Below are 56,049 nucleotides of genomic sequence, written 5' to 3'. Positions count from 1 at the left end.
AGACAAGGGAGGTTCTTGTCAAACCCTAAATGTCACCAACAAATTGAAACAACCCAATTAATAATTTGGTGACAAGTGAAAATAATGAGATTTCAAATGACTTTGACATTTCACATTACACTGAAAAGATCATTTTCTAAACTTTAAACAAATTAATGTCCCTATTAGAAAATCTTCTTTGTAAACAATCTACACAACCTCATTAAAATTCACATGAAGGAATTCAGCAAAACATATACTCAGAATTTGAATAGGATCTCTCGTGCAATAAGAACTTATAAAAATACTATTTTGACTCAATTAAAAGGAAAATAACACAGAATAAAAATTGCAGAAAATAATACTAATCTAACTAATTAACTAGACCTATCATTATTCACATTAAGCATGATTACTGCTGATTAGATCAGTTAGCATGTTACATAAGCCTGCGGGTGAGAAATAATTCTCTTATTATAAGTTCTGAACCGTGACCAACAGCGATTACCGGTATGTTTGTCCTCTAAACACTCGGTACATCCAGTTTCCTTTGAGTTATGACACTTTCGACATACCCTGGCCAAGGACAGTCACCATGACCCGAGTAGCCTAATATGCCATTGAATAGTTTGCGAATATGTAACCCACATTCAGATACTTTCGTAATCGATACAAGCACTAAGATAAAAGATATCAATATATTCAAGAACATCCTTAACCAATCATGAGACACTTTGTGGATAACTGAATTGAATTACTTTGTGATTCACATATATGCTTCTGCATTTCATGATTTATAAGGAACCCGTGATTTTCTATGAGATCCATGTAGCGAACTTTCTGACAACCTATCCCAAGTTGGAAGCTTTAGGTAGGCTAGGTATACAAAGATACCCCGAGGACATACTTGTCCGAATCTCAAAGACCACATTAGCCCTTAATTGCATTCATTGATTTGCATAACAATATCACATTTACTTTTATGCTCATGATTGGTAGAGTTCGTGCCTATTCATTGACAAATCTTATAGTAATGCTAGATCTTTCACAAAATTTAAGGACTAGATCAATTCATTACTGAAAAGCAAGCAATCTCAGCCATATATCTGAATATGTTTCCCACAAGAACATTATATATTAAGTTCAGATTGAAGGAAACCTTGGTACTTTGTGTCTACCGATATATCCCAAATTGTAATCACTGAACTAATCAGTTATATACGATTAAGCAGGCTTAAAAGCTAAAGTATCGTCACTTCTCTCATTTAGCGCAGTAACCTTACTTTATACATTTTTTTTTTTCAATTTTTCAATGTTTTTGAATTTTTCTTGACACTAGATATATACAAACTTATACTAAGACAACTCTTTTTGTATTTTTTATGACACTATCTATGTACAACTTATACTACAAAGACACGAAAAATACATTTAAGTTCTTTGAGAGAAACTACTCGGCATTTTTCATACCATTGAGTTGAAATAACAACTCAAGACGAGGTCCATCAAAAGCTTTAGTGTATAATCAGCAAGATTATCATCAGTAATAACCTTTTCTAAATGAATAAGCTTTTCTCAAAACAGTCACGTATGAAATGATACTTTATATCTATGTGCTTGGTGACTTTAAAGTTTTTCGGATTCTTGGTAATATCTATGGCAGACTTATTATCAATACAAATAGGAGTATTAGAAATATTCATACCATAATCGCGCAGTTGTTGCTGTATCCAAAGCACCTGAGAACAACAATATCCAGCAGCAATGTACTCTGCTTCACAGGATGACTGTGCAACAGATGTCTGCTTTTTGCACTGCCACGATACAATTCTCCCCCCTAAAAGCTGACATCCACCTGACGTTGATTTCCTATCCGAGTTGTCACCACCATAATCCGAATCAGTATAAGCTACAAAATCAAAAGAACCATACATGGGATACCAAAGACCTAACGAGCTTGGCTTTCACATAACGAAGGATTCTTTTTGCAGCTTTCAAGTGAGACTCTTTCGGATTAGCCTGATATCTAGCACACATAGAAACAACAAAGGTAATATCCGGACGTGAGGCTGTCAGATACATCAAGGATCCAATGATAGCTCGATATTGAGTGGCATCGACAGATGGATCATTAGGCTTATCAGGACACAACCCATGATTAGTCTTAATGGGAGTAACAGCATCTTTAGCATCAGACATGCGAAACCGAGTAAGCAAATCTTTAACATACTTGGTCTGATGTATAAAGAAACCATCTTTCAGTTGATCCACCTGTAGTCCAAGGAAGAAGGTTAATTCCCCCATAGCACTCATCTCAAACTGAGCCTTCATGCTCTGTTCAAATTCCTTGCACATTTTGTCATCAGATGAACCAAAAATGATGTCATCGACATAGACCTGTACAAGCAAGTAGTCCTTCCCTTTCCATTTAATAAACAACGTGCTGTCTATAGAACCTCTGGTAAAACCACTTTCCTTCAAATGTGTTGACAATTTTCATACCACGATCGAGGAGCCTGATGTAAACCATATAAAGCCTTATCGAGACGATATACTTTATTAGGAAAGTCTGGATCCTCAAACCCGGCAGGTTGTTCGACATACACTTCTTCTTTAATATCACCATACAAGAAGGCACTCTTTACATCAAGCTGATACACCTTAATACCTTTATAACTAGCATATGCTAGAAATAATCGAATAGCTTCAAGTCTAGCTACAGGTGCAAATGTCTCATCGTAATCAAAACCTTCTTGTTGCTCAAATCCTCTAACCACCAAGCGAGCCTTATTTCGAGTGACTACACCTCTGTCATCTCGTTTACAACGAAAAACCCAACGTGTTGTTAAAGGAGATTCACCAGGAGGTAAGTCAACTAACTTCCATACCTCAAGCTTTCGAAACTGAGCCAATTCTTCTTGCATCGCCTCAACCCATGACGGTTCCTTAAGAGCCATTCCAACATTCTTAGGCTCAACCTGAGAGATAAAGCAGTAATACAAGTACCAAGTAATTGCCACAGTATCCTTAACTTCAGCAAACATACACGACGGTTTCTTAGATTGATTCCTCGTGCGAACAGAGGCAGAAGCATCACCAATGATTTGCTTGACTGGATGATCCTTGTGGACTCTGGTTTGAGGAACCTTATCGACAGAAAGATCATCACCCAAATTCGTCTGCACATGTTGCTCTGGAGTTTTATAATCTGGAGTTTTAGGCTCTTCCTGAGTGTCACTTTCCGTGTCATCAGTATCATAGAAAGGAGAATCAGGTAGAGGTACATGCAAAGGATCAGTAGGAACTATAGGAGCAGGCTCTAAGGTTGAATCTGCTACTTTTGTCCCACTAGATTCTCCAGATTCAGAGGTAGGCTCAACTATTGGTGAGGGACCGGAAGAAGAACCAGAAACCGGTCCACCATCCAGAGGATCATGAAGAGTAACAACATCCTCCACTGTTGGAACACCTGCAAAAGAAACAGGACCACGAAAAGAAGTGAAGACACCATCATAATCAAAATTATGAGCAGGACCAAGGTGTACAGCAGGCTTATGACTGACAATTACGACATTTGTACCAAGATCTACTTTGCCAGTCTTCTGATTGTACACACGCCTAATCGGTGTACTCGGGACATAACCCAGAAAGAAACCCTCCTTAGATTTAGGTTCAAATTTCCCTTGAGGAAGATTTTTAAGAAAAGTGCACGGAACACCGAAAGGCTCAACATTCTGTAAATTGGGCTTTTTGTTGTGCAACAGTTCATAACTAGTCTTCTTAAACCGTTTAACTGTCAAAACCCGATTCAGAATGTGACAAGCTGTATTCACTGCCTCTCCCCAGAAAGTAATAGGAAGCCCTGAATCAGCAAGCATCGTCCTAGCTGTCTCAATTAAAGTCCTGTTCTTCCGTTCAGCCACACCATTCTGTTGTGGCTCATATGGTGCACTGTACTGATGTTGAGTTCCTTTGGTCAAGCAAAATACAGTAATAGTATTATTCTTGAACTCAGTGCCATTGTCACTCCTGATTCTCTTTACTTTGACTCCATGGACATTTTCAACTTGCTTGACAAAATCCATAAATCGTTCGGCAGTCTCATCCTTGGTCTTCAGAAAAAATACCCATGAGTACCTCGAGTAATCATCAGTGATCACCAAACAGTAAGACATCCCTCCAATGCTTCTTTTGTTCACAGGACCAAAGAGATCCATATGAAGTAATTCGAATGGTTTGGAAATGGAGTTGAGTACCTTGGATTTATGCGGATTCTTATGTTGCTTTCCTTTCAAACACGGTACACACTTATCTTCCATCCCAAACTTCTTAACAGGCACACCGTCAATTAACCCAAGACTGATAAGTTCATTCATTTTCCGAAAGTTGATATGTCCCATTCGACGATGCCATAGGAGAGATTCAGACTCATTTGCCTTGCTCAACAAACAAAGGGGCTCCTTTGGATTATCAACACCTAAAATTAAACCATAGATGTCTCTCTTCCGAGGAGCTTTGAGCATTATCCATTCTTCTGGAATAACAAAACCCGGTTTCAAGATGTATGCCTCCTTTTCTGTGAAATGAACATTGTTGCCCTTATCACAGATCTGTGAGACACTCATTAGATTGTGAGTAAGTTGTTCCACATAGTTAACTCTTTCTAGAGTTAGTTGTCCATTGACGACATCTCCTTGACCTGTGATGTTGCCGCCCTTGGAACCAGCAAAACTAACATACGACCCATTTATACCAGTATAATTGGACAAGAGCTTCTTGTCCCCTGTCATGTGCCTGGAGCATCCACTGTCAAGGTACCACAAATGAATAGGTTTCCTAGGAACTCCCTGCACATAAAATGAGAAATATTAGTTATCATTGGGGACCCAAACCTTCATAGGTTTGGGTCGTCCCTTCTCATCCTTGAGAATCAGTTCAGTCCAATATCCATTGCTAGAAGCCGTGGGTCTGACTTGATTCTCAACTTGTCTTCTTACTGGAGAAGACTTCTGACCGTTCGTTGGAGAAGGTCTTGGGGAATGAAGGCCAAAAGAGGGTCGAACACTTGAATGATTTCGGTCATAAAATGAATTACGACTTGAAGGTGTGTGTGACTGACTTGAACTCCCACTGGGGGTAGTGAATCTTTGTCCCATAGGAGAAGAACCTTTTGGTGGAGATTCACGTCTTTGAGGTATAGTAAACAGTTTTGAAGAAGATTGAACTTTAGTTTCATAAACCTGTTTATCATTACCCAACCCCCTTTTACCTTCCGAGGTGGAAACCTTTGAAGGAGAACCTGATCTCCGAGGTCGATTAGGACATACACTGTAAACATGACCTTTTTCATGACAAGCAAAGCAAGAGAGGACCTTAGATTTTTTCGTTGTATCTACCTTATTATTGGTACTTACAGATACACTATTGTCCACTGATTTACTTGTTTTACTAGGATCCTTATGGTCGTGTTTGGTCGGTGATATCCTAGACTTACTTTGGGACTTCTTTCGAGCAGGCATTAAGATATGCTTCAAAGCCTTAGTTGCTTCGACATTAACAACTAATTCATCTTCAGATTGACTATCCCTAGACTGCTTAGGTAAAGGAGTTTGACGCAACTGACTTAATCGCTGCATATCCTTAATAGCAACATCCCAGACTTTATCAATCCTCTTAGGGTCAATTGATGATAACGGAAATTCTAACTCAATGTAAACCCTACTACTCTTACGAAGTGTAAAGTGAGTAATACTGTCTTTTTGACCAGAAGAATTGGACGAATCTAGGACGACACCTTTCAATTTCTCTTCCTTCGTAGGTTGAGAAGAAACTCCTTTAGACTCAGCTGTCTCCTCAGTCAAAGTAGGCTTAGGAGACGAGTCTTTCGATTTATCAACATTAGGTTGAAGTAGGACTTTAGGAATATTAGGTTCTACAGGAGTATAATTATTATTGAAAGGAGGAGGCATGCTGTTGTAAGAAACCTTAGCAGTGTCAGAACTCTTAGATGAAGAGACCTCAAACTTTTTCATGTGCATCAAAAGCTCATCATGTCTAGCTGAATCAACCTTAGCTTGTAAGTCCACTATTTCTAGTCTAGCATCAGCCAGTTCTTTCTCAATAGTAGCACACTTTTTAGCTAATAATGCATAAGCTTCACCACCTACTCTTTCTACAGCCACAGCATGTTTAACTTTGTCTTTCATAGCATTAATGTCAGACTCTAAAGATTTAATCCTATCCTTTAAAAAATTTTCTCTATCAATGACAGTTAAATCCTTTTTAATCAACTTATCTCTTTCTTCATGAGCAGCATTAACAACAGAGTCTAAATGCTTTATTAGTTCATTCTTTTGTTCAATTTCATCAAACATTCGATTAACAATTTTGCAAACATGAACAATAGTACGAAGAGAGTAAGATACCTGTTGATCTGCTTCTTTGCAGTCTGCCATGTACGCGACAAAGTCATCCACACTCATGCCTGATGGAATTTCATACTCCTTCATCTGCTCTTCAATCGTCTTTTCAACCTTTTCAGTAGCAAAATCGTCTTTGTTCTCAGCAGCGTTCACCTCTCCAGAATCTTTCGTATCAGCAACCTCAACCTCTTCATCCGACTCAAAATCAGTGTCATATACCTGAGTAGAAGATTCCAAGTTCGAGCTTTGACCTTTTTCATACAAATGCTCATCACTGTGGTAAACTGAGGTGTCCAAGAAATCCTCAACAGAATCTGCTATTTGAGCCATATCATCAACTATTTCGGCCAAATAAGCATTATTAGTCTCATCTTGTGGAAGATTCCAGACATAAGAACCATCAGGTTGAGCAGCTACGATAGCCTTGTCATTGCTATTTCCAGTAGTATCATCAGTCAACAAGAGAGCTCTACTAGCATTCGGATTAAAAGGACGATTACCACCTCTATCTTGACGAGTAGGGGTAATGTTGACATCTCTCTTTGGTCGTTGACATTCTTTGGCAAAATGTCCAAAGCCATCGCAATTATAGCACTTAACCTTTGACTTGTCAAAGCCCTGAGTACCCCCAATAAGCTGTCTACCGGTTCGTTGCATAAACCGTTGCACTCTCCTGGTGATCATCGCCAAATTCCATTTCAGATCCATTTCTTCAACATCATCTGGATCTATTTGGTCATAATCTTCATCAATGAGAGCTGGATCCGTGATCCGTCCTGCAACAAAAGCTTCATGTGCAACACACATTGCGGCAAATACATTCATCCTTCCCTCAGCAGATTTCATATCCATGGGCATAGACTTGTAACCAGCAAAATTAGATGAAATGTTACCAAAAGTCATATTTCCTGGCTTTGCATTCTTATTAGTATTTCGAGCCTTGAAACCAGCATCAGAAGCCATGAAACCAGCAGAATCAACTCCATCCATAACACAATTAGAACCCTCTTTCGTGCCAGAAGAACCAACCCCAGAAAAGAATGCATTAATATCAGCTGTAGGATTCTTCATAGTGGCATGATAAAGAGATGGATCTTGTGTGAAGTTGTCTTGGAGATCCTTTGCCTTATCCTTCATTTCTCTGTTTCTTAATGTGGATATAACACCATCTATACGAAGAGATGCATAATCAGCTCTTTCTTGCAATCCATGACGAAATTCTTTATAAGCTTTCGGCAGACCATCCAAGAATTTATCCACTATCTCAGTAGGAGTATACTTAAGATCAAAATAGGCTAACTCAGCAAGAAGATGTTGAAATCTCAAGATAAGATCCTCAACTAGTTCGTTCTTGGTAGCATTAAAGCAATCAAATTGTTTCTTAAGCATCTTAACTCGATTTTGCTTCAATAATGGATCACCTTCACAGTGAGCTTCAATAGCATCGAACAGTTGCTTTGAAGTTTTGTACTCCTGTTTAGGAAACAAGTGTACTAATTCTTGAGGAATGCACATCCTAAGAGTAGAAAGAGCCTTAACTTCAACAGCATACAAGGATTTTTCTTCACCTTTTAACTCTCCTACCTTGTAATTAGTTGTAACACCGTTTACAGTAAGAGTTGGCCATTCATATCCTTCAGTGATCATAATCCACATGTTCAAATCTTCCCGTTGAATATAATCTTCAAATCGACCTCTCCATGCCCAAAAGTCAGCCAATGAAACTAACTTTGGTGGAGAATTAGTACGTCCAACAAGATGATCATGATAGACAAGAGAATTCAGGTATTGAGCAACGGCAGTGTTGGTTGACGAGGAAGCCATTTCGTAAATTTCTGCACAGAACGAAGATAGATCTTAAATTCGTTTGAATGAGAGAAACGAAGATAGGATTAACTTCGTTTGCAGGAAGGAAACGAAGATAGAATTATCTTCGTTTGAAAGAAAGAAACGAAGATAAAGCAAAATCCGTAAGGTGAGAGTAACGAAGATAACTTGAAATTCGTTGGAAGGAACTTAACGAAAATAAAGCTAAAAACGTTGGAAGAACTCGAAACGAAGGTGAGGTTAAGTTCGTTTGCTAAATTCGTTTGAGAAAACGAAGTTAGCGACAGTAAGGGTATCGGGAGGTTGATTTTTAGAGAAAAGAATCAAACAAAACGATCTCGAACCTTCGATAAGAAATCGATTGGCTTTGATACCACTTGTGAGTCCCTCGATAGCTATAGATTGCTCTCGAGATCGTCTATGATTATGTCGTGAGTGCGGAATCCTCACGAGATAACTAGTTTGATTAGTAAACTGGTATATCGCTAATTATCAAGTAAGTAATCAGCCGTATTATGCTATCTTCGTTTCCATAAGATATAGAACGAACTTAGGTGTCTGGTGTACTTGTATGTCGAACGTGTTGACCTATTTTAGGGTATTCGTTCGTATATATATGTTTCAGGTCGAACTGGGCTTGCTGGGCTTTGTTCTTACGAACTTAGCTGCCCAGCCCATTCGTTCGTATATATATGTTTCAGGTCGAACTGGGCTTGCTGGGCTTTGTTCTTACGAACTTAGCTGCCCAGCCCATGTAACGAAGTTAATCTTCGTTTGTACCAAACGAAGTTAATCTTCGTTTGTACCAAACGAAGTTTATCTTCGTTTGCCTCTAACGAAGATATACCTTATCTTCGTTAGATGTAATACTTGGTTATATTCCTAAGTGTGTTTCACCTTAAGGAACCCTAACACATATTATGTTTGTACTTGTATATCACACAACAAACATCATACATAACACATATATATATATATAACACCAAAACATGTAATCGATCATTACCAAAACATAAAGTCCATAATCTATCAATTACATATATAGATACGACATAAATTAACATAATGTCTCAATCTAAACGACATATCAAATCTAAGTTGCTGTTGTCACATCAACGTGCATCAACATTATGTAATTAACTATATTTCAACTAATCCTAGTTTATCCTAATCATTCATGAATAAAAAAACAAATATAACTTATTTATCTTTATGTTTTACCTCAAAATATCAATATTAACTTCCTCGTTTTTTTAATTATTTTTATATATATTAAAAACATAATTAATATTTAATTAAACCGTTAATTTTCATTGACAAAAATTTTGTTTATTTAGGATTAAAACATATGATTTTATGTGTCGGTTTTGCCCAACCAAACGTACTAGTTTTGGTCAAACTGAACATGTTCAGTTTCGGTTTTTCCAAACCGGCTTTGACCTGGTTTTGCACCTCTAATTGGTAGTAACCGAAAAGAATTATTATTACCTTCTATAATAAGACAATTTAATGTGAACATTAATTTTTGTCTTTTCTTGGAGTTTATGAATATATATTTAATTTTCAGTTTAAAAAACATAAAGGGGATTAAAAGAAGTGGCTTGGGCGCCACTTTAAACATGCAAGGTCATGGGTTCGAGGCTCCCCTCTCCCCCATTATTTTATTTGCTTCTTTCCCAGATACCAAAAGTTACACTTTGCACCCCTATTTTGTTGTTCCTAAACGTCCAACCCCCAATCTTTTTGTTGTTTCTGGTTTTAGATTTAAAGAATTGTCCGTTTCCCCTTTATTCTTTTGTTTCTTTCTTGCTCTTTTTTTGCTTTTGAAACACTTTTTATTTTTATTTTTTATCTTTTTTAAAAATTGTTTTTTATCTTTTATTGTTTTGATGTTTTGTAATATATTATTTTATAGAGTTAATTACAGAAAACGTCCCTGTCGTGGTTCTCAGCTTGCAGGTTTCATCCTTAACTTTCAAAAATTACAGTTTTAGTCCAAAAAACTTTGCCCCGTCAACAGTTTTAGCCCTGGCCATAAACGTCCGTTTGAAACCAAGTCACGTGATTTACACGTGATAGGTAATCTCGTAAATTGAGATAATAATACCCAGAGTTAATTACAGAAATCGTCCCTGTTGTATACGGTCACTTTCATCCCTTAACTTCCAAAAAATTACTGTTTTGGTCCAAAATCCAAAATAAAATTAAACACAAAATCATTTGGAATTCTAATGCATAACATATATCACAGATAAAATCCCAGATTCAAAATTAAACACAAATTTAATCCAAAATTTAATGAAACTCTAAATTTCATTAATTTCATATCAATACATGATCTGTATACAAACATAATATATAATTATATATATTAACTCATAAACAAAAAAATCTTATATATTTGATTTTTTTAAAATGAAACGGGGCATTACGATCCACCTAGTTGGGCATTGCATTGGAATAGTTTTGGGAATTTGGGTCATACAAACTAAAAATAGGCTAAGAATAATGATAAAAATCAAACCCAATTCAATTTTCTAACTAATTTCATCCACTTATTATAACAGAACCAACAAAATAACTCAAACTTAAATAATCATATCCAATTAAAGTGAGAAGTTTTGACGTGTGACTAAATAATATACTCCCTTGGATTTTATCATTAAAAATAGATTAATGATTAAATTGAATATTGTTTTAAACTGGTTAAACCTATTATTATTATATAAAACTTAGAACGGATTGCAATTTTAGTCCTGTGTTATCACATATTTTGCAAGTTTGATACAAAAATGTGAAAAGTCACGAAATGATCCTATGAGCAATAAATGGACAAAACTACCCCCATGTGACAAGGGCATTAACGGCTGAATTGTAACGGCACGTTACTTTACATTTTGCGACTTTTCACATATTTGTAACAAACTTGCAAATGTGTGATAACACATGGACCAAAAATGCAATTCGTTCTAAAACTTAATAGAATAAGAAGAAAAGGCTCAGTCCCTTAGATGTTCATAAAATTGCGATCATGCTCGCAAAATCATTACAGGTCTGTAAACTGACTCATCATTGCCAAATCATTCTCCTCCATTTTATATCAAAACTTATGACAAAACAAAAATAATTGAAATTACTTGAAATACATACATACATACATACATACATACATACATATATATATATATATATATAAAATCTGTAGCTGTACTTATATAAATCTCAAACAAAATTATAATAAAAATAGAAAGAGAAGTTAAAAAAAAAAAAAAAAAAAGAACAGCACGCTTAATATTGCTTCTAGGGAACGAGTCGGACAGAAACTGATTTTTTATTCACGCCGACCAGATAGCGAAGCCTTAACCCTTAACTCACAATTTTTTTTAATATAGAATAGATTATAATTTTTTTTCGAAAAAAGAAAGAATTTTAAAGAAAAAAGATGAATCTGAAAGAGAGTCGATTCTGGAAATTGGGGGATTATGGTAAGGAGGGGGTGGGTTTAATATAGAGGGTGGGGATTATTTAGTTCCTACATCTGACGGCTGAGGTTTATTGTTTGGGAGAGATGGATGGTTAGGATGCAAAGTTACAAACAAGAGGTAGTTAACCCTAGGAGCCAACGATATAGTGGGCTGGGCTCTAGTGGCCCATTAACAATTATCAGTTCTAGATTTGCAAATTTGCGATAATATTGTTCAAAAAGTATATACTACTTAACAAGTTAACATAACAATGTCCTTCTTTCCCTTCTTTATCTATTTATTTAATTTTTTTCACGTTAATATGGGTTAACTTATTTGGTGAATGTTATTTCAAAATATTCAGGATTAAGTTTTATTTATATACTTCATGTGAGATTTGTAAATCTATCAAATACTATGAACATGGTATCCGCGTAATGCGGTGACGGTGGCGGGGATGGCGGTCTAGTGGTGTCGGTGATTGTATTATTGGTGGTGGTGGTGGTGGTGATGACGGTGTCAAGTGGTGTAAGTTGATGTAAAGGTGATAGTGAAATATTTATAAAAAAAACAAATAAAGGCTTAAAGTGTTAACTATTAAAATAAGAGTTTAAGGTATAGATTAATTCATTAAAGACAAATTTGGTCATTTATAAAAACTCTTTCTATAGTGAGTGTTTATAAAGACAATTTAGTACTTTCGTATATAACATTTAAGCATTACTTTCTATTTGTAGGGGTGAATAATTTTTGTCGGTCTATCTTTTATAAAAAATACTAGAGTTACTAATAAATTACAAATAAAAGTTTACAAACTTATTTGTCAAATGGGATGAACCAATTAAAATAAAATCTTTTTCTCTTTTATATTTCTTTCTTCCTATTCTAATGGTGAGACATGAATTTATACGACTTTTATTTGTAATTTTTTAGTAACTCTTCATCTTTTATTTCTATTTCTATGTATTGATAAAGGTAAATTGTCAAAATCAATATAATTTTTCAAACATATTCATAAGATCCAAAAACTTTTCGATAAGCTAGAATATATATTATTTCTACTTGTATTTTATTTACAGAAACTTAAAATATCAAATATTTTTCATGAAATAAATAGAGTAACATTGATACACGTATGTTTGGCTACTGACCTTTTAGTATATCTATTTTAAAAACACGTAAAAAGGGCAATGCGGTGGCAAAACTTTCTTTATAGATCGGTGGCAATACGAGACGGTGAGACGGTGATCACCGAGTACTTACTCGATCCTATATTAAACCCACCATTCGTATTATTTTCTAACACGAATTCGTCCTTTGTGTTTCGATATCACGATATATTATATAGGCATTTATATATGTGTGGAATACTAGCAGTGTTGGGGTGCTCCGATGACTCTCAGGCAAAAAGGACTCGTGTCCTTGAGCTCTCTCGCAGGCACATTTTTTAACTTTATATCCTCACGTTGCTTCTTGTCTTTTGATTTATTTTTTTATTCGCTTTGTAAAATTTAAAGCATGACTCCCAACTTTTTTATTATGTTTATATACTTAATTTCAATTTCAGGTAAAAAGTTTTTGAAAAAAACAAGAGAATTTTTACATATCACATCAAAGAGAAGGCCAACTTTCATATCACATCACATATGATAATAAAAAGAGCAAGTAAATTAATTTTACATCTCAACATACTAATTATCAAATCTTTTAAATTAGTTACATGATTTTAAGTAAAATAAAATAAGTATTAAAGTAAAACAAATAAAATAATAAGTTTCTTTTCATTGAAAATCATCGTGCATTATCATGAAAATCATCATGCATATATATATATATATATATATACTAGGTTTTTTACCCGCACGATGCGCGGTTTTTTAAAAAACTGATTAAAGTATTAACTTGCAACTTTTATGTAGACATTAGTGATTGTTAAATTTTTGTTGTAGCGTCATTGACGGAAACAACATGATGTCAAATACAAAATAAAAAATTCATGTTAGTAATCTACTAATGGGAAATTAACAATACAATGCTCATTATCGGTAGTTTATTATTGGAAGGGATTCCCTCAAACATATATAAAATACGTAATATGTTATCATAATGTGGCTTTTAAATTCATATTATGCGCTTATCATTGTTTCAAGTTTTAATAAAATATAAACTTAAAATTCCTAATAAATTACCCCACGTATTTGTTTATGTCCAAAACGAAAATCTTAATCTTATCTTAATATATAATAAAGAAAACTAACATAACCTCAATTGACCAATCACAACTCTGAATATTTATACTTTTTACCCAAAAAAATCTAATATAATAAATAAATAATAATATGTAAAATATATCCAATAAAATTATAACTAATTTTTATCCAATAAAATGTTTTATCATATAAAAATAAAATTAATTAATTAAAAATAAATACAATTTAATATCAATATATTAAGATTTTAAAATTAAACAAATTCAATAAACATATTTTTTAAATTTATTTCAATAGAAAGCTCAAAGTGTTAGATATATAAATCAATATTTTATTACTTAAAATAGTATATTAAATGTTAAACTACAATAAATTAACATCCAATATTGATAATGTCGTAAGCCCGTGTATTAGACACGGGCCTAAAATCTGGTATATATACTAAAAGACAACTAACAAAACCTTAATTGACCAATCACAACTCTGAATTTCTTAAAATTAATTAAATTAATACATGTCTAAATTAATTTACACTTTTTAGTTTTTCATCACCAATTTACACATTAACCCAATTTAAAAATAATCAATTTATACTTTTTGATTTTTCATCATCAATTTACCTTTTAACCCAATTTAAAAATTATTAATTTACACTTTTTGTTTTTTTTCCACCAATTTACACTTTAACACAATTTAAATATAATTAACATTTTATCACATGATGTCTATCTAATAACAAAATATAGCTAACTGTGATCAAACTAATTGTAATAATATTTTTATTAGTATTATATTGATAATGTTGTAATACCCGTGTATTTGACACGGGTCTAAAATCTATAATTTTCTAATTACACACATGGCTCTAAACACAACAATTCCAAAAACAATTTTTCATCTAAAATCTATAATTTTCTAATTACACACGTGGCTCTAATCACAACAATACCAAAAACAAATTTTTAGCTACAGACTTGATCCTAAACACATTCAATCAAAAGATTTTTGGTAAATAATATCATTTTCTAATTAAAAAGATTTAAAATCCTATAATATAAAGACTTCATAATGTATATCGACAACAATAATAATAATTGAGAATAGAGTTTGAATTTTTTTTACCAAATTAAAGTAAATCCGATGAATTTAGTATTATAATATTAATATAAGTATAATCCGATGGAATTAAATTCTTTAGTTTTTAATCTAATATATTTTCTATAAATATAATAAGAAAAAATATAATATTGTTAAAAAAATATGGATATGCCACATAAGATAAATTTTACGTGGCAATTATCTAGCATAACTTTGAGTTTGAAAAGTGTTTTAGAAGGCTCGGTTAACTACTGTTTTAATATATAAATATATATATAAACTACTGTTTTAATATATATATATGCTTGTTCTTCATGAATCTTCACGCATAAATTTTATCATGATTTAAGGCTCAAAATCTTTTCTTACTTATCTTATTTCGGTACGTGTTTTATAACAACCAACCCCATAATTAGTTACATATATTATTTTAGTTATTTTTATCAAAGTTATATTGTTTTGACAGGGTTAGTGATATTGATTTTTCAAAACCCAAACTAAAATAAAATTTTCTACTATCACTTTTATGATGTGGTAACAACGATATAAATTATCACGTTATCACCTATTTGTAACTTAATCAGTTCTCAAGAAAATCATGAAAGGGATTTATATTTCTTTGAAACCCATTAGGTTCTCGAGTTATATTTGTAAAGAAAAAAGAGTAAAAGAAAAGAAATTAATAAAAGATATGATGAACAGTATATTTTTTTTCCCCATCCAAATCACTAAAATTGGTAGGAAAAATTTCTAAACCGAATCAACTATATATATTCTCTTTCTATTTATTTTATTTTATTTTTTAAATAAAACTCAAAAACACAAACTTTTTCTCATTTCTTTCTTTTTTTTTTTCATATAAAACTCTAAGTACATATTATAATAAGGCATTTGGTTGTTAAGTGGAAAACACAAAGAGTTTTCCATTTTTATTATGAAAAGTAGTTAAACAAATTAAAACAACACATATAAGTTTTGAAAAAGAAAGTGATTTGTACACTACCTGATTTTGACTGTATACCACCAAACATGTTATATAGTATTGTACTGTGCAATACTCTAAAGCATATTTGATGGTGTACGGTCAAAAATAGTTGGTATACAGATCATTTCCCTTTTGAAAAGTATAGTTATAAATTAAGAAATTAATTTTCCTTTCATATAAAAGAAACACATTTAAACATGTTTTTTATATTCCATGTTTCTCTTTTTAAAAAGTTTAAAAAACACTTAAAAATTTCTATAACCAAAAGTATCCAATGTCGTAAAATATTACTCGTATAACTGTATAACTATAACTTGGGTAATTCATTTTTATTGCTTTTAACTATTTTTAATTTCAAAAATGAGAAACTCTTTTTGTTTTTCCATTTGACAACTAAACTCGTTCTAGATTTGAAGGGTATCCTATAAATGTAAAACCTTTTCATTTTCTTAAAGGGTGTTTAGTTCGCAGAATTCGTTGGAATTCGAAAGAATTGGAATCCGAATTTCATTCCATTTTCTGTTTGGTTGACAGAATGGAATTCGGATTCCATTCTATGACTTGTTTGGTTCGTAAGGAATTGGAATTGGAATCATTTAAATTCCATCAAATTAAAGAATTCAATTTCCTTGGCAAATTGGATGGAAAGTTTTGAATTCCAATAGAATTCGCAATTTAACACTTCTAAAATTATTATTATGTTTTATTTAATAGATATTATAAATTTCTATTACTATTATAATAATAATAATAATAATAAATAATAATAATAATAATAATTAGTTATTATTATTATTGTATTATATTATAAAAATAGTTATTATTATTATTTCAATTATATAATAATATAAAAATATCAATAATTATTATTAGTCAAAATAATTAGTATTATATATAATAATAATTATTATTATAATTAATAATTACTATTATTATTATTTTAAATAACTAAATAATACTAGTTATTATTACTATTATTATTTTATTAATGTTAATTTAAATAATTATTATTAGTTAACATTATTATATTAATTTAAATAGCAGTTATTATTAATATTTATAATAATTAATATTATCGCAAAAAAATTACTATTAATATAAATAACAATTATTATTACAATTAATATAATAATATAATAAAAATAATAATAATTAGTTATAATTATAATAAGTATAATTATAACAATAATAATTATTGATATAAATAATACAATAATTTAATAACAATAATAATAGTTATTATTTTTTTAATAGTATTAACTAATATAATATTATTAAAATAATTAATATAAAGTATTATTATTATTATTATTTATTAATATTATAAAATTAATATTTATTATTATTCAGCAATAAGTCAGTATTTTATATAAATTTACTTCTTTTTTATAAAAGTATATTTTTATTTTATTTAAAATAATTAATTAATAAATAGTTATATTTTTATAAAATAATAATGTTAGATTCTAAAAAATTTATTATTTTATAATTATATTATAATATTTTTTATTATTATATAAAAACTAATAATATTTTATACACATTATAATTTTTTTAAAAAAATTTTATAAAAATATATTTATTAATTATATTATTATTATTTATATTATGAATTTCATTCCATTCCATTTGATTTCGGCCAACCAAACAAATGCAAATTATAATTTCTTCATATTCCAATTCCATCAGATTCTAATCAATTCAGTTTTCAATTCCTTCAAATTATAATTCCTTTGACAGATTCCAATTCCTTCAAAAACATTCTGTGAACCAAACGCCCCCTAAGAATTGAAAAAGAATATTATAGCAAGTAATTCTAAAACTAATGGCAACTTTAACTCATCAATATATTTTTGACCATTTTGTTTCGGTTAAAAGTTGATAAAATTTTGAATTGGGATAATGATTAATGAGATTAATTGGTATGCCTAAAGATAGGCCTAATAATAAGATAATGACACCTTGCTTGATTAATGGTAAAGATAAAGAAAACTCATATAACATGTATCAAACATCTAAAATATTAGACATATATTTAGGCTCTTGTTTTAGGTCTATCAATCATTTTCCTTTCGAATTATTATCAAAAAACTTAGATAATTAAGTAATTAATCATTTTCTAGTTACTCACGTTGTATATGTGTTGATTGATAAGGCAATCTAGCTATTATTTTCACCTACTTCATAAAGTACATACCATAAATTTGACCAGCATAGACAATTTTGTAGTTCGATAACTCAACAACCGTAGGGGTGAGCAAAAACCGAAAAAACTAAAAAAATCAAACCGAAAAAACCAATGGTATTTGTTTTTTATTTTTTGAAAACTGAATGTTTTGGTCGGTTTCGGTTTTATATAAAAAACTGATCCATAAAACTGAACTGAACCAAAAATATATATATTGTTTATAAATCTTTGTATTTATATCCTTTTAATTCTCATTCTCATTAGACAATGTTAATATATTTGCTTTGGTTAGTGTACAAACAAATTAATTGTACGTTTTATGTGAAAAGACACAACAAAATCGATTCGGTTTAATCAATTTCATATATAAACAACACGTGAAAGATATAAATAGTTAGTTGAAATAAATATTTGAAGGTTGTTCAACTTAATTTGATGGATTTATTGTCATTGTTGAATTGTTTTTTGTTACTAATATTGTTTGGATAATTTATTGAAATTGTAGTATAATCATATAGTATAAACCTTAATATTTTTTAGCTCAAGTTGGCTCAAACTCACAAGTGGTTAAAAACCGACTAAAACCGAACCAAAAAAATCGTAACCTAATGGTTTTAGATTTTAAAAAACCAAATTATAGCGGTTCGATCAGTACGGGCATAGTTATTGGTTTTGGAGAGAAGGAACCAGTGACAAAAGTTGGACTAAAAGTAAATCGTATAGTAGTACAAGGGTTTTACACTTTAAATCGCAAATATTGTATCAAGTTCAAATAGAACAAAAGTTTAAAGTTAATTATTTACACTCTACGACGTCTTTATTTATTCTTTTTACCCGTAACATGAATAATAAACACAACAATGTTTTTCAATTATTTTACACTATATGGTTTAGTGTCTCCGTAGTCCAAAACTGTTAGGTTACATAGAAAAATAAAAGACTAGAAGGCTAATCGGGGTCACCATCGGTGGCCTACTGGCCGGTTCCGTGCTCGAACTTAAACCAGACTAGTTAACATATACCGAATGTTATCATTTTAATGTGGTTCAAAATCTTAAAACAAGTTTTTCAGTTATTTCGTATTTGCTGGACAAACGGCTAGGCCGGGTGAATAAAACAAATACGAGCTTCAGTTCCTAGTTTAACCGGTGTATTTTTGGGACTGTTTCTAAACTCTTTTCTTAACCACCCCCAAAATTTTACCTACGGAGTTTCGAACCTTAGACTTTTAGTGATGACATCAGGACGTCTGACTATTACGCCCCGTTGGTGGTTGTTACTAGTTGAACAAAAATTCATATATACAAGTATCATATTACTCGTAAAAACATATATTCTGGACATATATGAAATTGACAAAAATGAGAAGGAACTAACTATATATAAAACTAGCCTTGTACCCGCGTGATGCAGCGGGACATTGGAAAAAACGTTGGTTAAGTAGCGGTATCGTGTTATTATGTGAATGTATAATTCAACTAAAGTGTTTCTTAGTCCGGCTGAAAGTGTAAACCGTCGTCGTTGTTTTAGAGCGAACGTTTTTTTATGTTGATTGATTATTAAATTCAGTAACGTATGTGTGTTATTTTGGTATACTATGTGAGCAACTTCAGGGAAGGGAAGGACACGCGTAAGATTTTTTTTTAAGGGTAGTTTTGGAATTTCAGGGATGAAGTGTTTGATGGTAGTATAAATTAAAAGGGTAAATTAGAAATTTTAAAGGTAAATTGTTAAATTTTTAGGGGGTAGTTTGTTTATATAGATAGTATAGATGTTATGTATTTTCCCTTTTAGACTTTAAATCCTTTCTTTTGCCAAAACAGGCTAAAGCATCGCGGTCCAGATTGGAGTGGTCTATATCAGCACGGGGATTGCTATATAGGTCATCAACGACTAGCCATCGTTGATCCGGCCTTCGGAGATCAACCCCTCTACAATGAAGATAAAAGTATCGTAGTAGCGGTAACTACTCATCATTTAACCATCCTCAACTCTCTGCTTTGTTCACTAAAATTTAGTTAATACTCCACCGTCCTATTTTAGTTGTCATGTTGACTAACTTTGACAATAAATAACTTTGTTTGTACTATATAGTAGTTGATGAAACTTATATGAACGAAAAGTACATTAAAAACTCAATACATTCATATATTTTATATCAAGTGTTACATGACACAAACAAAGTTATTTACGGTCAAAGTGAGTCAATATGACAACTAAAATGGGACGGAGGGTTATGTTTAAAAATTCTATAGGTAAATGGTGAGATATACAATCATGAGGATCTACGTAGCCGTTTGCCGCGCCATAAATTCAAAACCGGTAGTGATTGTGAAGTTATCGCGCATCTTGTGAGTCCTTGGTGTATCTTGCATTTTCTTATGCCAACATTTTCGGCTCCTTTTGTTTTTTTATAACAATACATTAAACATGACTTTTTAAGAATACGGAATATATGTGTTGAAGTATCACATCCAGAATTCTAGGTTATCACAGATTCACATTTGTTTTCTTGGTGCATCTATTGCAGTACGAGGAGTATGGAGAAAACTTTGTTGACATGTTGGACGGGATGTTTTCTTTCGTTTTATATGATACCAACGATAACAGCTTTATTTCGGCTCGTGATGCTATTGGGATCACATCTTTGTACATTGGTTGGGGACTTGATGGTGATCGTCGTATACTTATGCAGATCATATTTGTTTTGGTTACAACTAACACTTATCATAAGTTAATTTTTTATTTAGGGTCGGTTTGTATATCATCTGAACTAAAAGGGTTAAACGACGAATGTGAGCATTTTGAGGTGTTTCGGCCGGGACACTTGTACTCGAGCAAAATAGGTGGTTTTAAGAGATGGTACAACCCTCTATGGTTCTCAGAAGCGATTCCATCTGGTCCTTATGATCCTATTGCTCTACGACATGCTCTAGAGGACGTAAGTGATGGAGGATAACGTATTAGTTCTAATAATCTTTCATAAGTTAAGGTTTTATAAGCAATAATGTAGGTTTCGTGTAAAACTGTAGGCCGTGATCAAAAGGCTAATGACAGATGTACCCTTCGGAGTTCTCCTATCAGGAGGTTTGGACTCGTCACTGGTGGCTTCCATCACTGCACGTCATTTGTCTGGTACAAAGGCAGCCAAGCAATGGGGAGCTCAGCTTCATTCCTTTTCGATTGGTCTTGAGGTAATTAACACAAATCTTGTCACATAACTTAGAACTGGCTAAACCATTCTGTTTAGTTTTTTATTTTTGGTAATCATGGGTGTCTTTCTCACTTTGCAAGCAGACTAATTCCAAGAGCTGACTCATTGTCTGTGTAGTTTGAATGGTACTTTGGGTTGTTTTGATTATCTAACCCATATCGTCTAGGGTTCAAACTTTGAACCCTTTACCTAATGTGCGGTTTTGAACAGGGTTCACCAGACCTAAAGTCTGCATTGGAAGTAGCTGGTTATTTGGGTACGGTTCATCACGAGTTCCACTTTAGTGTTCAGGTACCATTTTCATCATCTAGTTGTATTGGGATTCAGACTTTAAGTGACTAGTGTTGAATAGTGACAAACTAATATGTGATAGGATGGTATTGATGCCATAGAAGATGTAATTTATCATATTGAAACATATGATGTGACGACAATAAGGGCTAGCACACCAATGTTTCTAATGTCCCGCAAGATCAAGTCCCTTGGAGTGAAAATGGTGATATCTGGAGAAGGCGCAGACGAGATATTTGGTGGCTACTTGTACTTCCACAAGGCACCAAATAAGGAAGAGTTCCATCGTGAAACTTGTCGCAAGGTATTTGCTTTATTTTCTCATTCAGTGATTGTACAACAAACTATTTTGTTTAGATCACAATGTCCCATTAAATGTTTGACTAACCGTGGGCTTACTGTCTCAGATAAAGGCCATTCATCTGTATGATTGCTTGAGAGCAAATAAGTCGACATCTGCTTGGGGCTTGGAGGCTCGAGTGCCATTTCTAGATAAAAAGTTCATCGATGTTGCAATGAGTATCGACCCCAAGATGAAAATGGTAAGATATTGCCACCATCCGGCTCATTTACACTGATGTCGCAGGTGACACTTAAGAAAATAAGTTACTTAGACCCATGAATTTTCATAGATTGATATTGAGAAAAACCGCATCGAAAAGTGGATTCTTAGAAGGGCTTTTGATGATGAAGACCGTCCGTATTTGCCAAAGGTATCAACTTAGATAATTAGATCTATATTTTGGGAATTTAATCGCATCATAACAAATTTGTTTGCTGCAGCATATTTTGTATAGGCAGAAAGAGCAGTTTAGCGACGGTGTTGGGTATAGCTGGATCGATGGACTAAAAAACCATGCCGAAATTCATGTAACTAATTTCTAACTTCTTAAGATTTAATGGTGATGGCGATGACAATTGATCGATCTTTTGAATAATAGTACTTGACTTTCTTTTTGCAAAGTCAAGGTTCAAAAAAATCAATCAGAAGTCAAGTTTTTGCTTATAACTCAAACTATTGATTCAGGTGACTGATAAGATGATGCTTAACGCAACACATATCTTCCCTCACAACACACCAATGACAAAAGAAGCATATTACTATCGTATGATCTTTGAACGGCTCTTCCCTCAGGCATGTCCTTACACTCATTAGATGTAGGGTTAAAGTTATCAAAGTGTAATATACTTTTACAAAATAGTCATTTTATGTAACCTACTAATTTTTTTGGTCATATAGGTTACTCTACTTTTTATTTTTAACATAAAGTATAACCTATTTTAAAATGTAGTCATTTTATATAATTTACTTTATCTTTAGTTATTTAGGTCATTGTACTATTAAAACTTGTCATCAAAGTATAATATATTTTTATCAAATGGTTCCAATATTTAGATTAACTAAACTATATAATCAAAAATCATCAAAAATATACGATACTACTTTATTTTTTTTCTAATTTTTACAAATACACATTGAAATCCCAAACCATGGCTTGTGGTTTTGAATATCCTACTCCATGACTTGCATTTTTTTCAAAATCGTAAGCCATGATTTGTAATTTTTAATAGGTATTTTGTAAATTAAAACAAATAGGATATTATCGTATATTTTTCATGATTTTAAGGTTCTTAAGTTAGTTCATCTAAACGAATACACCATTTTTAAAAAAATATTTTATATTTTGGTGATTTATTAAAGTAGGGTATACTTATTGTTTTTTATAATTGCAATTTTAAATAATTTGTAAGTCACGAACCTAGTAAAACTTACAAGTAAATCAGATACAATGATGGAGATGATGGTTGCTGTATATGGGTTGCGATTTTGCAAAAATATAAGTGCTAGTGCACGATTTTGCAAATATGCAAGTCATGGTGTGCGATATTCAAAACCGTAAGCCATGGCGTACAATATCAATGTGTTTGTGAAAACTCGAAAAAAATAAGGTATTATCGTATATTTTGGGGTATTTTGTTTAGTTAACCTAGATATCGAGACCATTTGATGAAAGTATATTATATTTTGGTGACAAATTTTAATAGTAGAATGACCTAAACAACTAAAAATAAAATAAATTATATAAATTGACTATTTTTTGAAAGTATAATATATTTTTTGTTAAATTTTAAGAGTACAATGATCTAAATGACTCAAAAAAAAGTAAGTTACACAAAATGACTATTTTGTGAAAGTATGTTATATTTTGATGACTTAAACCCTTATATGTACACCGTGCTTTCTTCAAGTACATCGGATCATTGTTTTGACTACTGTTTCATGTTTGTATCAGAAATCAGCAATCTTAACCGTGCCTGGTGGTGCAAGTGTGGCGTGCAGCACTGCTAAAGCTATTGAATGGGATGCTTCTTGGTCCAACTATCTTGACCCTTCAGGAAGAGCTGCTCTGGGAGTTCATGATTCAGCTTACGAACATAAGGTCAGCACAAAGGTTTTTCAGGACGGGCACATGAACTCACAATTCGAAGTTAGGATTTAATGGTACCGAAACATGAAGTCAACTTTTAGTCAACCACGTGTATAACATGACTTGATTGTCAACGGTACATTGTGTTAAGTTAAATTACAATAAATAAACCTATCTCAACAGTTTGCTTTAATTCCTTGCCTAAGACAGCTACAAAATGGTTAAAAATGGGTTGATACTAAAAGAACAAGACGGTGTAGAAGAGTTGGTTCCATGTGTCAGGTAACCCGGGAAGACACCAATGTGTGCAATCAGGGGTGCCATTAGGGTTGGCCTTTTGACCAGTGCTCGTGTCCCCACTGTAGATTGACGGGTGAGCGTCTTTTCTCATTTCTGAAAGAGTCGTTATGTCAAGCACGTAAACTGGGGTTTGCATATCTTTTAGCACTGCATCTACCACCTTCATCTCGTTCGGATACACTCCTGAGAATACTGATGCGCTCACAGGAGCTGTCTCTCCATAGCAGTTCTTAGAGGTGCTTACTGCCCCTCCATTCCATTCCGAAGGACTACAAAATTTTCCAATCACATTAGTAAATATGTGAAATCTGGACCGTTAGTTTAAGTAACTTTCAAGTTCATAACTGATATGAAGTAAATTAAAAACAAATACTTAGAAGTTTGCAGACATAACAAGGGCATCATTATGTATCTAACTTATTATGTTTTGCAACTGTTTTGAACTCATAACAGAGTAAGTTGTCACGTCATAAAAATTTAGGTTGCTTTAGGAATAATTTGGCCTCTAAGAAAAAGAAAACTTGTTATGTTTCGCACCTGTTTGGTCTAACATTTGACCACCTATCTTTATGTAGTAACCATATAACTTGTCAACTTAATGTTTGGACTTTGGACTAAGTATCATTATATAATTTACATTGCAGTAACACTCTTATGGATTTTTGCATCAATATCTGCATTTTTTATTATTAGTAGTTCAATAACATAAGTCGAGATACTTTTTTTTTGTTTACTTTAATTTATATGATAATGAACTAGTCCCCTAATATTGATCTCACTTATTGTCTCTAAAAACCTTAAGCCGACACTAATTGAATTCAGATCATTGGTTATAAAATATAATAAGTCATACTCATGGTACTAAAATTCGCCACACACAATATAATCGTTTAAAAGTTGAATACATACGATAAAAAAAGACAAGTATAGGAAAAGAAGGTGCATACTTGTAATGAGTAGGCGAGAAAGACTGAAAAAAGACTCGGGTTTTAGTGGTGTCGACATTGGAATCGACCCATCGGGCCCACGTTCTAACAGCAGTTTCCATGGCAACCATACGATCCATATCCTGGTACAGCGACCCACCCGATTCCATCATGTCCCACCTGCACCCATTTAAGTTTTATTTTTTTTTACTGTACTGGCATACCAACAAAGTCTTGTGCCAACTGCCAACCCACACTTCTTTTGATCAAATTGCAGTACAAATATTCAAAAAGAAAAATTTTCTTTTATACTCTTCAAGTCTTCATCATCATTTTTTTATTCTTTTGGCAATAAAAAATACATGTAGTAAAAGATGGTAGTATATGGCATATAATTAGGCATTGCTAAAATACATATAAGGAGATGATATTAGTACCGCAAATTGATAAATTTATCACACACGCAATAATATCTATACAACATGTTATACAATTTATACTGTCCTTTGGTACATTTATTAGCCTATATGATATCTATATGTCACATGAGATATTCACTTTATCGCTTTTTTATCTTCATCTTTTCCTTTAACGTGTGTCATTATGGAAACAAACTTTTTGTGCACAAGTTATACCTTTTTGCACTTTGGCAAAAAAAATCAATATATAATCCAACATAATACAAATATGATGGTTGCATACAAATGAATAACTTTATACTAATCCATTACTAAACCTTTCAAAAGGGTTCCTTTTTTCCCATTGAATGATGATAGGTAATTTACAACGCAATAGTTTAAAAAAGACTTTGTCACCAATTAAGTTAAGTCATCCTTTTCTTTTAATCATTGTTAATTTAAACACGACACATAAAAATGTAAGCACTTGCTTTTAAACTATTTGTAAATTTAGCATTTTAAATGGAACGCCAACTACGTTTTGTTTCTTTTTTACTTAATAAACTTAACAATTAAGAACTTAATCATTCCGTCAAATTTTATATTTTTTACTTAATAAACATAAAAAACTGTCAATTATTTATATTTTGCTAATGCATACATAAATTCTTAATGCATATGTCACTTAATACACTCAGTACTTAATAACTAACAAAGAAACAATCCCTAACATATAACATTTAAAATAAAAGAATATTTTTGGAAACAACATATGACATGACAAAATAAAGTGCCTTTACTAAATTTAATGACTAATTTGTATCACTTAAAATGTAACAAACATAGATTTGAACAACCTATACATAACCTAAATACTTTACACTAAACTAGAAAGATTTGTCACTAGAGATGTTGTAAACCAAAAAGATTTCATTAACTACTTTGTATTTAGACCAACCCCACAAGGCACAAGGATTGTTTTTCTTTTTCAAAAGCATTTAAAATGACAAAACTAACCCTTGAGTATCTCCGGTGTGGCTCCACCAATGACCCGTATTGAAAGAAAGCACATCAACACCCTTCCATGCCTGAGCATTTTCCGATATATCCTCTAATTTAAGCACCCTTCGACCATTTACAGCATCGATATCCACTAAATATTGTGCTTTGTAATACGACATCGTTACATCGTAATCCTGCACGATATATATGTAACTTCACTTTTGTTTCGATGTATATTACGTTCTCCGAAAAGACCAATATATAAAATGCATATTCATTCATATATATGAAAATGTTACCAATATATGTTTTATGTAATCTTAAAGTTCATTCTAATATCAACATAAACTCTTTACATTGACGACCTACATTGAGATTTATAGGACGTTATATCAACATAAAAATCTTTTGTCTATTAAACAGTATATGTTGATGAGTGCGAACTTAGAAAATAGGTCCTTGGATTAGACGTAACAAATTATATGATATAAAGTATTTTTTAAGATGATGATAAATGTTATTACTACGTACGTTATATATTTTAAGATGATGATAAATCATAAATGTTATTAATACGTACGTTCCTAACGTGTTGACCACCCATGACCCAACCATTATATGCAATTAGTTGCTCGTAATTATTAAAGATACCGATATTATATAACATACATGACTTTTATATATAAGCATGTCCGTCTTTGATATTTTAACAAACGACACATACATTAGAATTTAGATACATTGTATTGTATCCAAAATAATTTATACCAAAAAAAAACGCGTTTAATCAACGAGTGTAAAAGGACCCACAATTCAATAATGAAAAAAAAAACAACGGTCAGGATCACATACCAAGAATTTAAATGTAGAAAGAGGATATGCTCTCAGGACTTGTGTTGCGACACGTGGCACAGAAGACCACGTCAGACAAATCAACGACTCCCATTGGTTTCTTCCTAATGAGTCCCCAACGAACATTATTGTTTTTCCTTTCATTTTCTCCAAAAACTCCATCCCGTCAAACCTGTAGTCAATCAAAAGTGTCCCTCCTTCATATCACAAATTCTGAGTAGGATTCCCTTAACTTTCTCCAACTAGTTAAGTTGGGAGGATTTAGACCCTTGAATGAAAATCAAGAGTTAAGATTCAATGATACTTATTTAATTTTAGCACTTGATTTTCAATCAAGGATCAAAATCAGTTAAGTTGGGAAACTTGAGGTAATCCTATTCCTACAAATTCACAAGTATTTATTTATGCATTATTATTAAATACAAAATTTAAATGTCAAAGATAGTCGTTGTGACAGAGGCTCATATGCTCTTTTAAGAAAAATCGAAAATTAGATGGAAGGCAATATTCAATCATTTAGTACAACATTCAAATTAATTTCTGTTCTCGAAATATAAATCAATAAACTTAAATATTCAAATTTATGGTGGACAAATATAGCGTACAAAAAGGGTCACAAAATATACCACTATGTATTATATATCTTTTAAACTTAAAACTTTTGTTACTTATTATGGATGTATCGACTTAATACTCTAATATTTTATTTAGACCAATGACCTTAAGTCGATAAACTCTTAAGTCAAAAACAATATCCAGAGATTCACTAGCTTTTCAAAAATAAATCCATAAACCAGGAAAAAATTTCTAAAAACATCATGAAAAAAATATGAATTTTGTATTTAGCAGTAAACTATATATAAAGACTTAGAAGTGTACCATAACAAATCACCAATACCAAACAATCTCTTAATGATAGAAAAAAACAAATACATTATATTGACAGCTTATACAACAGCTACTGCATGAAGTACAACTAATTTCAAATAATCATATATTATTAAATAAAAATTAATAATGAAAATGAAAATGAAAATGGCAACATAGTGAGTGAGTGACTGACCTAGGAAGCTCACAATTAGCAGGTTTCCATCGATACTTGAGGTAATCTGAATCGGGTCGACCATACATTTGACAATTGAAATCCGGGTCAATAACAGGGCAGTTAGAAGACTGGTAAACCGGGTAAGAATCATCATGGATCCATGAACCCATGAACAAAGAACATTGAGATTGGTTAGCTTGCAAGATTGGACGTTTTTGGTGATTGTTATGATTATTATTGTGATTTTTGTTTAAATGATGAACTAACATGTAACATGATGATAATGAGTTTAAATTTAACAACAATAATAGTAGTAACAATGTAATAATTGAAATATATGGTGATAGAAGAAATGCCATTTGAAAGAAAGAATGAAAGATGATAGTGGGGAAAGAGAGATTTTGAGGGGGGTGTGTTTTTTTTTTCTTTTTTATTGTGGGGTTTTTGTTTTGTTTGAGAGTGGTGAAATGGGCTGTTGTTTTTTGTTGTCACGTGTGTCGGATGGGAGTGGTTTTATTTAATCATTTTTTTATTTTTTATTCTTTAAAATGGAGAAAACATTAATATTGTTGAATCTTGGAATAATTTATGAGATCGTCTATAGAGACCTTAAAAATTTGCTTAATACACCCCGTGCTACTATTTTTATTTTTAGTTAATACATATGGTCATTAATTAGTTGATTACACCACTAGTAATATTATATTTATTACTAGTTAATACATATGGGTCAATATAGTGAAGTTAAAGAATAAACTACTAGAGTGGTGCCCGCGCGTTGCAGCGACGACGATTTATAACGCTTTAGACACCGTAACGGTTTATAACGTTCAGTTTACTTTCATGACATGCGTCAATGCAGGATCTAACCGTATATATCATTCTAAAAATAAGTCGCGGATTAGATGCAAAAAATAATGAAGTACAAACACTAACCATGAAAAATAACCACTTACAATTGTAGTGGAGACCAAGACAATTAAAAAAAAATAGTCAAAGATTAAAATTTAATACGAATATACGAAGGACATAATTGGTTCGTAATTTCGTGAGTTGTAAATTTTTTCTTATCCATAGAAATACCTTCAGCAATAATTTTAGAGTTAATGGGGGATTTTATAACAATAGGGGTTTTAGGTAATTGTATGGTTTTTTTTATTAAGGGTAATCTCGGAATTTCAGGGATAAGGTGTGTGGAGGTAGTTTAGGCGCGTTTGGTTCGCGAAATGTTTTTGGAAGGAATGGAATCTGAAAGAATGGAATTTGACGGAATGTTTTTTATTTTTTGAAGATTTAAGTGAGGGACGGAATGAGATTCCTTCCCCCATCCCCAAGGAATGGAGATTCCATCAAATGAGGGAATGTTAACATTCCAACGGAATGTGATTCCTCCATCTTTAACCAACCAAACACACTAAGGAATGGAATTCAATTCCAATTCCATCAGATTCTATCAAATTATGTGAATCAAACGCGACCTAAATGTAGAGGGTATATTATATAATTCAAAGGTAGAAAGTTGAATGGAGGAGGGGGTAGTATAGATATGGACTTATCATGTGGATAAAACTGATAGTTGGGGATGGAAGACTATCATGGAGATTAGGGACTTATTAGGCACCATGTTGTTGTGAAAATAAGAGATGGGCAAAACACATCTATGTGGAATGATAAATGGTGTAGTGAAGGTCTTTTAAGTGAGTATATTAATAGAAGAGCTATGTATGTTGCTAGAATTGAAGAGAATATTACAGTAGATAAAATGATTTGTAATGGTAATTGGAAGTGACCTGATGGATGGATTGAAGCTTACCCTATTCTGAGAGGTATTGAGGTACCAAATATTCATATTGGGTTAGAGGACAAAGTGTTGTGGTCTACTAATGATAACCAGAAAGTAGAATTCTCCACAAAACAAGCATGGAAGAATATGAGGTGTGGAAAAATGTAATCTGGTTCAGACAGTTTATCCCAAGGCATGCATTCATTTTATGGTTGGTAGTTCAGGAAAAACTGTTAACTCAAGATAAAATGGTTATTTGGAAGCAGAATGCAGAGTATAAATGTGTATTTTGTAATGAGTTTGCTGACAGCCATGAGCACCTCTTCTATAAATGCAGATATATAGGAGAAATATGGAAGCTACTAAGCCAAAGATTCTATCAAATGCAGCAGGTGGACAGTTTGCATGAAGTGATCAGAATTTTAGCCAGAGATAAGGAAAATAACAATTTAGGAGTGGTGGTGAATAGAATTATGGTGGTTGCTGCTGTATATTATATTTGGCAGGAAAGAAATGCTAGGATATTCAGAAGTCAAGAGAGGAATAAGGAGGGATTAAGCCAAATTATAAGGGACAGTGTTAGAACTCAATTATTGTCCATCAAAGTGAGGAAAACTAGAAATGTAGAACAAATTGCAGATATGCGGGGAGCTGAAATGGAAGGGTAATTCACTGAGAGCTATTTGATTCTTGATGTTGAAGTATCTGTTGTATAGTCATTGCAATGAGTTTGTTGATTGCACTTGCGTATAAGAATAGTGAATCATGCAAGATGAGACTACTTGGTCTTATACTGGTGCAGTCAAGTATCAAGGATGTTGAATTGGTTAAGAATTGGATGCTATGCTCAAGTCTTTGAATGTTGGATGCCTGTGGATATAGATGGAAGTTTTAGTATTGTTTTGTTTGTCTTGTTAATTTTGATTAGAATTGAGTCTGTTGATTTTGGATGAATGTTTCTTGGGGCTGTCTAAGTTACATATATTTGTAATTGTGTACATATTTTGGATAGTAATATAATTCACATTTTCACCAAAAAAAAATATTATATTTATTATTTATATTTTGCGCGCTCTCTTCACTCTTTCACATTAACGGATGTACATGTACCTAATGTAAGAGCTCTAAATCCAGTTTTCTTTAAATAGCCGCACAAGGAAAAGAAAACGAAAATCTGTACCAAAATGAGAGAAAAAATGATGTAATTGACCCGTGCACATATGAGCCACTTTACAAATGGATCATAGTGATTATTAAAAAAAAGTTTGAAAATAAGTCAAAACAGGTATAATGGTATACTAGCTAATCAACCCGGGTTTAACCCGGACATGTTAATTAAAATTTTAAAACAAAAAATATATTTAAAAAATATATGTAATGTTTGTTATTAATACATTATAACTTGATATGAAGATATTGAATACACTAACACAATAAACTTATAAATTAAAAGTAACTATTGGTAATTCATGGTTCGAGTCTCACTTCTTATATATTTATATTGATGGATTATTGAGATGGTAAGAAGTGTTTCATCATAAGCATTCGTGTAATTTAGGCGTAAGATCGTTTGCTGTTCTAAAAACAAAGTAAGTATTTCATTTATAAAAAAAATAAAAAAATACTCATTTCAAAACATAACATTATAAAGAATTTTCTCTATTTCTAATAAGCATATAAGATTTTAATTAAATATTTAAAAGGCTATCTTTTGTTAAAAGAATATTATAAAACTCATAATATCATAATCAAAAAAATTTCGATTTTATGCGTAGGTCACAATATTTTTTTTTTCCAATAAGTAATTAAGATTTTAAATTAATAGGATATATTTCTTTAAAGAATATTAGAAAACTCGTGACATCATAATCAAAAGAAAAAAATTTTAGAGAAAATATGGGCTTGCCAAATCATATTCTTTCTAAAAATATATGTAAAAGACAATTCTTTTTTATTTATTATAAAGATATGCAGTAGAATAAATCAACCATTGGATTTGCATTTGACTAACAATTCAACCAAATCCTTTATTTTTTTTAATTTAAACACTCTTTTTTTTTTAAATAAAATTTAGGATATTTTTTTTTGTTGGTTTTTCCTCAAAGTATTATTTGTCTAATTAACCAACATCGTTGTTGTTTCTCTCAAGGGAAGAGAATTTGGAATTCAAATTTTAGCTTTTTGTGCGTTAATTAATATGGATTAAAAAAGAAGAAAGGTTATCTATTAAATAACAAAAATAGAGGGTTTGAGTGACGGTAAAATAGAAAAGGGGTATAGTATGATCAACAGGTGGTCGGAGGTAATGATTGTCGCATGTGACGGTGGCTAGCTAGTAGTTACATGTGGTATTACTTCGTTAGTAAAAAGAGAATTCGTTTTTTTTTTTTTTTTTTTTCAGAATTGAATTTAAGTGGTTAAATTATGTTGATACTATCCATGCTGGGGTTATGTAGGTACCAATTCAGTACATGAGATATCAATCTACTGTTTTTAAATGAAGAAAAAAACAAGTTAAGAATACTTTTTATATTTAACAATATATTTCTTATAATTAAATTCTTTTAAAAGGATAAGAAAATTATTATTGATTTGATTAGATATTTTTGGTAAGTAATATTGTTGGAAAAATAAATACAAATTTAAAGTTATGAGAGAGCAATATAATTTAGGGATGTAGCTAGTATCATGGGATACCTATAGCATATCTCTAATTTATAATTTCCGTTTATGATTGATAAACGTAGTGTAAGGATGATTTTTGTTTTAACTAGATTTGGTTACCAGATTTGATTATGCCTTTCTAAAAGAAATAAGAACTAGATTTGGTTATAATGTTTCTTTTGTATGTCCAATTATACCGATCAACTTAGCAAAATGTTCCAGCATTTTATCATAATATTATTTAAAGCATTTATCATCTATTAATGGATTGGTGATTCATTTATAAGGTTGTATATTTTGGAGAAATTTAACAAGGTTCGAATCTCATTTTCTAAATTTGTAAGAGTGGATTATTAAGGAGTTTTCGAGAATTACGGGTTTCATCACAAATATACATGGTTCGAGCTCTACATACTGCTTAATTAGATATTACTGTAATGTCTCGAATGTTAACTATTAACTAATAAATTGTTAGTTAAAAAAAACAACATTTCACCATCTCTCATTTTTTAATAAGAAAGTAACAATCTAAAATCTACTTTAATTTACTATTTTAAACATTTACATTTGAATATTTGATTAGCCTATACTATCCATACTAATTTACACATTTAACTCCTAAAATAACTATATTATATTACTTTTATACAATAACTTATCTTAATTGTCGTTATCACCAACACCACCCTATATTTACCTTTTATAATCCTAATATACCCATAACTGTTAAAATGTTTACCTTTTTTGTTTTCTTAAATGGTAAACACTCTATAAAAACGTTTTTAAAATAATATTATTTTTATTTTATCTCTAATATTATATAAATAAACTAATAAGCTAACATCTAATATCGTTTTCAACGGTGTATGAGAAATATTTAGATGCAAAAAGTCTTACCCCTACCTTTACGAAGAAGATTTAGATGTAGATAGTCTTACCCCTACCTAAGATAGAGAGGTTGCTTTCAAATTTTACCTAATGTAGAAAGAAAGTCAAACTTTACTGGGCATGAGGATCAAAACTTTTACCTTTGTTACCAGAGGCAAGACAATAATTATTTGATCCTAACCAGTTGGTTATCTCTATCTATACTGTAGTATAAAGCAAAATCACTTTTGATTTCAACATTGAACTTAAAATTTCAATATTGATTTTAAGTTTCAACAATATACATATTCAATTGCATAATGTACCTTACATTATAGCCACATTACATTACTAACTTCCATTACTCACCGGCGCTACCACCAATCTCGGCCGCTCCGCTCATTGTCACCGCCGCTGCCGCCGCCACCTCCATCACTGTAGCAACTCACGGTTACCGTTCTTGTATTTTATAAATCTAATTGATATATGTCTTAAAATTTGAATTTAAGTACAAGAAAATAAATATGGTGACCTTTACATATGAAATTCTTTTCTCATTTAACTTGCATCTAAGTTAAATTTAGAAAGATTGCAAAATATATCAAAAAATAAATATCTTCATTGAAAGTAAAAGAAAAGGGAAAATGCTAAATGAAGCCCTAAGGGTTCTACTTAACGTGCAAAAAAAGGTTGTATGTTTCCATATTAAAAGTCCACTCCTGATTTTCATGGTAAATGTACAGCTATTTAATGCACCTTAACAAAAGCCTTAGGGCTTCGTTTAGCAAAACTCTAAAAAAAATACATGTTTACCCACCGAATAGTAAAGTAATTTACTTCAATTTGGTCCAGATCTTGTGTGAACATTTTTTATTTGCAAATGTAAGATATTTAATAAAGCTGAGCTGGTTTTTAAGATGTAGGCATGTAGCCAAAGAGAAAAAAAAATCTTTGTACCAAAAGTTCCATAAAAACATGTTAAAGGGATGTTGTGAAACAAATCCATAACATACACTTTTCTATGAGGCGGACCAAGTATCTATTTGGAAACTGAATCGTTAACCATGTTATTTCTTAGCAAATCCCCATCATTTTTTTTTATTTTTTATTTTTTTCTCCTTTAGTAACAAAATATCCCAAGATATTAAGATTTTACTAATGAACCACCAACCTTATTGGCACCATCTTTTAAATTTTTATTTTTATTTCTATTATCTATCTATAACTATAATATTTTGATTATTGAAACGCTACTAGACCTGGATAGCTGGATGCATGTATAGGAGACTAATTAGTACTTCTAGCATCTTATCAGGAATGAAAAATATAAAAAACCAAAAATATACTCCGTAGTAGTAGTCTACTAATAGATAATATATAAGGTAAACATATAGATTTGATAGGAAAATCGAAAAATAAAAATAGAAGATCTTATTTTGATTTGGAAACTTCACATAGTGTGGATGTAGCTGTAATTTAAACGAACGTATCAAATAAGGCATCACTTGTGTTATGGGTAAAAGCAAGTATATATATCAAACTTGTTATCAAAGCAGGGTTTGTAAAGCCACCCCTTTTGGGAGAATATATACTATAGTATAGATACTAGATTTTTATCCTGCAAAAAACTCAGGTAAGTTTTTAAAAATCGTTTTTAGTAAATTAATATAAAATTAATTTGAGAAAGAAAATAATTAGTTTAAAAGTTTAGTATCTAATACTACAAACTATTAAGTACAAACGCCTTGCATTTAGTTAATATCACTTACAACAAAAAAAGAAAATTGTACAAAAACCAAATTGTTATATAATAACGCATATTTATTTATCGACTTAATACCACTTAGTATTGTCAAAATCTAGGGGTGTACATATTAGTTCCCCACCTAAAAGCACCCATATCATTTATCCACATTCTACAATTATTGAAATCCAAATAAATTATCAAATGCATAAGCCCATAAACATAATTATCATTTACAGTCACCATTTCATATTATCAAAAATTTATCAAATCTAACTTTGATCACTGCTGCAATGTTATCCTCTTACTTTGTGTTGTAAGTCTCCTCAAATACTTGTATGTAGCCTCAATAGCTGCATACGTGTTATGATCACTTGGCTGCAAGAAGGAAGAAAACATGGCATACATGTAACATTTTAGCTTCATTTCTAAAATATAAAATTTCAATATCATTCTCAGAATTAGAATCAACATTCACCTTTCTTGTCGACAGCCCGTATTCAGCCTAAACAAACCTGCATAAACACAATCAAACTTTAAAATACACCAATAACTAAAATGACCAGCAAATTCACAGAATGAAGTCTTGAAAACCTACGCATTTCAAAGTTTCGCCCTACTTAACCAATGCTAATAATGATTATCAAGTTCATAAATTTAAAAGCAAAATCTATACTTAGTAAAAGGGACATTGATTGAAAACTCCTTCCATAAATGAACCATACATGTTGAACCTTTTATATGTAATCAATATAAAAGCCTATAACCTCTATTTTTTCATCTAAGGAGGCTTATGTTCTTGTTTAGAAGCATCAGTATACGTCAATTGCACAAGGCTTTTCTTAACCACATCATGTTGAAGCAAAATTATTACTTACAAATGAAACCTTACCTTCAATTGAAGGCTCCCCTCTTTTCAACCATTGTCTTTGAGGCGCTAGTAATACTACAAAAGAAAAACTGAGTCAAAATTCACACTGATTTGAATCATAATGTAAAGGAAATACCCAAATAGCAGACAATGCACATAACCTCCTCCATGGCCCTCCATCAACAACCCTTAATGTTTTGTATTGAGTTTGGGACAGATTTTTGAAAACCAAATAGCATTGTTTGAGTGCATCATAACTACAAAACCAAGATATAAATAAGCATTATAAGCCAACACCTTAACTTATAAGTAGGATGGAACATCACATGGATCTTGCTAAGTTTACCATCAGAATCTGGATTAAAAAAAAAACAAATGAGATCACATTACTGACCATGTGGTCTTTGTAATATACTAACCTGGTGCTTGTCTACTCCAGCTCATCATATGGAATATATTGAAAATAACATGAACTACAGCAGAACATAGAAAATTAACAAGACCAATAGTCACAAAACTGGTGGTTGTCTACTTATCGACTTCCCGTATTCTTCTCGTATTGTAATTTCTGCCAAGCCATGCCCAACATAAGATTTCATTCTCTTTTTCAACTCTTTCCTGCATAAATCCCATCATTTAAATATCAAAATGTGAACTATAACAATGATGACTACTTATAAAATTAGTACTATGGAATTCAAAACACAATAGACTTTATTTACTAATTCAAAAAACCATTTCTAAAACATAAGTATTGATGACACCACTATGTAGCTGGAATAATGTAGAACTTTCAATCATCATAGTCATTTCTCAAGATGTTTTATTTCCTTGAAGCCTTTAAAGTCATCACTCGTTAATTCACCCGTCTGAAAATAAAAACCGTGTGGTGTCATCAAACCTATAGAAATCTTTAAGAACTAAGACTAAAATCAAAACTACTGTCTTTTTTGATTAAGTTACAAAACAAAATATAATCACATACACCTTCATCTGATTCATGTCCCTGTTCTCAGCCGATACTTAAAATGGCAGATTCGAACCGTTTAAATTAAAATCTGGCTGTCAAAAAGAAGTTCAGAATATAAAAATAAAAACCAAAAAAAAGAAGAAAAACTTCAACTAACCATCGCAAAATTGACTTTTTAAGCACGAATTCATCGATAACATCATCTTCAAGTTTATACAGCCATGTTCTTCTGCTTCAAAATATACCAAAATAAACCTCTATCATATGAAAAGGTAAGTATAGCAAAATTGTAATCTATACACAAATTGTCTAGTTATATTATGTATGTTACTAAATTTATAAAATAACAAAGTTTGTGAGATCATGATCATCAACATGAAATAAATGTCCATCAACATGATCATATTAGCTTATTATTAAAACTGCACATTAAAGACACTTCCAAACCTTAACTTGTAGAGATACCACAAACAAATCCATATATCATTCCAAAAATTGGTACCACAAAAAGAAAAGAATGCATAATAACTTGAAGCCAAAGTTCAAACCTTTCATGCTCATATTTGATCAAATCCGTTTATCCTTTACTTCTGATGACACACTTGTATTAGATTCATCTCTTCATAAAAAAATGCATATGTTTCAAATATAAACTAAGGGACACATATATACACATTATATGACTCACCAGAAGGTCAAAAATTAACCAATGCTCCACATTACCTGGGAAATTTGAAAATGAAAACACGTATATACAAATTATATAGCTCTAGTTTAAAGTGTACGCATTTCAAAACCAGTAGCTAATACTGTAATGGAAAGACCCTACAACTTGAATTGATAACTCTATACTTCCCAACCATTATACCCAACCCATAAGTAAATGTTGCTAGTAGACAACTTAATCATCAGCACTGCAACCCACATGACCCATCAACTAAATTATGAAAACAACCCAAATAGCAGTCGTGACAGCAGCAAAACACCCTTTTGCCACCAGAGAACAATCAAGCAAACAACTTTTGTATGAATATACCATTCTAGGTACGAAGATTAGATAGGCTCATACATGTTGAAGTAAGAGTAATGGTTCAACATGGCTGCATCTCAAGTGCCATGCCAAGGAACACATAACCTCAAACTTGTTTTGAATGTAAACACATTATCATAGCCAATCAAAAAGAGACAACCATCATATCTCACACAGCCAGTCTTGAATTTTAATCATAGTTTCTCTTTACAAAGATGCAACCTCTTTTTGAAGTTTCATATTATGTTATCACCAAACATATAGTCATTATTGAAAAGTCCATATATTTTAGCTTGCAAAGTAAAATTTTAAATATTTTACAATAATATATATATATATTATATATATATATATACCTTGATATTAGGCTGCATTTGTTTAGACCTTGTTCTTGCCTTTTGTTTTCCATCATCATCATCATCATAAGCCTAAATAAACACAAGCAGCTTTACATATCTATATCTCTACATATATATCATCAAACAAAATTCGCATCTAAAACCCATATCTAATATATATAAAGGCATCATAAAACCAAATCATAAAACCCACATCGTAAAACCCAAACCGTATCATCTATATATATAAAGAAACAAAGTTTTTAGCAGTTGATTAATTAACTAACCAATATGTAGATGATTAATTAACTTACCAATATCTTATGTTGTACAAAAATTACTTTTATTACACATGCAAAACAAAAAGCAAGAACATAAACAAAAAAATAATTAGTGTATATATAGTTTTCAATTTCAGAATTTGAATATATATGATGGTGACCCGATTCGATCAAAGTATGTAAATATACCTCTTTGAGACATAACATCAAATACATGGACAACACATATCCTGCATAAAAACCATGTGTTATTACTTTAATGCTTCTTATCAAAATAGCATTAAAAAAGAAACCCACAAAAGTCAAAACCATTAAAAACCCACATAATTTTATAAACCTAAAATTAAAATCTTGTTTTCTTTCTTTATTAGAAACTCATATAACTTTTCTGCTTCATCATCATCTTCAAGCTGTGAATCCCTTTAATTCAAAATCATAATGCAATTGGATACATGAATAAAAGCTTTGATTATTAAGAAAAAGATCTCGAGAGGTAGTGAGTACCAGAACTTTAAACTACACATCACATTCACTCCTTTATATTCTCTGTTATCTTCAAACTTCAAAGTAAAATTCACCATCGTAATCAAGATCTGTTCCTGAAACAAAATGATAGAAAAAGTATATGCAAGAAGTTTAAAAAAAGAAAGAGAAAGATATCTAGTTTACATTATTGAATTGTGAGTTTGATATTGAAAACATAAGAAAAGTGTATATAGGAAGAGTCACCTTCTCTCTCTTATGCAAATACTGTCAGAACATATATATTATATATATTTAACATATATCCAAATCTTTTAATATCCCGCCCATTTTCATTTTTAATACCATCTTCAATTTCAAAATTAATCCTCCTTATATCCCGCCCAATCCACCTCCAGCTTTTTTTTTGAATTCATCTGATTATTATATTAATTTCCCACATACCAAACACACCTCTAAATACACACGAATTTCATCACTCATGATGTCATAGATCCAATGTGGCTAGCCTATATGCTTGACAACACAACATTTCTACAAAACTAAGTTACCCTCCTTTAGTATGTAAAGAGAGATTAAACTTATTGTTATGATGTTATTATCTAGGTAATTCTAAATTAGAACCATTATGAAACACTTTATTATTGATATTAACCATCGAGAAACACTTTATTACTAATATTATTAAGCAAGGAATATTAGATTGAACGGGGCATTTAGTTCAAAAACAATTCAAAATTCAATAAGAAGATAAAATGTTCATTTACCTTACATGATAAAGAAAAAAACAATTCAAATTTATGTTCGCTAAATCTATGCTCGCGCGATGTGGCGGTGATGGTGGTAGCAACGAAGGTGTGACGACGACGGCAGCGGCAGCGGTGATGTGACAGTGGTGGTGCGTGGTGGTGAATTTAAATTAATTGATACAAGAGGGGTTAATATTAGGGGTGAGTATGGGGCGGTTTGAATCGGTTTTTGGCTAAAACCGATCTCCGAACCGATCAATTCGGTTTTTAGAAAATCAAAACCGTTGGATTCGGTTTTTTCGGTTTTTTGATTCGGTTTGGATCAGTTTCGGTTTTTGTTCGGTTTTTTTTTTTTTTAAATTTACTTTTTTGTTTATGATGTTATATATTTAGTTTTCAATTATTAACAAAAAAACTATGATATAGATAGAAACTAAAATAAAGATATGCTTTTTAGTAACTAATTATACTTTTTAGATGTTAAAATTGATATAACTTTTATAAAATGAATTGATTTAATTGTACGTTTTCATTTAAAACATATAATTTATATAGATTTGTACATTAAAAAGACAAAAAGTTTAAATATATTAACATATTTACAAATTATAAGCAATAAATATAAATGTAATATGATATAAATATAAAATAAATTAAAATATAATGGTATCGGTTCCGTTCGATTTTTGATCCGTTTTTTGGCATATGAAACCAAAAACCGAACCGATCCGTTCGGTTTTTGGAAAACAAAAACTAAACCAATAGATTTCGTTCGGTTTTCGGTTTTTTCGGTTCGGTTTTTTTCGGTTTTTGTTTTTCCGGTTCGGTTTTTGCTCACCCCTAGTTAATATGGTTCCTTAAGGTTGGAGGATCTATGTTGTAACCTATTTCATTAAGGCTATTATAGGTAAACGAGAGATAGTGTTCGCATGTTGCGGCGGTGAGATGGTAGGGTGATAGGTCATAGTAGGTGATAAGTCATAGAGTGTGATAGCCAAATGATTTAGCCGTACGGGATCCGCCCTCAGATTTAAAAATTTGTCGAAAGTATATCGAATGAGATCTCTAATGAAAGAACATGAAATTTTAAGAACCCCCATATGATTTTTATAATTTATCGATATACGGTTTTTGAGATAAATTTTTTTGAATGAACTAGAGGAATAAAATGATTTATGGAGGAGAGTGGAAAAAAAATTAGTGGTTGAGATTTGAGGAGAGAAAAAAAAATTAGTGGTTGAGATTCAAGATTATTATAAGTATATTAAGTAGAGATGTTTAAATTAGTAGATGAGGAATAGGGGTATTTTGGGTAGTTCAAATCATCTTTTATTTAAAAAAAAAGAACAAAATGCTTTATAAGATAGTATTAGATAGGTGAAAATGTTTAAATTAGTGAATAAAGAAGATGGGTAATATGGTTATTTCACATTCCTAATTACTTAAAGGGTAGGGGTAGTTTGCTTCATAAAATAGTATAGAAGTATAGATAGCTTTTGAACCAAACAACTCCAGATGTAGTGTCATAAATAACAGAAGTTAAGAGGATTGTGTTTTGAGAAATTTATTTAATTATTTGTATTTCTCATGTATAATCTCTTATCTCTAATCCCTAATAAAACAAATCCTCTCTTTGAAATACTTTATTTGCCCTTGGACTTTTTTTTCTTCTTTACGTAACTACCCAAAATCCCTAATAAAGCAGATCGCATTCCCCACTACTGCTGCCGCATTACACGGGTACCATGCTCGTCTTAATAAAACAAAATTGTGATGATGTTATTTTACTTTCAGATCGACTTCCATGACATTTTAATATATAATCTTGATAATTTATGACATCATCCAAAAAATTAAAAGTGGGGGAAAAAATGAAAACTTATTTCAAGATATTATGATTTTAAAATAATTTTATTTGATAATCATGGAAGTTTCTATTAAAATAGAAAACTAATTTGTAGATCAAAATTGATTATGAGAATACTATTTTGGAGTTAGAGGTATGAGATTTGAATTGTTATAACATCATTTACTCAAAATATACTATATAAAAGTGTTCAACATAACAAAAAGTTAAACACGTTTATTGTGTTGTATTTTTTTTGGACGACAAAGAAAGTATATATATATATATAGAGAGAGAGAGAGAAAGAGAGTTTCCTTATTTTAAGAATTATTTTTTTAAGCACTATGAGAACTCTTAAATAATATATTTGTTCACATGTTTTTTTGATCATTCACATGTGAAATGATATAAAAAAGTATGTTGTAGAAGGAACTTTTTAAAAAAACCTTCAAAATAGTCATTTGTGAACTTGTGAATGAATATGTTCACGTTTTCGTTCACATGTTAACAAATGGGTATATGTAAGGTTTTGAAAAAAAACTTTCTTCTACAATATATATTTTTATAACGTTTCACATGTGAATGAACAAAAAAAAAACATATAATCCAATACATAATTTAAGAGTTCTCAAAGTTATTACAGAAAAATGGGTTCTCAAACTAACCTCTAGCAATGAACTAAAGGCAGAAAATACAACAATGCAAATCTAGAATTACAACAACTTTACAAATTCTAAAATTATCTTAGAACTTTATCTGCAAAGGTCACAAAATGATTGAAAAAACTTATGTCACTTAGAAATTCATTGTGTTGTATTTAAAAAAAATCAAATTCTATTCAACGGCTCGCATAATATGTGGGTTGATTAGTTAGTACGAGAATGGTACCCGCGCAATGCGACGGCGTTAGCGGGGATGACGGTTTTGTGTTGTCGGTGATGGTATTATTGGTGGTGGTAGTGGTGTCAAATTGTATAGGATTGTAGGTTGATGTAAAGGTGATAGTAAAAATATTTTAGAAGATAAGGGTTGAAGTGTAAATTAATTCATTAAAAACATAAAATGTCCAAGGGCACTTTCGGTATTTCAAAGGCAGAACTTTCTAAAAATAGAAATAGGCTTTTGCTTTCTAAAATAGTAAAGATATAAAAATGTAAAATGTTTTGATAGATAGACGGACTAATTGCACTTTTTTAATTATGTCAATTGTAACACTAATATATCAATCACAAAATGCAATATCAATAAATAAACTTTGACAATATCTTAAATCTTTTTTCTTGGTTTAAGATAATCTATGGTTAACTATGCCGGTCTCCTCCAAATCTCTTGCAGTGTTCGCCAGTCTATGTTGATCTCTAGTATTCGTAAGCGAATGTACTGTAAGAAATGAGGAGTAAGACTAATATTTCACATAGTATCAGGTTGATGTACTATAATTGGTAGTGTTAAAATAAAATCCGAAATAGAAAGAGATACATCCTAATTATAATTACTTTATGTACTATAATTGGTAACATTGAAATTTATAATAAAATAGATATCTAAATGAAGATACAGTAGAACCTCTATAAATTAATACTCGATAAATTAATAACCTCGATAAAACTAATAATTTGTTCGGTCCCAACTTGAGACCAGTACAAAATTGGACACCAATCAATAAGATAATAAGATAATAATTTTTTTAAAACCCCAAAGTAGATATATAGGTCCCATCAAAACTATAAATTAATAATTCTTTAAATATTCTAAAATTTTAATATTGTTTAGTAAAAAATAAATATATAGTCACTTGTTTTTTTTTAACTTTAAATCTATGTTGAATTTATTCTTAAATTTCTACATTTCACTTACGAGTTGAGACATTGTCGCAACAAAAAGTTGTGAATAGTTGTTAGCTTCTTATAATGTTTATTTCCGAGTGATTGATTTCAAAATTACTTTATCACCTCCAACTTCATTATCAACTAGATTTTGAACAATATCCATCACAAATTCTTCAATATTTTGAAGCTCATAACATTCATTATTTTCATTAGGATAATCCCTCAGCTCACCCACATCTGTTTTGTGCTAATAATGCATACCCGTAATTAAGCTCTCAAGTTCACAAATGTCTTCTTCATAGTTTACATCGTTTAAATTACTTGAGCCGATTGAATTCATGAAACAGATTTTATCGTCGAAAGCAATTTGCTTTGGACTCTTGTGTCATTTAATGTATGAATGTACATTGGATATGAAAATTTTGAAAGTGATACATGAAGCTCTTTAAATTAATAATTTATTAATTTATTGATATAATAATATCTTGATAATTTAATAAAATATCTCAGTCCCGACATTATTAATTTATAGAAAGCGGAGTGGAATCAAGAAATTGGCAATTAATTTATAGAGGTTTTATCGTAAATAGATAATGTTTCATTTATATAATTCTTTACAACATATTGGGGCAAAAAAAGGGACCCGAAGCTGATGACCAACTTTAGCATTGGCCTATTACAAACATGTTGGGCCAAAAAAATGGACCCAAAAGCTGATGAGTAACGACCAAGTACCAACTTTACCATTAGCCTTATAGCCTATGCTTTAAGTCTTCAATAATAATGATAAATTAATAACAATGCAATTCATTCTTTGATGTTAGAGATTCTTTTCCCTTTTTCCTCTTTGAACCATCCAACAGTACAAGTTTAAAACTCTTTAAAGGCCATTGATAACATATTTGTCCCAAACGGCTTATGCTACGACCTAACCAAAACCCAAAGTACACAAAGTATGCCAAACTGATTTTGGTTGAGAAGTAGTTGGGTCTCAAACGGGACGGTCAACTAAATATAAACTAGGGGATTTAAACATGTAAAACTGTTCGTTAAAAGACCGGTTTGGTATGGTTACAAACCGAGAACCCATCCATAGCCCGTCTCTTTTTCCAACAGTAGAAGGCTAGAACCAAAAATCAAACTGAAATTAGCTGGTTCATAGGAACGTAAACAAACAAAAGGACAAAACCTGCCACTGGCTTACTGTGAGTCGAACAGAGCTGCAAATTGGGTTCACAACATACCCATGAGCCCCACATGCCAAGGGGCAGTATGGCAGACCCATGGTCACTTACTGCAAAAAATATGAACAAGGATGTTGATCTTCGACTTGATTGACTTTCATTTCAAATATCACTTTTCTTGGTAACTGTAAGCACCAACTAATCCAAAAAAAAAAGAAAAAGAAAGACTAAAATTCAAAGCTTTACTTTGATGTTGCTGCTTACACAGCCAGTAACTAACTAGCTGTACATAAATATGAAGTGCGACCCCATCTCGATTTTAATATACAAACTTCACTACTTTACATCTGCTAATCTACATCTAACCAACTTACTGTTTTCTTTTCAAAAGGCAGACAGGGAATCTGCTCATATTTACTTTATTTGATTCGGCCCAAAAGACAATTCAGCTCCCGCAAGCAACTGTTTTTCTCCGTTGGTAGCATTTCAGATTCCCGTTATGGCCATTGTTGTCCTCTTCCTTTGGGTTTGATACTTCATTAGAACACTCTATCCTAGTTTCACATTCTACATGAGACGGCTGATTTGTCTACAAAATATTAAATTTAAAAATCTGTGTCAATTTATGGTAATAAACACAGTCATTGAGTAAATTAAAGTTCCATTAAAGTTACCGATATTTCCCACGGCGTCAAGCAACGCACACTGTCGTTCTGGCTGTCTAGAGCAATACTGGCCAAATTACAGTCATCAGCAAAACCACAAATAGAACGAAATCTACAAATAGAAGGTTATTCCAAGGACAAATTTTGGCAGGTTTCATTCTTTCTAGCAATAGATGATGGTAATGTCTAAAGTATATTGCAAAACTTCTTTAAATTATTGGCAAATCCCTAACTTTAATAAATAGGTAATAAGGTTCGGAGACATACTCTATGGGATGTCGATCGACCATTACACTCTCCTCGACTATTTCGACTTGAGACACTTCAGAAATGGCACTGATACCATCTAAATCAATGATATTGCTTCCATTAGTAATTACATAATTATTGCCTGCATTAGTTTCACACGATGTTTGTAAATCCCTTAAGTAGTACTAAGGGTGCCCGTTTCGACCCATTTCCATACGTATGGTTGTATCAAAATATTTGCTTAAAACAGATAAAATGAAGTTGAAAGTTGGCGTAAAGTTCTTTTTAATGCACCAAACCTCAGAATATTTTACTATAGAAAACAGATTAATATTGATATAAGATCATTTCTACAACCGTACTAGACAAACTAATATTTACAAAAATAAACTTAAGCACTTACGAACAAAAAGTGCTTTAGGTCAATTCAACCAAACTGATTCGTGACTCAACCCCATATTTCAACCTCTACATCATAAGGGAGTGGTACAGAAATCAGACCTTTAGATATGCTTGATTCTGCAGATGGTTGAGTATTCATCAAGTACTTTTGACACATGTGTGTGCCTTGGAAATCAAGAAACGTGTAGCCAAGAAAATCCAATTTTTGTGCTTCGGTCATCACGGAGAAACCAAATGATGAGGTCCAAGTTTGTAGCACGCTTGGTACAGCAGGCAAAACCAGTCTTTCCACACCTAATTCCACAAGCTTCTGAAAAAGCCAAAGATAGTAACAATACAAAAGAATTCGTAAATGCTAGAGTAGGATATAATGCACACAGAAGTTAGTTTATTGTACAGTATCAGAATAAAGAAATGGGATTTTACATTTTCAAGCACATTCATAAGAGCATGACACATTCCACGTCTACGATATCGGAATCTTGTACCAATAAGTGGGAGTTCCGCAACCTTTTCTCCATAAATCCTAAAAATTGGTGACAATAGAATATGATAAATTAGTAAATTTATTAAGGATGAAAGGAGATGAATAACTAAACTCTGTGATTACATTATTACCTAATTGTAGCCGCTGAAACTAGCTCATCATCTTTCTCCAGAAGAACTGTATAGAATCCCTTAAAGTTTAAACGGTTCAGCTCTGAGCTGTAGTTAATTTAACATGATTACCACAAGTTAATAGGGTTTAAGTAGCAAAATCTAATGATATAATAACTTGACATACAGCGAAAAGTTAAACTTACCATCTACAGAAAATAACATCTTCAACGATATCTCTTTGGGTGCGAGGTTCCTTAACGGGCTCGAAACACTCGTGCATCACACTAATAGCAATATTCAGCTTGCTATAGGTCTCGGTCATGTCCTCCAAATTTGACATGTCATGATCAACGCCTTTAGATCTCTTGTTTTTCAATATAGTCATTTTTAAATCATCCCTACCCACTGGAATTGCCTCTCCCAAATTCTTGTTAATGCCCAAATATATCTGTAAAAGAGTAATTCTTAATATAACTTGATCATGGTATTAGAACAACATGAATCAGAGATTCATATGATGACTGATGAGTATTATTAATCAACTAGTTTCAAAACCAATACCCTAAGACAGTTTATAATTTTATTGAGCATTTGACGAATTATTCAAAAAGATTTTAACAAAAACCAGAGAATCTTAGGGGTCTGAATCCGAACACCATAAATGTAAGGGAAATTTAATTCTAAACTTCACCAAAATAGAAAACTTAAAATCAAAACTAGATCCCCAAAAATTAAATGCTGCAAATGGACCTTAACAATAGCTTTTCATACCTCTTCACATCTCTGACAACAAAACCAATTCTCTTGAGGATAACTTTTCAGCTTTGAAAAGCCTTTTCTGTTTAAGCACCCGATATGATCTGCACCGAATTTTCTCATAAAATTAGCATAACTACAAGGCTGCATGCTTAATGCAACAAACTATTAATTAATTATATATAGTACATACATCTTTGTTCACACTGTTCACAGTTTAGAATGTTATTATCTGTATCCTGTTCACACTCGAGACTAAATTTGTTTTGGTTACAAATACGGCAACAACAAGATGGGCAGAACCAATCACCTTCTGGGACCTCCTAAACAAACAAAAACAGCAATACACATTAAAAGAAAATTTCCAAACTTGGTATTAAAAATTAAGATGTTTTAGGAAATGTAAGCACTTATTACCTTTAATCCTAGGCAATCTGTGTGGAAAGAAGACGGGCATTGGTCACATAAGACTAATTCCCCACCATAGTGACAAACAGAACATATATAGTCATTGTCATTCATTAATTTATTTCGATTACCCTTTAACCTGCGAGATTCCTTCTGCATTAATTTTGCATTTTGATTCCTTTTAAGCTGCAATTGACAGTCTAGTAAAGACCTACCGTCTTCAAGAAATATGTTAGCTGAAGGTAGTTTGTTAGTTCTTCTAGCATGAGATTCAAACTTAGTGATGCTCAAAACAGCTTGACAACAATTACATTTTATCCCATCACGAGTAATACGACCTTCCTTCAATATATGACCATCTTTACTGCAACGATATTGTACATTTGATCTTGGTATGATAACATTATTATCAATCAACCAAGACAAGATAGTTCGTGGGGTTTGGTGCACCGGAGAAATCTCTTCACGAGCCCTTTTGCTTGACCTTAAAACACGCACTTTTCTTGAAGGTTTTCCGGTTTCTTCATTAACTGACTTTAAGCAAGACATTTCTTTTACTCTTTCCACTGGTTGAATAGACAGAACACCATTCTTTTTCTTTATTACAAGTTTCCCGATCCCTTTCTCATTATCCTTCTTTTGATTATCTCTTCCATCACTTCTCTCGATATTTACATCGGAGCAATCATCGGACCCGCGAGAACATATTTTTTGCATATGATAATTGAACGCTTGACGAAGATTATAAAACTTTTTTCCGTCTGGTGACGTGTACACAATCCGTTTACGCATTTCATCGGCATAAGACTTTGTCCACCCAACAGCGTAAAGATGCTTCTTTACTCTGGCTAGTATTTCCTTGGCTTTATCGTCTCTTCTCCTCCAGTCTACTTCTGATGCCATGGAATAAAAGTCATCCAGGACTTTTGGACAGTAGTCAGGCTCAAAGAACATGGAGGATGACTGATTACATAAATCTTCACAAAGAACTCTAAGTGAACGGTATTGTTTCCCATCCGGGTCAGTATAACGATACCTAAACTTTTTTTTCCTTTTACACATATAAAAGTCTTTTTTGAGCTCGACTTTCCAACCTGAATACAATAAATGTTGCCTAACTTGCAGTGTTAGTGATGGTGAAGGCTTAATATCTTTGTGAATCTTGTTATAGTATTCTAAGACTGAATAAGGACAGCACTTTGGTTTAACCGCTAGATCAGGCTCAGAAACACAAAATTCCTGTACTTGAGTCCATCTATATCTAGCTTTAAAGTCGACACAAACATTTGGAAATCCAGGGGGATGTATGTCATCGTCATCATCAAAGCCGTCTTCAGCTAATGAAAGGCTTGGATCAAAGGGTAAATTCGCTAGAGAATCAAAGAAAGACGGTTCAATATTAAAAACTGAATCCAGAAACTCTTTGTTTATATCCAAGACTTTATGGCCTTCCCATTGCAATTTACCAAAAAACTCCACTATTATCAGCTTCAAATTATCCAAGATCACCTCCTTAACGATTTCTTTCCATGTCTCTCTCATTTGACCCGTCCATTCCTTAAGTTCTTTTTCAAAACGTTTCTTCATCCTCAGTTCATACCAAATTTGTTTGACAGAAACAACCAAAGGCCATTCTTCCTCTAAATCTTCAAGAGCTTCAAGAAAAATCCAATCCCCTCTAAACTTCCATTCATCAGTATCTGCATTCCATTCTCGAGTTAACCTTATGTTCTTAACTGACACCCTAAGTTCATCACCGACGTCTGGAAAGAATACCGATCTTTCGTCACATATATCATCATGGTCATAAACAATACCTTCCCACCATGCCCCCTCATGAAACACATCTACACATTGTCCATAATGAAGACAATTCACATTATATTTAACCTGAGAGGGCAACGGTCTTATCCTACCACGAAGATTATGAGACAAAACCGGGACAGACTCAACCAAGTTATCCGAACCATCATCACAAAACATATTATCGTATTTGACTACACGATTTTGGTTTTTACCATCAATAACAGTCGCAGTATGCCATGAGCCTTCATATCCGTCTTCTATACTTCTTACCTAAAATAACGTTCACAATTAACCACTAAATAAACACTTTTTTTGTTGCTAAAACAAGCTAAAAAAGCAAGTGTTTTTGATGTATAATATGACGTTGCAAGGTGTCACAAAGCCAAAAATATAAATAAAATAATCAACAACCTTCAAATTTCTTAACACTGCATTCACATGTTCACAATCAATATAGTACAATATTTTTCAATAAACACTATATACACAAAAAATGATAATAACCCTCATTAACAAATTGTTACTAATTTATATCATCAAATATAACCACTAATTAGACCCATAAAACAACTAAACATGACAATGTAGGCAGATATCAAATCATGCAATAAGTCAAACAAACGGTCAACAATGTAATTTAACAAAAAACCCACCAAAAAGATCACATTTTTAACAAAACCCATATGACAAAACACACAGATTCTCATGCATCAATTATCTTTAAGCCCAAAATCACAAAAATAAAGAGAATTTTTTAAAAAATAATCAAGAAATTAAAAGAAAATGGGGGAAGTAAAAATTACTTCAATAATCAAAACCCTTTTCAGAAGAAAAAAAAAAGGATTTTGATCAATACCCAGGTGACAATACATACAGATTCTCATGTATATATAATCTTTAAGCCAAAAAAATTATAAAAAAATAATGGGAAAAAAAAAAAAAATTACTTCAATTTTTTGGCCACGCGGAAGCTTGTGAATAATGGGTGTGAGTCTTTTCCTTTTTCTTGAAGATTTTGGGGCCTCAATTTCTTCTGCCATTGATAAGGTGTTTTCAAGTGAAAGTGTTGTTGATCCCCCAGTTTGAGATGTTTCTATGTGTCTGGTGAAAGGGTTTTAGTTTGTGTTTTGTTTTTAGTCTTCTTTAATTGAATTGATTTTAATCTATTTTTGTCTGATAATCCAAATATTTATATTTATTTATTTATATACTCTTTTATATGAATAAAATAAATTAAATTAAATGTAGATAGAAAGAGGGAGAGAGAGATATGGGGGATTCATGAAACGTTGTGGCCAAGTAAGAAAATGTGGAGCTAATTTTGAGGAAAATAGTGTTTGTTATGAGTTGGGGGTGTACACACATATATATATATATATATGAGCTATATCTATCTGTTGCTGCTTTGGCGGTGGAGAAGATATGGAGTTTGGGGTTTATTGTTTTTTACTTTTTTTACATTTAAAAACCCTACTTTGTAAAGTGTTGAACATAAAGAAATTTCTATTAATGGCTTTTGTGAAAGTGCTGTAAATAAATAATTTTCTATTTTTGAATGAATCTGCTTTGTAAACATTTTTGGGTAGTTGGAAATAAAGTTGGGACATCTATGTTAGATTATTAGGCCTTAGCCAACCGTTGAACTAGTTCGTGCTCTTCCTCATTGCCATATCAGTTTTTCTCTTTCCTGAAACATCTCTTCCTCACTCACTCACTACCAACCTCACCTCTTCCTCAACTCTTCCTCAACTTTTATTTTATTTTAATATATCAAAATATAAAACACAAACTTAATTTTATTTATTAAAAAACATTACATTACATTTAAATAAAAAACACAATACATTAATTAAAAAAAACATAACAAACAAAGTACATAATTAAAAAAAACACAATACATTTAAATTAAACTACATTATTCAAACTAAATAAAACTACTCGTCGCCCTCATCCTTGTCTTCTTCGTCTTCGGCATTTGCATAGAACATGCTCCCCCACTTTTCTTGCAGGTGTTTTCGATATGCAAGGTGAGCCTTCAAGTCTTTCCTCGACAGACCCGTAGGAATCGGTTTTGCCAAAAACTTCATGGCATCCCTAAGCTGGGCATCTTCCAAAGCCTCTTGTTGGGCTCAAAGATACGCAGTAAGAGTTTGGGCCACTTTCGAACCCGATGACCGGTTAGATGTAGCATCGGACGAACTAGACAACCTCCGGCTTACGTTGCGACCCGGTGGTCTCCTAATGGGTCGTCACCAAATAACCCCTCAAATGATTGACCCGTTTGATTTGCAGTCGGGGTCGAACCACGAGGAGTGTCATCGGCAGTCAAATCTACCGCCGGAGTTTCTCCCCTGTCGGTTGCCTACTCGTTGAGGCGTTGTCATTCCAAAAGATGACCACGTCATGAAGAAGGTCATAGCAGTTCTGGTAATGCCAATGTTTCTCCCCTGTCGTTCTCTTGTACAACTCTACGGCCGTGTCGGACACCTGTCTGATATCCGCTCCGCTTTGTCGGCCCTGCTCACTAACTCTCTTCAACGCCGTGCCAAACTCCTTAAGACCTTTTTTTATCTTGTTCCATTTGCCATGTATTTGTCTTTTCGTACGGGAGCCAAATCTTGTTTCTCTGTTGATCATTTCCACAATTTTATTACAAAAAATGGCATCTGATTGATTTTTACCCACGAGAGAGTCCTGCGAATAATGCACCCAACAACGTGCCAACAATTCGTGGTCATCATTCTCCCAGTTTCTTTTCTCGAGCGGTTTCTTGGGCCTCCTTCTCCCCCCGGCACCAGCACGAGTTTCAACTTCATCTTCGTCATCAGCAGAGGCGACGCTACCCACTTCAGGTGATATAACCGGGTTTGGTTGTTGTGGTTGATGTCGTGGGTGGTGTTGGTATTGGAAAGCCATTTGAGCATGGGCTAACGCTATTCGTTGTAGTTCGCTCCAATTATGACCAATAATTGGATTGTAACCCATATTGTTATAAAATGGTTGTGAATATGGGTTCACGAAACAACTTGCAGAAGGACCCATATTGGGCAACGGGTTTGAAGAACCTGTCGGTTGGCTTGTTTGCCCTTGGTTTGTTGATGAACTCGCCGGTGACGGGAAGTCGAGAACTTGTTGCCATATATCGGCACCAACGTTTTGTTGTTGTTCATGATTTTGGTTGAGGGAAGTTAAAGAACTTTTTTAGTTTGAAAGATAGAAATGAATGTATGTGTGTTATTTGAAAATTGAAAGTGAAATGAGAAATGAATGTGAAATGGTTGTTTAAATAAAAAAGGAATAAAAAAAAACCTACCGTTTGATATTCAAAATTTTAAAAAAAAAGCTTTTTTTTTGTTTGATTCTCGGTTGGACCCCACAAGCACGCTCCACCTTCGGTCGTCCCATTTCCTTCCAACAACACAGGCCAGTCGACGGACTCCACGAACATGCCGCTGCCAACGGCTTCGTCGTCGACGGAGACCAAGGACGAGCCACGAACGACCCGTTGGCTGAGACCTTATATTTACTAAGTTTAAAACTTATCTTATCTATAAAGTCCAAACAAAAATAAAAATCTCATTCTTTTATATACATATAATATAGGGTGAAAGAATATGTGTCACGTTTCTACACAATATAGAAGCTAAGGATTAGAAAAATGCCACAAACCTTTAAAAAGAAAAATAACACAAAATTTCGTCACCTACTAACACAATTCAGAAAATATGTAATGGTAGTATCGATGTAGTCATCTTTTTCGGTGAATTTCGCTACGGTGAATTTCGCTAGAAACTTCGTGTCACAATTCAACAGCGAGAGATCTATCATACGTTGTCTTAATTGGGTCCACGCTAGATAGTTCATTCAAAGTAGAAATGCCTATTTCAAATACCCGATGGGAGGAAACCCCCTACTAATCCGTCTGAAGACACGACAATTAAAAGAGGTAAACTCTGCCTCCTACTTGAACCTGGGTATATCCAAGCCAAACCCTTATAAAAGGACTTAATTCTTATGTCCTCCCAAGACTTGAACATTCAAGTTATTTAGTTGTAACTTTTATAGTTTGGGAACATTCAAGATCTTGAACATTCAAGTTATTTAGTTGTAACTTTTATAGTTTGGGAACATTCAAGAAAATAACCGGAGTGACCATTTAACGGAAGGTTCAATTAGTCGTAATTTACAACATGAATATGTGTTAAGTTTGCTCATTTACCTTCTTAGATGTTTGTTTGTTTACATTAATGAACATTTCATAATTTCTAATTTGTTTGTTAATGTCTGTTTGATTGTGTTCACATATTTCTGTTAGATTATGTCCGCTTATATCCCTTTACTCGTTATTTTCTGTTTGTATATATTGTATACACTTCAAGTATTCAATACTTCGTATTGTAAATGTTTGTTTGAAAATGTTCTTTTCTAATTTGTTTGAGTGAGCTCATTTTATTAGGATTGTTTTCCATTCGAGATAGATGCCCAGTTGGTATTTCTTTTCTTCATTCGAATCTATTTCATATTATATAGTTGGGACTTGGAGAGTTTAAGTTATGTAAGTTTGGTGAGATAACTCATGCTGTTAGTTTGTTTGTTTCAACTCACTCTTCAATTTACTAAGGGCTTGTCTAGCTTTGGGACTCATCTTTTAAAATCAGTCTCAATTTAGCAAATCTTTTTCTAAAGACTAATCCTCCAAAACAGTCAGAGGTACCCAGTGGGAAGGACTCATCCCTCAAGGACTAGTCTCTGTCAGGTCCACATCAGCAAAAAACACTCCAATGACTAATCCCCCTAAAATGCACCCAATGGACTCATCCCTCAAGTACTAGTTTTGGACCCACAAATTATTTAATTCTATCCATTTATCCAAACTTTACACTTTTAACCCTCTAAACTATAAATAAAATACATTTTTAGTCCATTAACACAAATTATTAATAAAACACACACGTTCATTAAAAATAAAAATACAAATACATTTAGAACATAAAAATAAAAAATAAATTACAATAAAACAAAGCACACAACCTAAAAATGGAGAAAAAAAAACACAACGACATTTTTATTTTTTAAAACTAAACTAAACCTAAACTAATTAGGATTGAATAGGAAGTCTTTGTCCTCCGCCATGAGTTTCTTCTTGGCTTCCTTGATGTAATTCTTCTCCTCATCATCACAATTTGTTTTATCCATGAACAAAAGAGCCGAATACATGGTGCGCTTCCTTTCTTCCTCACGAATGGCAGCCAAAGGTAGTTGTTGTTCATCCAACACTGCCTCTTTTTTACACCCAAGTCGGTCGAGTCGGGCAGCTAGGTCGGAAGCTGAAGAATGATCAGACCCCGCATCTAAAGAAGCAGATGTTCGTGAAGTCTTTGACTTAGTAGAGGGCGCGTATACGTACCCAGGCTGAAGAGGCCATTATCACCAAGGTCCACTGGCTAGAATGGGGTCTCCTCCTCGTCACTATCAACAACATTAAAAATGTTTTTCCTTTTATGCAGGCGTCGCCCCAGAACATCATGACCGGATGGAGCGAAGAACTTTGGCTTATCTTTCACAAGCAACCAACACTCGTACATGGTAAACTGAGTTTTGGTTTGAGTAAAGTACTCTGAACGCGCTTCCTCCATGACTTGGGCATCGTTCTCACCACTAGCTCGATGATCATTATAGCCTTTCCAGATTGCATTGAACTTTGCCACATTTGTTTTGATCTTTCTTCGCTTGCCACTAATCTGATTGTGATTTCTTGTGTTGTCGGGGAATCTTGCATTGTACTTCTCTATGATTTTCCCCCCCAAAAAAATCAAAAGATTGGTGTTTGCCGACTACTGGATCTTCTGTAGCATAGATCCAATACTCAATGAGAACTTTCATCTCAAGCTCGC

At 32.2% G+C, this 56,049-nt stretch overlaps 4 protein-coding genes, 1 long non-coding RNA gene and 1 other non-coding gene across 8 annotated transcripts; 2 read left to right on the top strand and 4 right to left on the bottom strand.

Annotated features, from left to right (window-relative positions):
* Nucleotides 1-11,221: 11,221 nt before the first annotated feature.
* LOC122594731 lies at nucleotides 11,222-11,308 on the bottom strand. Its single transcript, XR_006323089.1, has one exon. It is a non-coding gene; the product is annotated as a small nucleolar RNA SNORD25 (small nucleolar RNA).
* Nucleotides 11,309-13,050: 1,742 nt separating this feature from the next.
* LOC122591397 (asparagine synthetase [glutamine-hydrolyzing]-like) lies at nucleotides 13,051-24,179 on the top strand. The gene is made up of 13 exons (XM_043763669.1): nucleotides 13,051-13,130; nucleotides 19,997-20,135; nucleotides 20,429-20,524; nucleotides 20,704-20,845; nucleotides 20,924-21,114; nucleotides 21,206-21,367; nucleotides 21,598-21,678; nucleotides 21,761-21,982; nucleotides 22,086-22,220; nucleotides 22,311-22,391; nucleotides 22,462-22,548; nucleotides 22,706-22,813; nucleotides 23,973-24,179. Exons 1-13 carry the CDS (start codon nucleotides 13,051-13,053, stop codon nucleotides 24,177-24,179), a joined length of 1,731 nt encoding a protein of 576 aa, XP_043619604.1.
* On the bottom strand, nucleotides 24,175-29,037 carry LOC122591189 (protein PMR5-like). Its single transcript, XM_043763408.1, has 5 exons — nucleotides 28,649-29,037; nucleotides 27,586-27,757; nucleotides 26,749-26,927; nucleotides 25,355-25,513; nucleotides 24,175-24,676 (listed from the first exon to the last, which is right to left on the bottom strand). Exons 1-5 carry the CDS (start codon nucleotides 28,987-28,989, stop codon nucleotides 24,346-24,348), a joined length of 1,182 nt encoding a protein of 393 aa, XP_043619343.1. The 5' UTR covers nucleotides 28,990-29,037; the 3' UTR covers nucleotides 24,175-24,345.
* A 1,513-nt stretch (nucleotides 29,038-30,550) lies between these two features.
* On the top strand, nucleotides 30,551-31,081 carry LOC122591396. Its single transcript, XM_043763668.1, has one exon. It carries the CDS (start codon nucleotides 30,551-30,553, stop codon nucleotides 31,079-31,081), a length of 531 nt encoding a protein of 176 aa, XP_043619603.1.
* A 4,708-nt stretch (nucleotides 31,082-35,789) lies between these two features.
* On the bottom strand, nucleotides 35,790-36,657 carry LOC122590712. Its single transcript, XR_006322585.1, has 3 exons — nucleotides 36,581-36,657; nucleotides 36,167-36,203; nucleotides 35,790-36,066 (listed from the first exon to the last, which is right to left on the bottom strand). It is a non-coding gene; the product is annotated as an uncharacterized LOC122590712 (long non-coding RNA).
* Nucleotides 36,658-45,494: 8,837 nt separating this feature from the next.
* LOC122594582 lies at nucleotides 45,495-51,323 on the bottom strand. Of its 3 annotated transcripts, none has more exons than XM_043767018.1 (11): nucleotides 51,103-51,323; nucleotides 48,359-50,425; nucleotides 48,135-48,264; nucleotides 47,957-48,045; nucleotides 47,389-47,633; nucleotides 47,204-47,290; nucleotides 47,012-47,111; nucleotides 46,685-46,895; nucleotides 46,202-46,325; nucleotides 45,944-46,001; nucleotides 45,495-45,858 (listed from the first exon to the last, which is right to left on the bottom strand). In XM_043767018.1, the coding sequence occupies exons 1-11, from the start codon at nucleotides 51,193-51,195 to the stop codon at nucleotides 45,715-45,717; spliced, it is 3,348 nt and encodes a 1,115-aa protein (XP_043622953.1). In that variant the 5' UTR covers nucleotides 51,196-51,323; the 3' UTR covers nucleotides 45,495-45,714. The 3 variants fall into 3 exon arrangements, with proteins under 3 accessions (XP_043622953.1, XP_043622954.1, XP_043622956.1); XM_043767019.1 differs by having other exon boundaries at nucleotides 46,202-46,280; XM_043767021.1 differs by having other exon boundaries at nucleotides 45,738-45,858; nucleotides 45,944-45,990.
* Between the last annotated feature and the right edge of the window lie 4,726 nt (nucleotides 51,324-56,049).

The sequence above is a fragment of the Erigeron canadensis genome, chromosome 3, assembly GCF_010389155.1.
Source record: "Erigeron canadensis isolate Cc75 chromosome 3, C_canadensis_v1, whole genome shotgun sequence".
In the NCBI taxonomy this organism is placed as follows: domain Eukaryota; kingdom Viridiplantae; phylum Streptophyta; class Magnoliopsida; order Asterales; family Asteraceae; genus Erigeron; species Erigeron canadensis.
This window is presented reverse-complemented; position numbering and strand designations above follow the sequence as displayed.

Bases quoted from the DNA above. Each gene is read 5' to 3' on its own strand.
- LOC122591397 (XM_043763669.1), top strand. From the start codon at position 13,051: ATGTGTGGAATACTAGCAGTGTTGGGGTGCTCCGATGACTCTCAGGCA. The intron at 20,525-20,703 runs GTGAGTCCTTGG...CATCTATTGCAG, and splicing joins GTGAAGTTATCGCGCATCTT to TACGAGGAGTATGGAGAAAA. The intron at 22,549-22,705 runs GTAACTAATTTC...CTATTGATTCAG, and splicing joins AAAACCATGCCGAAATTCAT to GTGACTGATAAGATGATGCT.
- LOC122591189 (XM_043763408.1), bottom strand. From the start codon at position 28,989: ATGGCATTTCTTCTATCACCATATATTTCAATTATTACATTGTTACTA. The intron at 27,758-28,648 runs GTCAGTCACTCA...GATTGACTACAG, and splicing joins GCTAATTGTGAGCTTCCTAG to GTTTGACGGGATGGAGTTTT. The intron at 24,677-25,354 runs GTATGCACCTTC...AAAATTTTGTAG, and splicing joins TTCTCGCCTACTCATTACAA to TCCTTCGGAATGGAATGGAG.
- LOC122591396 (XM_043763668.1), top strand. From the start codon at position 30,551: ATGGAAGAATATGAGGTGTGGAAAAATGTAATCTGGTTCAGACAGTTT.
- LOC122594582 (XM_043767018.1), bottom strand. From the start codon at position 51,195: ATGGCAGAAGAAATTGAGGCCCCAAAATCTTCAAGAAAAAGGAAAAGA. The intron at 48,046-48,134 runs GTATGTACTATA...AATTCGGTGCAG, and splicing joins TGAACAGTGTGAACAAAGAT to ATCATATCGGGTGCTTAAAC. The intron at 46,002-46,201 runs GTATGTCTCCGA...TAATTTGGCCAG, and splicing joins GTCGATCGACATCCCATAGA to TATTGCTCTAGACAGCCAGA.